The sequence below is a fragment of the Macaca fascicularis genome, chromosome 5 (assembly GCF_037993035.2).
Source record: "Macaca fascicularis isolate 582-1 chromosome 5, T2T-MFA8v1.1".
NCBI classification, from domain to species: Eukaryota; Metazoa; Chordata; class Mammalia; order Primates; family Cercopithecidae; genus Macaca; species Macaca fascicularis.
In genome coordinates, this window is record NC_088379.1 from 192825556 (window position 1) to 192896888 (window position 71333).

At 45.3% G+C, this 71333-nt stretch overlaps 2 protein-coding genes and 1 pseudogene across 4 annotated transcripts in view; 1 reads left to right on the forward strand and 2 right to left on the reverse strand.

The window, feature by feature from the left end:
• Positions 1 to 18743: 18743 nt before the first annotated feature.
• Positions 18744 to 37382, reverse strand: TRIML2 (tripartite motif family like 2). 3 transcript variants are annotated; one of them, XM_074041033.1, is made up of 9 exons: positions 37068 to 37382; positions 33444 to 33599; positions 32822 to 33218; positions 32477 to 32572; positions 28990 to 29184; positions 27277 to 27417; positions 25579 to 25601; positions 25316 to 25416; positions 18744 to 19433 (listed from the first exon to the last, which is right to left on the reverse strand). In XM_074041033.1, exons 3-9 carry the CDS (start codon positions 33005 to 33007, stop codon positions 18862 to 18864), a joined length of 1314 nt encoding a protein of 437 aa, XP_073897134.1. In that variant the 5' UTR covers positions 33008 to 33218; positions 33444 to 33599; positions 37068 to 37382; the 3' UTR covers positions 18744 to 18861. The 3 variants fall into 3 exon arrangements, with proteins under 3 accessions (XP_073897134.1, XP_005556553.3, XP_073897136.1); XM_005556496.5 differs by lacking the exon at positions 33444 to 33599; XM_074041035.1 differs by lacking the exon at positions 33444 to 33599 and having other exon boundaries at positions 26439 to 27417.
• Positions 37383 to 48526: 11144 nt separating this feature from the next.
• LOC123573724 (U6 spliceosomal RNA) lies at positions 48527 to 48626 on the reverse strand (annotated as a pseudogene).
• Positions 48627 to 66461: 17835 nt separating this feature from the next.
• TRIML1 (tripartite motif family like 1) overlaps positions 66462 to 71333 on the forward strand; it is an 8519-nt gene continuing 3647 nt past the window's right edge. Inside the window, exons 1-5 of the mRNA XM_005556499.4 lie at positions 66462 to 66987; positions 67555 to 67650; positions 69200 to 69430; positions 70767 to 70789; positions 70965 to 71062. Coding sequence (XP_005556556.2) covers positions 66562 to 66987; positions 67555 to 67650; positions 69200 to 69430; positions 70767 to 70789; positions 70965 to 71062 — 874 coding nt within the window. The 5' untranslated portion in view covers positions 66462 to 66561. The remainder of the gene's footprint in view (positions 66988 to 67554; positions 67651 to 69199; positions 69431 to 70766; positions 70790 to 70964; positions 71063 to 71333) is intronic.

A 71333-nucleotide genomic window follows, 5' to 3' on the forward strand; every position in this document is an offset into this window, starting at 1 on the left:
AGTGCAAGCGATTCTCCTGCCTCAGCCTCCTGAGCAGCTGGGATTACAGGCATGTGGCACCACGCCTGGCTAATTTTGTGTTTTTAGTAGAGTCAGGGTTTCGCTATGTTAGCCAGGCTGGTCTCGAACTCAACCTCAGGTGATCCGCCCACCTCCACCTCCCAAAGTGCTGGGATTATAGGCGTGAGCCACCGTGCCCCGCCATGACCTTTTCTTTTTTTAACCTTAGCTTTTTATTTTGAAAAAAGCCATATCTCAGTAAAGCTGAAAAAGAATTCCAGCGATCATCTCTACACATGTCCAGGTTTTGCAAAATTTGGCTTATCACTTTCTCGCTGTTCTCAGACACACATACACATTCAGGCTCTGGTGTTGATTTGACAAAATGAGGTAACTGTGTAGTCCTCAGTCCTTACAGTATTCTCAGACGGCGGCGTTACAGACCAGCCAGGGTTCTGTTGTGAACTAAAACAACTGTTCTAACTCCTCCCCCACCCGCAGGAGGAAAGCAGTTCACTGGAGACCTGTATATCCATTCTGGTCTACCAGAGAGGGCCTGGGACAGAATTGTTCAGTTCCAGTAAACTGAGGAGGTATCTTTTTGTTGATTCACCAATATGCTCTGAATTGGGATTCTAGTATCTAGGAACACATATTCCAATGGCAGAAAATCATTCTTATATATAATGTGACCAGGTACAGGAAGATGTAACTTATGGCTAGGAATTTTCTGTGTAAACCTATGCCTCAGAGAAAAAGATGAAATCAGATATATACCTTTCACTAAGGGATTATCAATCAGTCTCTAGGCCTCGAATTCCTTACTAAGATTATGTAGAATATCGTCAACCTCCTGTTGAAAATGCAATAAGCATCTTCTACAAAGTTTTTTAATTAATTAATTAATTAATTTTTTTTTTGAGACAGAGTCTCGTTCTGTCGCCAGGCTGGAGTGCAACGGCGCAATCTCGGCTCACCGCAACCTCTGCCTCCCGGGTTCAAGCGACTGTCCTGCCTCAGCCTCCGGAGTAGCTGGGATGACCTGCTCAACGCTGTTGTAGCAGAGGGGAAACGTCCCCAGGGAGCTGCAGACTGCTGGGAAGAGCGGGCATGCACACTCGACACAGACGCAGACAAACCCTTGGTATCATGAGTGGCACAAGGTCACATGCTGTCTTTCCACGTCAGACTTGTATCGACGCTATTTAAATCATAAAAGCCACCAGCTCTGTGGAGTTCCCAAGGAGGCAGTTCTCCTTAGTACTTCCTGGTCAAGCGGTAGTCAGAGCTGCGGGCACAGAGGCTCAAGTCACTCCACATGTCAGTCAATATTGCAAACCGTACATCATAATATACCTAATTAATATATAAATGTTGGCCGGGTGCGGTGGCTCAGGCCTGTAATCCCAGCACTTTGGGAGGCCGAGGTGGGCAGATCAGGAGGTCAGGAGATCGAGACCATCCTGGCTAACACGGTGAAACCCCGTCTCTACTAAAAATACAAAACTTAGCCGGGCGTGGTGGTGGCGCCTGTGGTCCCAGCTCCTCGGGAGGCTGAGGCAGGAGAATGGCAGGAACCCGGGAGGCGGAGCTTGCAGTGAGTGGAGATCGCGCCACCGCACTCCAGCCTGGGCTCCGTCTCGAAAAAAAAAATCACAACAAACAAAGTAGCATTTAACACCAAGAGAAAGGGGATAGCAAAGAGGGTTAATGAACCAGTCCCAGAGAATCTCTGGGCCAGACCCAGGTAGCCCATCAGTCTTGCAAGCAAGAGTCTTTGACGTGGGCAGAGCCTTTGGTGGTGGATTCCGGGTGCCAACTACCAGTGACAGCAAGATGGAGACTGTTAAGATGGTTGTTTCCAGCTGGTGAAGTCCTGCTCTCTGACGGCCACAGGCTCCTCTGGTGAGGCCGGATTGTGGACGAGTGTGCCTGCTGATGCCCCTGTCTGGCTGGATGCAGGCTTTGTTGATCAGGTGAAACATTTGGTCCCTGTTGGCAAAGTGCTTTGTGAAATGTAAGATGGAGTCTTTTGTTAAGATGGAATTACTTATGTCAAGGGTGTTGTGTACACTTGACAAGGCCAGATGACACTCCCAATTTGTTTTTATAAACAGTAGAGAAACTCTCCTGGAGGAGGAGTGTCACACAGAACAAGAGCAGAGGGCTTGGTGCCTCTTCCATTCCAGACGCTACTGAGAATGTGCCAATCAGTGTCACGATGGATCCCAAAGGTCTCATTTCAAACTGAGCCACAGACACTTTATAGTGCCTCTTACTATTCAGAAATACTCATATACACAGTTCATCTGTAATATTTCCACTCGTAGGAATTCCACAGGTTTTGGGAACTACCTGGTATGGGAAGTGTCGGCATAACACATCTTTACCCTGGGGGAAAGCAGAGTCTTCCGTCACAGTCAATGCTCTCAATCTTCTGATCCTGGGGGTCTGGTAGGTCCCATGTCCCCAAGGGATAAATCAATGTATTTTAAAAGTATTAATAATCAGTTTACAGCCATGCATTGTTTTATAATGGGGACATATGCTGAGAAATGCGTCATTGGGCAATTTTGCATTGTGTGAACATCATAGAGTGTACTTACACAAACAGATGGTGTAACCTCCTAACACACCTACATTATATGGTACAGCCTATTGCTCCTAGGTACAAACCAGTCCAGCATATGACTGTACTGCAAATGTAGGCAATTGTAACACAATGTAAATATTTGTGTTCCTAAACCTGGAAAAAGCACAGTGAAAATACAGTATTATAATCTTATGGGACCACGTTCCTATATGTCTGCTGTTGACCAGAGCCATCATTAGGCAGCATATGACTGTAGTCCATTAATTTTAAGTATTCAAAACAATTTCCATCCATTCACAGTCCAAACAATTGCTCACAATTTGTTTACAGCTATGAATCCGGCAAACCATTAGCCTAGGAAGCCAAACATTTAGTTAGACACAAGTTTAGGGAAACATTTGAGTATTGCTGGAGGACGAAATCACTCACTAAATAACCAGTAGCTGATGACTGGCCTCAGGACCATGCCCAGCTGGAATAGCTCCAGGCCTGCCTTCCTTTCTTTTCTTTTCTCTCTTTCCTTCCTTCCTTCCTTTCTTCCTTCCTTCCTTCCTTCCTTCCTTCCTTCCTTCCTTCCTTCCTCCCTCCCTCCCTCCCTCCCTTCCTTTTTCTTTCTTTCTTTTCTTTCTTTCTTTCTCTCTCTCTTTTTCTTTCTTTCTTTCTTTCTTTCTCTCTTTTTTAAGTTTTGTTGTTACAAGAATAATTTTCTATATTAGACTGTTTTCACTTTATTAAGTTTATCGTAAGTATGCCAACTTCTGCAAACTTGGAGCAATTGGAATAATCTATTGATTTATTTTCACCAAATTTTCACTTTATTTGCCCAGAATTCAAGCTTGTCTGTTAATTTCCCAGGTCTTCAATGACTTGCCTCTTATTGGCTAGCGTCTCCTCGTTTTCCTTGTTCAATTAGTAAGGTTTCCCCTATTATATTACTTTTTCTTTTCTGGCCTTTCTGTGGAAGTATATAGATTTTCTCCTGAGAGCCAACAATCTTCATAACACCTTAGTCAATATACCTTTTAAAAAATCCCTTATATTGGCTGGTTGCAGTGGCTCACGCCTGTAATCTCAGCACTTTGGGAGGCCAAGGTGGGCGGTTTACCTGAGGTCAGGAGTTCGAGACCAGCCTGGTCAACAAGTTAAAACCTTGTCTTTACTAAAAATACAAAAATTAGCTGGGTGTGGTCATGGGCACCTGTAATCCCAGAGCTGAGGTCGCACCACTGCACTCCAGCCTGGGTGACAAGAGCGAGCAAAACTCTGTCTCAAAAAAAAAAAAAAAAAAAAAAAAAAAATCCCTTATATTATAATTTTCATTGAAATACTCTGACATTCCTAGTAACCTCTGACACTAAAATTTTCTTCATTTTTAATAGAAACACAATTCATCATTTATCCATTATCCATTGTTTTGAATTTAATTTAATTTCATCAAAATAATACATATATTTTAGCACCAAAGCACCTTAGAAATAGAAATAGAAATTGGAAATAGAAATAGAAATTGGAAAGATGGGCCAGTTGCAGTGACTTACACCTGTAATCCCAGCACTTTGGGAAGCCAAGGTGGAGGACTGTTTGAGTCCAGAAGTTTGAGACCAGCCTGGGCAACATAGCAAGACCTCATCTCTACAAAAAGGTAAACAATTAGCTGGGCGTGGTGGCACATGCCTGTAATCTCAACTACTTGGGAAGCTGTGGTAGAAGAACCCCTTGAGTTGAGGAATTCAAGGATGCAGAATGAGCTATGACTGTGCCACTGCACTCCAGCCTGGGCAACAGGGTGAGACCCTGTCAAGAGAAAAGAAAAAAAAAAAAAAAAGGAAGAAAGAAAAGAGAAAGAAAGAAGGATTATCTTTGATTACCTTTTACTTGCTGCAGATAACTTCCCTGCCACATCATTCCAATATAGTCAAAGCAACATTTTTTAAACCATCAACAACTTTGTTTTTTATGGAGTTAGCAGTTAGCTCTCTATATGTTTCGGTTTTCTTTTTCCTAGTGTACCAAACACAAGTTCATCCCTTATACTGTCCTATGGAGCTATAAAGCTTTTCTTGACATAGCCAAACGGCTAAGAAATAATCAGTTCTATTTATTTTTTCCTTCAAGTTACCTTTCTGTGAATCTTCCACCTTTGCTCTAATTGGGGCCAGCTGGTGCTGTCGTCCTGGGAATTTTTTCATACACCATCACTTTGTTAATTCCTTCACCTCTTTTCTTTCATGCACTCAGGAGGCATCCTCGGCAAGACTTAATGGTTGCTGGGTCATGATGAAATGTTGTAGGCATACTAGAGAAGCTCTTTCACTAAGTAGCTATCAGTTTGACAAAACAAATACAAAAACAAACAAAAGCTAATTTGTAGAGAGTTTTTTAGATAAAATTGTACTGTAAAACTTCAAAATCAGGCTGCCTCATCTGTTCATTAATGCCAGAGATCTTTGTTTTGTTCCTTCAGGTAAGGCAAATACCTGACATACAGGGATTGTTTAATAAACACTTTCTGGGTTTCTTGTTCATTCATTTAACGCCTTTGCCATTGTGGGGTTTCCATTCCAGACAGGAAGTGAAGTACGTAATGTTAAATCAGGTCATGATTAATGCTACAAAGAAAATAATGTAGGGTAAGAGGTAAGAGAATGAGTGGGGACTGGAACGTTCAGGGAGGGTGCTGTTTGTGGAGGACAGATCAAGAAAGGCCTGTGTGGTGGCAGCCAGCTGGAGTCTAGCACTGCGGTCCAGACTAAAGATCACAGTCTCAACTAGTGGGTCACAAGGAGGATGGTGAGCGTTTGCTGAGGAACATATATGGGTGGTAGAGCCGACAGTCGCTGCTGATGGATTGAACACAGAATGGCAGCAAAATAAAGGATGGCTCCAAAGTCAGTGCTGTCAGAATAAGCCTCCGAAGCTTTTCGAATGCATGGGGTCCCTGCGAGAGTGACACATTTGGGAATCTAGCTGGCTCTGACTGAAGCTACGGAGAAACATGGCGAAGGAGTGAGGAAGAAAGGATACTGAGGTGGGCTGAGGAGGCCCTTTATTAAAGCCTGGCTGGGTTTATAATCGCAGGCAAGAAGGGAAGCTAATGTAGTAATTCAGAAGGATGAAGAGAACTAAATTGAGGAAATAGGTTTTCATTTTTATCAAGCAATTCATCATTGACTACGACTCCACATTAATTCAGCTCTACCCATAAAGCAAATTAAATTACCCCAAGAAATCAATAAAAACACGGGCAGGGTAGGGAAGACGTTCTCAATGAATATTCACACGTCTTTTTTTATAAGTATTTGGGAATAGATTTTGGTCTAAAGGGGTGAAGCATGTTCCCTACATCACTGCAGACCTAGGAAACGAATTCTATATCTCCTCTTCCCTCCACACAAGCAATCTAGCTCCACAAGGAAGACATGGATAGCACATTCTCAGAGGAAATTTACATAGATAGTTCCCGGACTACAGTTTACTCCTATCTGAAGCTCTGAATGTTAACATCCAATGTTGCAATAGCTTTTAGCTTCAGAAATTCCACAGGCCAAAGAGCAATGATAATTGTTAACACTACTGCAACAGGAGCTTTTACCTCCACCCTCTTTTTCAAATACAAAGTTCTCTTGTATCTCTGAGTATCTGAAACCACCACATAGTTCTCCTATCTGAAACAAGACACACAAAACAGGGTAATTTAGCTGACTAGAGAGTGCTCAGAGGATAAACGCAAAGCTCATTAAACCAGTTAGGGAGGGAAAAAGCTTATTCACATGGTTTTAATCTTTTTTTTTTTTTTGAGACAGAGTCTCGCTCTGTCACCCAGGCTGGAGTGCAGTGGCACAATCTCAGCTCACTGCAACCTCTGCCTCTTGGGTTCAAGCAATTCTCCTGCCTCAGCCTCTCAAGTAGCGCCCGCCACTGCACCCGGCTGTTTGTATTTTTAGTAGAGATGGGGTTTCACCACATTGGTCAGGCTGGTCTTGAACTCCTGACCTTGTGATCTGCCTGCCTCAGCCTCTCAAAATGCCAGGATTACAGGCATAAGCCACCATACCCGGTCTGGTTTTAATCTATTTTTTTAAATTTAATTAATTAATTTATTTATTTTTTGAGATGGAGTCTCGCTCTGTTGCCCAGGCTGGAGTGCAGTGGCACGATCTTGGCTCACTGCAAGCTCCGCCTCCCAGGCTCACGCCATTCTCCTGCCTCAGCCTCCCGAGTAGCTGGGACTACAGGAGCCTGCCACCATGCGATAAATGGTGAGCCCATTTTTTTTTTTTTTTTTTTGTATTTTTAGTACAGACGGGGTTTCACCGTGTTAGCCAGGATGGTCTCAATCTTCTGACCTTGTGATCTGCCCACCTCAGTCTCCCAAAGTGCTGGGATTACAGGCGTGAGCCACAGCGCTTGGCCCTAATCTATTTTTTAATTAAAAATTTTATTTTACATAAATACACTTTTTGAAAATAATTTTAAGTTTCCATCAACGGCTTCCTTTGAGTAATGTGAACCTCACCTCCATATTTTTGCCAGGCCTTAACTTCCCCAACTCTCCCCTCCAGTGAGCCTGTTATCTGTCTGCAAATCCTTTTAAAGAGATTCAATTTGTGTGGTTGGAAAGAATAAACAGCCCGGGTTTCAAGAATCTGAGTATCACTCTCTGGAGATTCTGAACATATTGGTTGTATTTCTGACTCAGTTAAGAAAAAAAAAGTATCTACCATTTAGGGTAGATGAGGTAATAGAAAGCATTCTGAACCTTACCTGGCAGGTAGTAAATGTATGACAAACTTAAATTGCTATTTTGAACGGAGAAGTAATATTTAAATTCACATCTTTTTTATTTATCATTCTACCACATCCATCTATCGTTACAGAGAATTCTTTTTCTCATGTGAGGTTAAATTTCCAATCTCATACTTGATTCTTTCCAGGTCAAAATGCCCATTCTCTTATACACATTCCAATTTGTCGAGGCATAACTAAAATGCAAACTTATCCATCTTTTGCTGTTACCCACCTATGCGTTTTTTAACCTCCATGTACCATTGATAGCATTTATCACATTCCAATCAGAAAATCCGAAAAATCAAAGCTTCAAATTCCTTATTCCCTGTGAATTCTTTATCTCCTCTCTCTCCTGTAATTCCTTTCCTTGCTTTGTACAAGATCAAAAAATTAACGGCAGTGAGTTCACTCACCTCTCCTTCTTTCAGCCCTACACAGACTATTTCGAGCTGACTGCGCTGCCTTTCCATTGAAGACAGAAGGAGCTGGTCCAGATTCCTATGAGCTGTGAGACTTCCTGAGCCTCTCCTGCTAATCCTTAACCCAGAAATGTGTTAGTCGTTTGGCTATTAAAAAACTCACAGCTTGACATCCCTGCACATGTATAGAGCACTTTTTCCAAGTTATAACTACAGAGCAAAACTAGATATTTTACTTTATTGATACATGTGTTATCCAAAGTACATTTACCACATACAAATATAGACATCTTTTCAGTGTAGAGATGATCCCAGGCATTCCATAGCACTGGAGGCTCCTCTGGCCAAAGGTTTCCTAGGTCTACTTAGCTCAAATATCCAAGACTTCCAACCCCCCTTTTTTTTTTTTTTTTTGAGACAGGGTTTTGCTCTGTCGCCCAGGCTGGAGTGCAGTGGCATGATCTTGCCTCTCTGCAGCCTCGACCTCCCAGTCTCAAGTGATCCTCCCACCTTAGCCTCCTGAGTACTTGGGACTACAGGTGTGTGCCACCATGCCAGGCTAATTTTTATATTTTTGTAGAGAAAAGATTTCGCCATGTTGCCCAGGCTGGTCTGGAACTCCTGGACTCAGGCAATCCTCCTGCCCTGGCCTCCCAAAATGCTGAGATTACAGGCATGAGTCACCATGCCTGGCCACTTATTGCTTCTTTTTTTTCTTTTTTTTTTTTGAGATGAGTCTCGCACTATACCCCAGGCTGGAGTGCAGTAGCGTGATCTTAGCTCACTACAACCTCCGCCTCCCAGGTTCAAGCGATTCTCCTGCCTCAGCCTCCCGAGTAGCTGGGACTAAAGGCTTGCACCACCATGCCCAGTTAATTTTTGTATTTTTTTAGTGGAGACGGGGTTTCACCATATTGGTCAGGCTGGTCTTGAACTCCTGACCTTGTGATCCACCTGCTTTGACCTCCCAAAGTGCTGGGATTACAGGTGTGAGCCACTGCGCCCAGCCCACTTATCACTTATTAAAGCTACTTCCAATTATACCTTGCCCAATTAACAATCTTCCTAAAACAGCCATTTCATTATTACTAATCCCTAGCACCTTCAACACATTTTTACATTTAAACAGTAAATCGTACACTACACGAAAGGCTAGAGCCACTGAACAAACCAGCTGTCGTTTTCGATTTCTTGCTTCTGCCAACTTTGTTGCTTGTCTTGGTTGGATACTGTAATCACCTAAGGAGCTTTGAAAAAAAAAATGATGCCTAGTTTCCAACCCCAAAGATTCTGATGTAATCCTTGGGGAGATATGGTTTAGATATTAGGATTTATAAAATCTTCTCAGGTTGGCCGGGTGCAGTGGCTTATGCCTGTAATCCCAGCACTTTGGGAGACCAAGGCGGGTGGATCACGAGGTCAGGAGTTGGAGACCAACCTGGCCAAGATGGTGAAACCCCATCTCTACTAAAAATAAAGGAAATTAGCCGGGCGTGGTGGCAGGCGCCTGTAATCCCAGCTACTCAGGAGGCTGAGGCAGGAGAATTGCTTGAACCCAGGAGGTGGAGGTTGCAGTGAGCCGAGATTGCGCCACTGCCCTCCAGCCTGGGTGACAGAGCGAGACTCCGTCTCAAAAAACAAAAACAAAAACAAAAAGTTCTCAGGTGACAGGATTTGCAAGCTTGAAGGTATACATGCAATACCGTTTTTACACCAACTTTCTTTTTTTTTGAGACAGGGTCTCGCGCTATCACTGAGGCTGGAGCGCAGTGGCACAATCATGGCTCACTGTAACCTTACATCCTTGGGCTCAAACAATCCTCCTACCTTAGCCTCCCAAAGCACTGGAATTAGGCATGAGCCACCATGCACAGCTCATTTTCGTAACAACTTTCTTATAGGCTCATTTGTGTTAATTCCTTCCACTTAGCCCCCAAAATTGATGTGTTAAAGTCCTGGTATCGGCCAGGAGTGGTGGCTCATGCCTGTAATCCCAGCAAGTTGGGATCACTTGAGCCCAGAAGTTTGAGACTAGCCAGGGAAACATGGTGAAAACTTGTCTCTACACAAACACACACACAGACACACACACACACAGACACACACACACACAGACACACACACGCACACAAATACACACACAAAAAAGAAGCAAACAAAAAAGAAAAGAAACAGACACGGTGGCACACACCTATAGTCCCAGCTACCCAGAGGCTAAGGTGGGAAGGTCGCTTGAGGCTGGGAGGTCGAGGCCGCAGTGAGCCGAGATCCCACCACCGCGCTCCAGCCTGGGGGACAAAACAAGACCCTGTCTCAAAAAAAAAAAAAAAGTCCTAATTCCTCAGAATGTGACCTTATTTGAAAACAGCATTATCATTGGGTTAAAATGAAGCCATATTGGCCGGGCGCAGTGGCTCACGCCTGTAATCCCAGCACTTTGGGAGGCTGAGGTAGGGGGATCACCTGAAGTCAGGAGTTCGAGACCAGCCTGACCAACATGGAGAAATCCTGTCTCTACTAAAAATACAAAATTAGCCGGGCGTGGCGGTACATGTCTCTAATCCCAGCTACTCGGGAGGCTGAGGCAGGAGAATTGCTTGAACCTGGGAGGCGGAGGTTGTGGTGAGCCGAGATCACACCATTGCACTCCAGCCTGGGAAATAAGAGCGAAACTCCGTCTCTTAAAAAAAAAAAAAAAAAATTGAAGCCATATTGTGGGGCAAGCTCTATCACAATATGACTGGTGCCCTTATTTTTTAAAATGCCCTATGGAGAGACAGAGCCATACAGGGAGAACACCAGGTGAAGAAGAAGGTGAAGCAGGGAGTGCTGTATCAGCAGCAGGTCAAGGAAAAACCAGGGGCCGGGCGCGGTGGCTCACACCTGTAATCCCAGCACTTTGGGAGGCCGAGGCGGGCGGATCACAAGGTCAGGAGATCGAGACCACGGTGAAACCCCGTCTCTACTAAAAATTACAAAAAATTAGCCGGGCGCGGTTGTGGGCGCCTGTAGTCCCAGCTACTCGGGAGGCTGAGGCAGGAGAATGGCGTGAACCCGGGAGGCGGAGCTTGCAGTGAGCCGAGATCGCGCCACTGCACTCCAGCCTGGGCTGGGCGACAGAGCGAGACTCCGTCTCAAAAAAAAAAAAAAAAAAAAGAAAAACCAGGGACTGCCAGCAAGCCACCAGAGGCCAGGAGAGGCCTGGAAAGTCCTCAGAAGAAACCAATTTGACACTTTTAGCCTCCAGAACTAGGAGACCATAAGTGTCTGTAGTTTAAGCCACCAAGCTTGTGGGGGGTCTGTTATGGCAACCCTAGTAAACGAATGCACCATTTTGCCTGAATATCCTTTACTCACTTTTTAGTTCTTATGCAGGCATATTTCCCCTGGAACCCCAACATCACTCACCCAGCTCCACTATTTCATTAATATTACTTTATTGCATTTTCCTTTTTCTTTTCTTTTTCTTTTTTTTTTTTTTTTGACATGGGAGTCTTGCTGTCGCCCAGGCTGGAGTGCAATGGTGCAATCTCGGCTCACGGCAACCTCCACCTCCCAGTTTCAAGCAATTCTCCTACCTCAGCCTCCTGAGTGGCTGGGACTACAGGCACCCGCCACCATGCCCGGCCAATTTTTGTATTTTTAGTGGAGACAGGGTTTCACCATGTTGGCCAAGCTGGTCTCAAACTCCTGGCCTCAGGTGATCCACCTGCCTTGGCCTCCCAAAGTGCTGGGATTACAGGTGTGAGCCACTGCGCCCAGCCATAATTCAAAAAGTTCACACTTGTGGCAGTGTGAAACTCACATGTGTCAGGAATGAGAAATGGAGAAACCAGGCAAGTGAGGACGGAGACTTGGCCTGGATGGTGGCCGTGAGGATAGCGGAAAGCAGACAACTTTGTGAGTATGCTGGAAAGGAACATTTCTGGGAGCACAGGATGACCACTGGGTCTAGCAGAAAAGATACAATTTTGAGGTATGTCAAAAAGTTTGCCACACTATAAAGCTTAAAGAAACACTTGGGCAGGGCGCGGCGGCTCACACCTATAATCCCAGCACTATGGGAGGCTGAAGTGGGCGGATCATATGAGGTCAGGAGTTTGAGACCAGCCTGGCCACTATGGTTAAACCCCGTCTCTACTAAAAAATACAAAAAACTAGCCAGGCATGGTGGCATGCGCCAGTAGTCCCAGCAACTCGGGAGGCTGAGGCAGGAGAATCACTTAAACCCAGGAGGCGGAGGTTGTAGTGAGCCGAGATTGTGCCACTGCACTCCAGCCTGGCGACAGAACGAGACTCTGTTTCAAAAAAAAGCCCAAAAAAACAAAAACACTTGGGGTAGAGCAATGTCTCTCAACATTTTTGTTATGTTAGATACAAAACTGGTTAAAACCCCACAGCGCTGTAAAATGAAAACCTTTGGCCGGGCGCAGTGGCTCAAGCCTGTAATCCCAGCACTTTGGGAGGCCGAGACGGGCGGATCACGAGGTCAGGAGATCGAGACCATCCTGGCAAACACGGTGAAACCCCGTCTGTACTAAAAAAAAATACAAAAAACTAGCCAGGCGAGGTGGTGGGCGCCTGTAGTTCCAGCTACTCGAGAGGCTGAGGCAGGAGAATGGCGTAAACCTGGGAGGCAGAGCTTGTAGTGAGCTGAGATCCGGCCACTGCACTCCAGCCTGGGCGATAGAGCGAGACTCCATTTCCAAAAAAAAAAAAACGAAAACCTTTGAGATGATCCTAGATCCTTCTACAGATTTTTTGCACTTTTTTCCTTAATCACTTCCTCCCTCATGAAATTTTACTACCGTATATATACTGCATATGTTTATGGACTGGGATCTTTTGGAGGGCCCTGGCCACTGTAATATATGACTTTTCTCACCTCTCATGAACCGATTTTTACCAATGGAACTCATGGGTTAGAAGTACCGTCGTGTGTGTCCCCCTGGCTCCTGAGAAATGCATCCTTAGGCGATGCTGTCCTTGTGCATATGTCAGTGTACTTACATACCCCTGAGTGGCACTTCCTGCTGTACCCCCAGGCTATATGGTGTAGCCGGTTGCTCCCCCAGGCTGTGTGGTGTAGCCTGTTTCTCCTAGGCTACAAACCTGTACAGCAGGTTACTGGACTGCACACTGTAACACAACGTGTTTGTGTATCTAAACATAGAAAAGGTACAGTAAAAATACAGTATTGTAATCTTGTGGGACCACAGTCATATATATAATCTATCATTGACCAAAACACTATTATGCAACACTTAACTGTATACATTTAGGGGTCACTTCTGAGGAGTTGATAGTTTCTGCTGTGGACATGAGGTTCACTTAGAGAAGTGAATGAGAAATGAGATCCTAGGAAGGAACAGGAAGTATTTACTACAAGTTTAAAGGGAAAAAGATGCATTTGGCAAAAGGGTAGGAAAATGAGGACAGCACGCATCCTGTAAGTCAACGGAGAATTTATTGAGGATAAAGAGATTAATAGCATTGACTACTTCTGAGAGCTTGAGTAATATGAAATGGAAGTGGCCGGGCATGGTGGCTCACGCCTATAAACCCACCACTTCGGGAGGTCAAGGCAGGCGGATCACCTGAGGTCAGCAGTTCGAGACCAGTCTGACCAACATGGAGAAACCCTGTCTCTACTGAAAATACAAAATTAGCTGGGCGTGGTGGTGCATGCCTGTAATCCTAGCTACCTGGGAGGCTGAGGCAGGGGAATCACTTGAACCTGGGAGGCAGAGGTTGTGGTGAGCTGAGATCGCACCATTGCACTCCAACCTAGGCAACAAGAACGAAACTCCATCTTAAAAAAAAAAAAAAAGGCCGGGCGCGGTGGCTCAAGCCTGTAATCCCAGCACTTTGGGAGGCCGAGACGGGCGGATCACGAGGTCAGGAGATCGAGACCATCCTGGCTAACACGGTGAAACCCCATCTCTACTAAAAAATACAAAAAACTAGCCGGGCGAAGGGGCAGGCGCCTGTGGTCCCAGCTACTCGGGAGGCTGAGGCAGGAGAATGGCGGGAACCCGGGAGGCGGAGCTTGCAGTGAGCTGAGATCCGGCCACTGCACTCCAGCCTGGGCGACAGAGCGAGACTCCGTCTCAAAAAAAAAAAAAAAAAAAAGGAATAAAATCAGTTGGATTTAGCAATATGGAAGCGATTAAGGCCTGTAGGCAGAAAGAGACAGAAAGCAGATTGGACTAAACACAGAAGTGGATAGCATAAACCAACACACACACCAGAGTGCATTTGGGAGGCCAAGGTGGGCGGATCACAAGTTCAGGAGTTCGAGACCAGCCTGGCCAATATGATGAAACTAAAAATACAAAAACTAGCCAGGCCTTGTGGCACATGGCTGTAATCCCAACTGCTCGGGAGGCCGAGGCAGGAGAATTGCTTGAACCCAGGAGGCTGCAGTGAGCCGAGATCACGCCACTGTACTCCAGCCTGGGTGACAGAGCGAGACTCTGTCTCAAAACAAAAAAACAAAACAAACAAACAAACAAAAACCCAGGAGATACAGTCACACATACGGTTTTTTGGAGACATCTCTCTGTTGTCCAAGCTGGAGTGCAATGGTGCAATCATAGCTCACTGTAGCCTCAAACTCTGGGCTCAAGTGTTCCTCCCACCTCACTCTTCCCTGTAGCTGGGACCACAGGTGCAAGCCACCATGCCCAGCTGATTTATCCTTTGTAGAGACAGGGTCTCCCTGTGTTGCCCAGGCTGGTCGCAAAGTCCCGGCTTCAAGGTATCATCCTGCCTGGGCCTCCTGAAGTGCGCATCTTACAGGAGGAACCACCACATCCGGCCTACGTTAGCTTTTTAAAAGTTAATTTTAGAAGGTCCTGACTGAGGAATAGTTTCAATATTGAAAAGAGAAAAGGAATCATCTATAGCCGGGGCAGGCAAACTGTGGCCCCTGTTTTTATAAATAAAGTTTTATTGGAAGAGTAGAGCCACATGCATTTATTTAAGCACTGTCCTGGCTGTATATGCACTACAGCAGCAGAGTTAGTTTCAAGAGGGACAGTACGACCAATAAAGTCCAAGATATTAATTACCTAGTTTTACAGAAAAAGTTTGCCAAGCCCTGATCTCCGGGTGAGGATTTCCTAAAAGCCCACAGGAATTTGGAGGCAATACGAGGTAGGAAAAAAATTGGTTGATTGCAAGAGAGAAGGAGAAAGAATAGGTGAAGGTGAATTTGTAATTATTTCTTGCTCAAAAGATGAGAAATGTTGACTGCTGGACTCCTTGGAAGATCATCCGAAAACCCGGTTGGTCGAACAAAGCTCTAAGTCAGGCTCTCTGTCATAAGAACACAACTCCGACAGTCTTATCCGTGTGTCAGAACAGAGAAACAGGGGGAAGACATAGGGTCTGGGTTGGAAGGTTCAAAGGGGGTCTTGCAGGAGGTGGAACTAGTTGGAACTAGAGTTTTTGGACATTATGAATGTATTTTTAAAAATATAAATGAAAGGCCAGGCGTGGTGGCTCACGCCTGTAATCCCAGCACTTTGGGAGACTGAGGCAGGTGGATCATGAGGTCAGGAGATCGAGACCATCCTGGCTAACCCGGTGAAATCCCATCTCTACTAAAAATACAGAAAATTAGCTGGGCATGGTGGCGTGCCTGTAATCTCAGCTACTTGGGAGGCTGAGGCAAGAGAACTGCTTGAACCCAGGAGGCAGACGTTGCAGTGAGCCGAGATCGTGCCACTGCACTCCAGCCTGGGCAACACAGAGTCAATCTCAAAAACAAACAAACAAACAAAACGGATGAAAATGTATAGAATTATGACCAAAGTATTTAACTAATAACCTACTTATTAATTATGATATTCACAAGGTCAGGTCAATATATTAATTTATTCTTTCTCTTAAATTCAATATTCTAAGATAATTAGCTGTTAATAAATAATTTGCAGCCTGACCAATATGGTGAAATCCTGTCTCTACTAAAAATACAAAAATTAGCTGGGTGTGGTGGTGCACGCCTGTAATCCCAGCTACTTGGGAGGCTGAGGCAGGAGAATCCCTTGAACCCGGGAGGTGGAGTTTGCAGTGAGCCAAGATCGTGCCAAGTTATAAATATAACTTGCAAAGCCCTCACTAAATGGGTACATTAGGAATTCCTGTACTCTGGAGAAAGAATGCAGATAATGGTTTAACAACATTCTGATTTGAGTTTTCAAAGTTTGCTACTCTTGTTTTTTACTATTATTGTTGGTTTAGATCACGGTTCCTCAGCCTCAGCACTACTGTGTTTTGAGCCGAATAAATCTTTGTGCATCGGGTGCACTGTCCACCGTAGGATACACTGCAGCATCACTGGTCTCTACTCACTAGATTCCGGTGGCACTGATCTTCTGGTGACAACTAAAAAACTGCTGCAGACATTGTCAAATGTTCCCTCTGGAGTTGGGGCAATTTTGAGAACCACTAGTTTGGCTTATCATATGTTCTAGCTTATTATAAACAATTTTATTTTTATGTTGGGGGTCGTATAGCAATGTTTGATCCAAAGTATTTATTTCAGCTTTTAATTTGCAGTAGCTAGACATGGAGATGTGTATTACTGGGTTTTGAACATTAATCATACATTTATTGCTAAATCATCTCACATTTTCCTTCATGAGTCATCATTATCTTTTCTTTAAAAATTACGTAAGGGTTTGGGCTGGGCGCGGTGGCTCAAGCCTGTAATCCCAGCACTTTGGGAGGCCGAGACGGGCGGATCACGAGGTCAGCAGATCGAGACCATCCTGGCTAACCCGGTGAAACCCCGTCTCTACTAAAAAATACAAAAAACTAGCCGGGCGAGGTGGCGGGCGCCTGTAGTCCCAGCTACTCGGGAGGCTGAGGCGGGAGAATGGCGTAAACCCGGGAGGCTGAGCTTGCAGTGAACTGAGATCCGGCCACTGCACTCCAGCCTGGGCGACATAGCGAGACTCTGTCTCAAAAAAAAAAAAAAAAAAAAAAAAAAAAAATTACATAAGGGTTTGAGAGCCGTTGCTCTGAATTCTTTTGAGACAGAGTCTTGCTCTGTTGCCAGGCTGGAGTACAGAGCAGTGGTGCAATCTCGGCTCACTGCAACCTCCACCTCCCGGGTTCAAGTGATTCCCCTGCTTCAGCTTCCTGAGTAGCTGGGACTACAGGTGCACACCACTACGCCTGGCTAATTTTTTGTATTTTAGTAGAGATGGGGTTTCACTATGTTGGCCGGGATGGTCTCGATCTCCTGACCTTGTGATCCACCTGCCTCAGCCTCCCGGAGTGCTGGGATTATAGGTGTGAGCCACCGTGCCTGGCCTGCTCTGAATTCTTCGTCTCAATGTTTCAAATAATTATCTCACTTTTGGCTCACTTATCTAACCTGACCCTGACTTTTCCAATCAGAGCCACTTCCCCCAATTCTTCCTGTGATTCAGCATAAAGACACACTGTGACTTTTCCAAGGGTGTATCTTTACCAGAATATACTTATTCACATCTTTTAAAAGCACATTTTGAGAATTCAAAATCGTCAAAAATGTTGCCCCAAAAGACAGATAAGTAAGATCCTACATCTTCCTTGACTTCCATGAGTCAACAGAGGCAATTTTCTGACATTTGCCTTTCGTTCCTTCCTCCTCTGCCGGTCCTAAAGAAAGAACTTGGCCTCCACAAGCCAGAGCCCACCTACAGAGGGCAGTGTAACTGATAGGCTGCTTCTATCTTCTGTGGGAACTGACCTGCATTTTCAGAACATCTGAGTAAAACCGGACCCTGTTCCACCTGGTCATGCTCATTACAACAGATCCCTGTGTGAGAGGAGTCAAGGCAGAGCTTGCTTTTTGATCTGATGACGGTCTGGATTTAATTCCTTCTCCTTGTTACTAGATACGTAACAGCTAAATAGCATTAGAAAAAACAAATCAGCTCTCTGAGCATCAGTTTCCACATATGAATAGTAACATTAATGCACACTCATAGGTTGTTAAAAATATTAAAGGAGATAAAGTATAATAAAACTTAAACATGAAAGTCCCTGTATAGATACTTATTTTCTCAGCATTATACAACCATCCCTGAGCAAGGATGTAAGGGAAAGCATTTGCCAGTAGATCACCAAATAGAGAAACAGGGTGAACACCAGTCATCATTGATATTACTTACCTGATTCAAAGCATTACCTATTGGGCTTCTTCTAATAAATCAAATTGTTCTTATCAGAAAGAGGTAGGCCAGGCGCCGTGGCTCACACCTGTAATTCAAGCACTTTGGGAGGCCGAGGCGGGTGGATCACTTGAGGTCAGGAGGTCGAGACCATCTTGGTCAACACGGTGAATCCCCGCTTCTACTAAAAATACAAAAATTAGCTGGGCGTGGTGGTGGGCACCTGTAACCCCAGCTACTTGGGAGGCTAAGGCAGGAGAACCGCTTGAACCCGGGGAGGTTGTGGTGAGCTGAGATCAAGCCACTGCACTCCAGCCTGGGCGACAAGAGCGAAATTCCGTCTCAAAAAAAAAGAAAAATAAAAATTTAAAATATTCACATTTTCCACAACTCCTCCTTCTTATCCACATAAAATATCTACATATATTATTATTCTCTATTTGGAATAAAAATTTTGGGAGGTCCCGATACTCACTGTCAGTAATGGGATGTCTCTCTTCCTCATGGTGGCATGCTTACATCTAAAGTCCTGCTTTCATTCCGGATTAGACCTGATTCTGCAAATGTTTTCAGAAATAGATCGAGTTCCTAACCTAGTTCTCACGACCCCAGACTATATTTCTTCTCTAATTCCCCAACCCTATGATGCATATGCGTTTGTTCTCATTAGTGTAGGATTTCCCTGTTATTATCATTCATGATTCAAGTTAAGTGCAACCTCTTCCACTACACACATTTGTGTTGACAGTTACATAAATGCAACGGCTCCGGATATTAAATCAGGCTCCGACTCCCGGAATGCTTTTTATTGGGTTAGTTTACAAAAATTATTTCAATGTCCTGTTCTCCAACTTTCTGGTCTCTTGTGGTGCTGGAGTTTGCACACAGAAGATTAAGGGCTAACAGCAGCATCACAAGAAGGACCGTGTTGCGGGGAGATGGTGAGGGAGTCTGGACTTGTGTCTCCGTTTGGGATACAGAGAGAAAACACAGGCCTGAGAGCTCCTTGGAAGGCGCAATGGGAGAAACTGTAAATGAGGGACGTCTCGGTCACATTGTAGAATGATATCTGCCCGTGTTCGTAGTCAAGGAAAACCCCAACTGTGTCCAACTTCTTTTTCAGGAAGAGCCTTTTCAGAGGGGGGAAGACCCAGAGGGTCCACTCCGTCCCCATCACCGACCCTGTGAGCAAGACTTTCTCTCCGGAAGCTCTGGCCGTGCTGCCCTTCGTGTCTGCAGAGCCGTGGAATATGCCCACTTGCCACCTGGTTGCCTTTTCCACGTCCACCTCCCAGTAGTGCCGCCCTGAGGTGAAGCTCTCCGCAGCCAGCACCATGGCACTGAAGTCCAATCTTCCTGGGTCGCCAGCCCCATCCTGCTGCCCATGCCTCAATTTCACAGTTCTCAGGTCCTCAGATAAGGCCAGGCAGGGATGAGCTGTTTCAGGATCCAACGTTAAATGTCCTGCCAGGAGAGAAAACCCTCGTTAATGTAGGAGTTCACCAATGCCAATGCCAGAGACGTGATTCTAACACACCTGGGCTTCCCACTGAGTGGGCACAAGCCCCAGGCGCAGACACGGGAGAGGCAATTTGGGAGGGTCCAGAAAAAGGAACCTCTAAACTTTACTTCAATATGGACCTCGTGGAGGAAAAAGTCCATAAGATATGGAAAGGGACACAGTCTGCCTGAGCAGGAAGAATAAAACAAAGACGAATGGGCTAAGGAAGGTTTAGAAACACCTTCACCCGGCCAGGCACGGTGGCTTACAAGGTCAGGGGTTCAAGACCAGCCTGGCCAAGACGGTAAAACCCCATCTCTATTTAAAAAAATACAAAAATTAGCCAGGTGTGGTGGCGGACGCCTATAATCGCAGCTTCTCGGGAGGCTGAGGTAGAAAATTGCTTGAACCCGGGAAGCAGAGGTTGCAGTGAGCCGAGATCATGCCACTGCAGTCCAGCCTGGGCGACAGAGCAAAACAAACAACATCTCAAAACAAACAACAAAACAAACAACATCTCAAAACAAACCATCTCAAAACAAACAACAAAAAACACCTTCACCCCAGAGGCTGTCAAACTGTCCTGGTGCCAAGTTCCACCCAGATATCACTTGGGACCCAACCCTGGTCTTCTACAGGTCTCCAAGCCTGGAGCAGACGGAGGAGTAAGCTAGCAGCAACTCATTCATGGCCCTCCCAATGATGTACTCTACACATCTTAAGTATCTCCACAGGGTAACATAGAGGCCTGGAAACTGCGGACAACAGGCCCTGGACATCAGGCAGTAAGTACATCAGAGAATTCTCCAGTGGAGGACAGAACACCTGTGAGGACCCTCCAGCAACTGACGCTGAGAACAAGCAGGCTCAATGAATTCCTCATACCTGCACAAATATACCTTCTTCCTATCTCTGTTCCTCTCACCTCTTTCTGCCCAACCTCTATCTATCATGATCTTTCACAGGGCTTGGTCCTGGGACCCCTTTCAAGTAGTATATTCTCCTTCGCTGCGTCCAGGTAACTGTGCTTCAGTTTTAAAGACCTTCCCTGTGTTTATGACTCACTCTATAAACAGCCAAATACCAGCTGGAAAAAACACAGGAATTTCAAACATAAGACACCCAAAATGGAACTTCAAGGCCAGCCCTCTGCAGTCTCCACTAAGGGAGGTCACAGCTCCCTTACTGCTTCAGCTGTCTAAGCCATAAACCTGGAAAGCCTTTATTTCCTACTTTCTTTTTTTTTTTTTTTTGAGACGGAGTCTCGCTCTGTCTCCCCGGCTGGAGTGCAGTGGCCGGATCTCAGCTCACTGCAAGTTCTGCCTCCCGGGTTCACGCCACTCTCCTGCCTCAGCCTCCCGAGTAGCTGGGACTACAGGCGCCGCCACCTCGCCCGGCTAGTTTTTTGTATTTTTTAGTAGAGACGGGGTTTCACCATGTTTGCCAGGATGGTCTCGATCTCCTGACCTCGTGATTCACCCGTCTCGGCCTCCCAAAGTGCTGGGATTACAGGCTTGAGCCACCACGCCCGGCCTATTTCCTACTTTCTATAATGTGGAATCCAACTTAATTTCTAGTATTTGACTGCAGTAAATTTAATTAACTTAAATCTCTGAATTTGAAGGCCAATTCACATTATTAGGGTGGTCTCAAAAGCTACATGTCTTGAATTTTAAATAAATTGTCTGAGACTCTCAATATTTCCAGGAGACTGGCAGAAACAAATGCAAATTATCTTTGGAAAAATGCACAGCTGTGGCCGGGCACAGTGGTTCACGCTTGTAATCCCAGCACTTCAGGAGGCCGAGGCGGACGGATCACTTGAGGCCAGGACTTCGAGACCAGTCTGGTGAAACCCCATCTCTATTAAAATTACAAAAAGTAGCCGGACCTGGTGGCAGCCTGTAATCCCAGCTACTCAGGAGGGTGAGGCAGGAGCATCGTTTGAATCTGGGAGGCAGAAGTTGCAGTGAGCCGAGATCGTGCCACTGCACTCCAGCCTGGGCAACAGAGCGAGACTCATCTCAAAAACAACAACAATAAGAAAAGGTTGAAGAAGAAAAACCAGGAACATCTCAAGAAAAAAAGAACTTGATAAATTCAACATTGATTCATGATAAAAATTCTTAGTAAACCAGAAATAAAGGGGGACATCCTCAATTTGATGAAAGGCAGTCATAAAAAAAATCCTATAGCTAGGGCCAGGCGCGGTGGCTCACGCCTGTAATCCCAGTACTTTGGGAGCCCGAGGCAGGCGGATCACGAGGTTGGGAGTTTGAGACCAGCCTGACCAATGGAGTGAAACCCCGTCTCTACTAAAAATACAAAAATTAGCTGAGTGTCGTAGCACGCGCCTGTAGTCCCAGCTACTCGGGAGGCTGAGGCAGGAGAATCGTTTGAATCTGGGAGGAGGTTGCAGTGAACGAGACTTCATCATTGCTCTCCAACCTGGGTGGCAGAGCCAGACATCATCTCAAAAAACAAAAAAACAAAAAAACAAAATACAAAACAACAAAAAGTCCTATAGCTGTATCAGAATTTACAGTAAAGACTTAATGTCTTCTTTCTTCCTAAGGTCAAGAATAAGCAAGTGTCCACTCTCATCACTTCTATTCAACACACTGCAGGTCTGAGCCAGTACGATACGGCAAGAAAAATACAGAAAAGGCTTACAGACTGGAAAGGCAGAAATAAAGCTACCTGTACTCATATACTGCATGACTCTGTAGAAAACCCCGAAGGATCTATTTACAGAAATCCACTGTCTAATGAGTGAGTTCTGCATAGTAATAGGGTACAAATGTCAATATATATAAAACAATTCCATTTCTATATACTTGTAATGAACTAGAAATGAATGAAATGTCCATTAGAAATTGGTATTTTAAAATACCGTTTACAGCGGTACTAAAAAACATAAAATACTTAGGGATACATCTCCAAATACATATAACATTTGTATGCTGAAAGTGACAAAACACTAATGAGAGAAATCTAAGACCTAAATAAATGGAGATATTTTGTATTCCTGGACTGAAAGCACTAAATATTGTCAAGATGTCAATTCTTCCCAAATTGATCTACGGATTCAATGTAATATCAATAAAAATCCCAGCGGTCCATTCTGAAGAAGCCAACAAGCTGATTTCAAAATTTATGTGGAAAAGCAAACAACCTACAGTAGCCAAAACTATTCCGAAAAAGAATACATTTGGAGAATGCACAGGACCTGCTTCCAAGACTTCCTACAGAGTTATCATTCAAGCCAATGTGCTATTGGCAAAGGAATAGTCAACCATCAATAGACCTCTTAGAGTCACAAATAGTCCTGGGTCACATGGATAGAGTCAACCACCAATAGACCTCTTAGAGTCACAAATAGACCTGGTCACATGGATAGAGTCAAAACCAACAGACCTCTTAGAGTCACAAATAGACCTGGTCATATGGATAGAGTCAACCATCAATAGACCTCCTAGAGTCACAAATAGACCTGGTCACATGGATGGAGTCAACCATCAATAGACCTCTTAGAGTCACAAATAGACCTGGTCACATGGATAGAGTCAACCATCAATAGATCTCTTAGAGTCACAAATAGACCTGGTCACATGGATAGAGTCAACCATCAATAGACCTCTTAGAGTCACAAATAGGCCTGATCACATGGATAGAGTCAACCACCAATAGACCTCTTACAGTCACAAATAGACCTGGTCACATGGATAGAGTCAAAACCAATAGACCTCTTACAGTCACAAATAGACCAGGGTCACATGGATACAGTCAACCACCAATAGACCTCTTAGAGTCACAAATAGACCTGGTCACATGGATAGAGTCAACCACCAATAGACCTCTTAGAGTCACAAATACATCTGGTCACACATACCAGTTGATTTTCAACAAAGGGGCCAAGTAAATTGAATGGACAACGGTAGTGTTTTTAACAAATGAAACTGGAACAAATGGATACACATGTGACAAAAAATAAAAATAAAAGGTAGGGGGAGGAGAGGGTTTGCACCATTCTGTGAACTGTATACAGATATTAACTCTCAATGGTTCATAGGCCACAATGTAAAACCTAAAACCGTAAAACCTAAAGCCATAAAACTTTTAGAAGGAAATCTTTGTTGGCTTTGGCAAAATTTCTCAAATAAGACACAAAAAGCACAAATCATAAGAGAAAAACATTGATAAATTGAACTTCATCAAAATGCAAAACCTCTACACTTCAAAAGACAGTATTAGGAAAATGAGAATATAAACCATACTGGGAGGAAATATTTGCAAAAAATATCTGATAAATGACTGCTAAACAGAATATATAAAGAAATTATAAAACTCAAGAAACATACAACCCAATTTTAAAAAGGGGTTTGTACATGTATTTCACCAAAGTAGAGATAGAGGGAAAATAAACACATGAAAATATGCTCAACATCATTAGTCATTCTGGAAATGCAAATTAAAATGAGATACCACTACACATCTATTGGGTTGGATGTAGTAAAACAAACTGACAATACCAAATGCTGGTGAGAATATAGAGTAACTGAATCTTGCACATTATTGGTGGGAGGGCAAAATGGCACAGGTAGTTTGGAAAACAAGTTTGACAATCTCACCCTTAGATAGTCAATCAAGAACTGTGAAGCTATGCCCACAGAAAAACCTGCATGCTAATATTTACAGCACAGAGCTGGAAACAACCCATGTCCATAGAATTGCAAAAGATAAATAAATTATAGTATATTTCTACAACGGGATATTATCAACAATAAAAAGGAGCAAACTACTGATACATGAAGCAGTCTGGACATTCTGTATCTCAACTGCAGTATGCTGTCAGCCTCGAAAGGCCACACACTGTAGGATTCCATCAATAGGACGCTCTGGAAAAGGCAAAGCTATAAGGACAGGAGATACAAACCCTTTGTTATACATGCTGAATTTCTCCCCCTAGAAGTTTACATTTTTAAGCAGTGGAATCTGCCTGCAATCATGTTTCATGGCTGGGAAACTGGTAAAGAATCTGCAGCCAGGCATGGTGGCTCATGCCTGTAATCCCAGCACTTTGGGAGCCCAAGGCACGAAGACCACCTGAGATCAGGAGTTCGAGACCAGCCTGACCAGCATGGTAAAATCTCGTCTCTACTATAAATACAAAAAATTAGCCGGGTGTGGTGGTGCATGCCTGTAATTCCATCTACTCGGGAGGCCAAGGCAGGAGAATCACTTGAACCCAGGAAGGGGCGGTTGCAGTGAGCCAAGATCGTACCACCGCACTCTAGCCTGGGCAAAGTGAAACTCCGTCTCCAAAAAAATAAATAAATAAAAAAGAATTTGCATGGGAAAAGCTTTCATATAAGATCATACAGTTATTTTCTTGATCGTTATCTAATATGTATAACATATTCAGCTCTCCAGTCTCCTAAAATTTTTATTTATTTATTTAAGATAAAGTCTCGTTCTGTTGCCCAGGCTGGAGTGCAGTGGTGTGATCTCAGCTCACTGCAACCTCCGCCTCCCGGGTTCAAGCAATTCTTCTGCCTCAGCCACTCACGGAGTTGGAACTGCAGGCGTGCACCACCACAACTGGCTAATTTTCGTGTTTTTTGTAGAGATGGGACTTCACCATGTTGGTTAGGCTGGTCTCAAACTCCTGGCCTCAAGCAAACTGCCCGCCTTGGCCTCCCAAAGTACTGGGATTACAGGAGTGACCCCCTATGCTGGCCTAAAATTTTTAAACTACTGGAATTTGTTTCCATTTATGGCAGGAAGGTGACCTGATTCTCAGATACAGAACAGAGCCGTGTGAGCGTCACACGTGTCAACTTACTCTGGAGTACTCTGAACATGCTGCTGAATCCTCTTATGTGGCATAAACTCAAGTCTATGATATGAGCGGGCTCTAGACGCTCAAGCAGCAGTGACTTGCTCCTGAAGGGAAAGGACAGCCTCAGTCATCCGCACAGACCACAGACCCCTTGGTCTAGTAGATGGATCCCATTACCTCCTGCCAGCAAATGCACTCTCCTTATCCCAATCAACATCTTATTGGACTCTGGTTCTGACCCAATTGTATCCAAAATGAAAACTCACCTTTCTAAAGAGTATTTTGCATTCTAAGGGAAAGAAAAGAGACCGGGTTACTACTGGGTTTTTGAGCCGTCTTTTGCAATCTGTGCCCAGGAAAATATCCTCTACAATAAACTCAATTTCCATGTCATGTCTTCAGCCTCATAATGCTAGTTATCAGATGAACAAATTCTAACATGGAAACAGAAAAAGTCAGAAAAATGCATGAAATCATGTTGTTGTATCCCCAAGGAAAATGTTTTCTATCCTTCACCCCAGCAATCTTATTCAGAGCCACCATTTCTCAGTCTTCAGAACGCGAGCATCTATCTGCTTTCCATGCAGGGGGTGGCCAGAGTTGAGCAGGCTGGGAGGGCAGTGGGAGGCAGGCAGAGCCACACCTGCCTGCATGATCAAGAACTGAGCTGCTTCCTAAGGATTTACCTGCAGACGCTTTCCAGATGAGCGCATTCACTTGCAATTACAAGCCTAGCAGAGGGATATGGACAGTCTTAAAAAGACAGTAAGGCCGGGCGCAGTGGCTCATGCCTGTAATCCCAGCACTTTGGGAGGCCCAGGCGGGTGGATCACCTGAAGTCAGGAGTTTGAGACAAGCCTGACCAGAATGGTGAAACTCCATCTCTACTAAAAATACAAAAATTAGCCGGGTGTGGTGGTGGGCGCCTGTAATCCCAACCACTCGGGAGGCTGCGGCAGGAGAATCGCTTGAACCCAGGAGGCAGAGATTGCAGTGGGCCAAGATCACTCCACTGCACTCCAGCCTGGGCAATAGAGTGAGACTCCATCTAAAAAAAAAAGATAACCCACTTTTTGAAAAGGAAACGTATGTTACTGTACAAAATTCAAAATATGCAAATACTTACCACAGACTGAGTAGCTTCTTCACAACAGAAATTCATTTCTCGCGGTTCTGGAGGCCGGGAATCTCCAGATCAAGGCACCGGCAGATTCCGTGTCCGCTGAGGGCTCCAGCCCTCCTAGGTAGCCTCCATCTCCAGCCTCACAAGCCGAAGGCGCAAGGTCTTCCTCCGCCTCTTTTATAAGGGCCCTAATCCTACTCACAGGGGCTCTGCCCCCAGGACCCACTCACTACCCAAAGGCCCCACCTCCCAATACCATCGCCTTGGGGAAGAGGATGTCAACATAAATATTTTGGAGGGACACAAACATTCAGACCATAGCAGATAATCTCACCCTTGTTTCAAGATCATCGCAGATGACTATATATTTATTTATTTTTGCCAGAAAGTCTGTGACTGTTAGCAGGCACACATGTATATGTGTGTATATATACTTCTTATCGAAAGATCAAACGAAAAGCAATCTGCATCTTTCTTTTTCACTTGAGTGCTTGAAGATACTCTTGTAGTGCCTATAGAGCTGTTTTATTCTTTATGATTACAGAATATTTCATTGTATGGATGTATCATAATTTGACTAATCAATTAACCACACTGTCACATCTCAATCCGAACTTACTGCTTTAAGGTGAGAATTAATCTCATAAGCAGCTCCACACTATCCCACAAAGCTACGACCATTCCTAATGCTTTTGGCAGCTAAAAAATAGTCGTGCAGTCTTCTTTTGTAGTTGAAGATCATTGGATATTGTGTTCTGGCGGCAACCCCTAATGAGTACTGTCCACTTCTCATTTCTCAAATACTGGAATGAATTTTATTTTCTTTTCCCCAGCATCTTACCTTGAGCAATGCTAAGGCGTCTTCCCCACACTTCTTCTCAAGCTCCGTGGTGAGTTTTTGGAGGCTGCAGATCTGTTCAGAAACCCTGGCTTCACTCTCCTTCAGTTTCTTCATGTTCTCTCTCCCCACATGGCTCAGTCTCTGCAGAAGCATCTCTTTGTTACTATTTAACAACCTCAAGTTCAGGAACAAGAGTTCGGTAACTTCTCCTATTGATTCATTCAACCATGTCTTTAAAAACCTGCTTTTTGGCTGGGCACGGTGGCTCACGCCTGTAATCCCAGCACTTTGGGTGGCCAAGGCCAGCAGATCATGAGGTCAGGTGTTCGAGACCAGCCTGGCCAACATGGTGAAACTTGGTCTCCACTAAAAGTACAAAAATCAGCCAGGGGTGGTGGCGGGCGCCTATAATCCCAACTACTCAGGAGGCTGAAGCAGGAGAATTGCTTGAACCCGGGAGGCAGAGGTTGCAGTGAGCCAAGATCGTGCCACTGCACTCCAGCCTGAGCAACAGAGCAAGACTCTGTCTCAAAGAGAAAAAAAAAAAAAAAAACCAAACCAAACCAAACAAACCTGCTTTTCTGCCTGCTACCCCAGGAATAGACATAATTAGGCAAGACCATGATATTGTTGAAGCAGGATTCCTCTCAAGAGACAGTGGATTCTTTGACCCCATTATGTATGTTTAAGCTGACACAGATGTGGGTACATGCAGCCCTTACTCAAATTAACATGTACCTAAAACATTTCATGTTTTTTCTGTGGCTGCTCAGAAGGTTCCCTATTTTTTCATTAACTTGAAATCAATTAAAATTAAGTTATATAGATTAACTAATAAGAAATACATAATTATGTACTGATATTGGTTTTCTTTTTATCCTTCCAAGTATACTTTACATAGGTAGTCACATAAGCAACGTGAGTATGTTATTTAGGGGGAAAGAACATAAACATAAGTGATAGTTTATTATATTTGATTACTAATCCGACAACTTACTTTTTTCTTGGAGAACATTCCTTATTCATATACACAGAGCCGTGACACCATCGTAACATGCTGAAGAGTATTCTTCCATGTATGTGCAGACCACATTTTGTGAGTCTTCTATTGATAAATACAGGGTGTTTCTAACCTCTTGCTATGAATAAATGTTGTAATTGTAGTATTTCCTACTCATCAACTGCTTAACATGAAGCAAGACACTGTTTAATAAGCCTAGCAGATTACCTCACTCAAATCTCACAATAATTTTATAAATTAGGGGCCATTGTTATGTGCAGTTTACAGCTAAAGGAACCAAGTCAAAGGTTAAGCAGCAGGTCGTAGGCCACCCAGGAGCCAGTAAACAGCTGACTCAGATAGGAACTCCATTCATCTGGCTTCAAAGGAGAATTCTAAACCATGGCTCTAAACTGAAACTCAGTTTCAGTGTTGCCTTATCCAGGTATCTTTTTCTATGTGTGTAAGTATATTTGAAGTATAATAGAGTAATATGTGTACAAATATATTTATAGGTATATTGTGCTTTATTTATGTCTTTTTATATGCATGTGAAGATAAATTCATAGAAATAGAGTTGCCAGGTAGGTATATAATTCATTTAATACATGTGTGGTTGTCACTGGATATGTTATTCCGGAATTGACATAATGTTCAGCTCTTCTTTTTCTCATTTTTCAAATATTAAGAGGATGTTGTTTTCAACATCTCACCTGCAGCATTTCCTGGAACATCTCCTCTAGGTCTGTGGCAAGTTGGATCACTTGATTCAGAAGGCCTTCTCTCAAGTTCAAGTCAGACGTGCATTCTTGCTGTCTCTGGAGATTCAGCTCACACTCTTCATCCAACAACCGGAGTCTCATACTATACTCAGACTCAATCATCTTTTTAAAATTTTGTTCCTCTTCCTTCCTCATATAGACATGATAGACTTCAGGTTAAACATGATAGATTAACACCACACACACACATTATAATAGTTATATATATATCTCTCTCTCTCTCTTACATTGACCACAATGTGTTCTTTCCATCTCTAACCCCAATATAAAGACAAGGAAGGCCGGGCGCGGTGGCTCACGCCTGTAATCCCAGCATTTTGGGAGGCCAAGGTGGGCAGATCACAAGGTCAGGAGATCGAGACCATCCTGGCCAACGTGGTGAAAACCCGTCTCTACTAAAAATACAAAAATTAGCTAGGCGTGGTGGCACATGCCTGTAATCCCAGCTACTTGGGAGGCTGAGGCAGGAGAATCGGTTGAACCTGGGAGGCGGAGGTTGCAGTAAGCCGAGTTCACACCACTGCACTCCAGCCTGGCAACAGAGCTAGACTCCGTCTCAAAAAAAAAAAAAGACAAGGAAATATAAAGTACAGAAGCAATAAACCCAAAGGACAAATGGAATTTGAGTCAACATCAGCCAAGACATCAACACAATTTTACAACATAAAATGCAGACGAAGAAATGTTCATCAATAAGGAAAAACTAAGGAAGCTACAGCCTCTGTCAACACAGAGGAGGAGACCAGGACATTGGGAAAGGGCCAATGGGATTTGCTGATGCTTGGGTAAGAGGTGTGGGGAAAAAAAGAAGTCATGGACGAAAGACACCAAAAATTTCAGGCTAAGCAACTGGAAGAATGGAATTATCAAAATATAGAGAGAGAATCTATGGCAGGGCTGGATTCCAGAAGTGAGGCGTGCGCATTAGTTAGGGATGTGATGAATTTGGTTAGTTAGGGATGTGATGAATTTGGTTAGTCAATTAGACATCCAAGTAAAGATAGTAAGTAGGAAACTGGACGTGAAGTCTACTACCTTTTGGAAGTCTGGGCTAGGGATATATATTTGGGAGTAGTCATCTTAGAGATGCTTAAGTAACATCTCTATTAAGCTATTTAAGATTCAATGAAATCGTCCGGGCGCTGTGGCTCACATCTGTAATTCCAGCACTTTGGGAGGCTGAGGCAGATGGATCATGAGTCAGCAGTTCGAGACCAGCCTGACCAATATGGTGAAACCCTTGTCTACTAAAAATACAAAAATTAGCCGGGCATGATGATGGGCACCTGTAATGTCAGCTACTTGGGAGACTAAGGCAGGAGAATCGCTTGAACCCAGGAGGCGGAGGTTGCAGTGAGCCGAGATCGAGCCACTGCTCTTTAGCCTGGGCAACAAGAGCGAAACTCCGTCTCAAAAAAAAAAAAAAAAAAAAAAAAAAAGATTCAATGAAATCAAGATTTATCAAGAACCTGACCACTTCTCACCACCTCTTTACCTGTCCCCCAGCTCACCATCATCTCTCCCTAATTATTGCCAGTCCCTTTACACGTCTCTCCACCTCTGCTTTTACTACCTTAATGTCTACTTTCGTTTGGCAGCTAGCATGTTTCTATGAAATGGAAGTTAAGCCATGTCAGTCTTCTGTGCAAAACCTTCCAGTGGTTTTGAACCTTGTATTTCATTGAAGGCTAGCCACCCTGAATGACTGACCATCTTCTGATCTCATCACCTACAGCTCCCATTTCCTTACACAGCTCCAGCCAGATACATGGCAGCCTCCAGGCCTTCCCTCTGCCTAGAATATTCCTCCCCAAGATAACCGCATGGCTCAATCCCTCACCTCCTTCGGTGCCACCTTCTGAATAACAAGGTTCTGATCACTTTATTTAAAAGCTCACTCCATTGCTTTCTTTCTCACTTAAAAAAATTTTTTTAAACATTTCCCATGTAACATACTATACATTAGGCTGCGCACGGTGGCTCAAGCCTGTAATCCCAGCACTTTGGGAGGCCGAGGCGGGCGGATCACGAGGTCAGGAGATCAAGACCATCCTGGGTAACTCGGTGAAACCCTGTCTCTACTAAAAAATACAAAAAACTAGCCGGGCGAGGTGGCGGGCGCCTGTAGTCCCAGCTACTTGGGAGGCTAAGGCAGGAGAATTGCTTGAACCCGGGAGGTGGAGCTTGCAGTGAGCTGAGATCGCGCCACTGCACTCTAGCCTGGGCGACACAGCGAGACTCCGTCTCAAAAAAAAAAAAACAAAAAACGCTACACATTAAACTTATTTTGTTTACTTCCACTAGAATTTAAGTTCCACAAAATCAGAACTGGTTTTTTTTTTGTTTTCCATTGACGCGCCCCTAGCAGCTTGCATAGTTCCTGGCAAACAGTGAGATCTCAGTATTTGCTGAACATGTGGTGCTTGAAACTTAAAAAAAAGGGGGGATTAGCTGAAAAATTCTTGCTTAGCCAGGCAATTCTCCTCCACTATCTTCCCCAACTAGGCATTTACTTCCTTTAAAAACTGAGGGAAAGAAAAGACCCAGAATCGGGGATACCTTGCACAGAATAAGATTAAGTATGAAGACACGGTCTGAAATTAGAAGTGAAATGTGCCTAACAGGTGGTGAACCCTCAAATCTGGATAGCAATTCTCAAATCGCTCTTTAAAGGGTTTCAGAATTTATGTGGCAACCAGAAATACAAGAGATGCTCCTTCTCCTATGTCATTGTTCCGAATGGTGTCACTAATCTTTTTGATCATTGCAAATAGCATTGCAAATGCCATTTTACTCACAATATAATTTGTATTTCTCTTACCATGAACAAAAGTTCAGATTCTTTCAATGTATTTAAAATATATTTACACTTTCTTTTCTGCAAACTCTTATTTGATCATTATTTAAAATTAAGTTTCTAGTCTTTTTCTTACTGATTTATTTTTATTTATTTTTTTTTTGAGACAGATTCTTGCTCTGGGGCCCAGGCTGGAGTCCAGTAGTGTGATCTCAGCTCACTGCAGTCTCTGCCTCCTCTCCTGGTTCAAGCGATTCTCCTGCCTCAGCCTCCCGAGTAGCTGGGGTTACAGGCTCGTGGAACCACGCCCAGCTACTTTTTGTATTTTTAATAGAGACGGAGTTCCACCATGTTGGCCAGGCTGGTCTCAAACTCCTGACCTCAAGTGATTCGCCCTCCTCAGCCTCCCAAAGTGCTGGGATTACAGGCGTGAGCCACCGCGCCTAGCCTCTTACTGACTTTAAAAAGCTTTTTATACATTAAGATATTAGCACTTTTCCTTCCTATAGATTTCACATGTTTTTCCTGCTTTGTGATTTGTCTTTTGACTTTGTTTATGATACACTATTTTCTGACAACATTACTGGTAATTTTCCCCCAAGAATCACGATAAGCACTGACCTGAATCATCGCCATTCTTTCTTGCTCATCAGTCAATATGCTTTTAGCTGCTTCAAGTTTCTCCCTCGATGTATTCAATATTTCCTGGAATAACTTCTAGAGAGAAAGCACAGAATTCCAGGTGAGATCATTGATTTACAACAGTTGGATTCCTAACCTTAGAGTTCAACAGCCAACAACTCTGAGTATATATTTTCTTAGCCTTTAGGTTGAAGGTTCAATGAACTTATCTAATATTCTTTAATAAACATCGACTAAGATCATGGTTTTGGAAGACTGGAATATCTGTCCATTTCATCCGTATAGGAGTTGGCCAGAGGGTTTTGGGATTTGCGAGACTCTTACCCTGTAATTCTCAGCAGCCTCTTGTATCCCACACACCGTGTGATGTTTGTGCTCCTGGGACTGGAAGCATTTGCTGCAGAGTGTGATTTGGTCAACATCACAGAACAGCTGTATCGGTTCCAGGTGTGTTTCACAACAGGCATCTTCCGTGATGTGCTGTAACTGAGGGCTGAGCCTTTTGGACATCCTGGTAGGTGTTGAAGACTGGACTGTTTGCTTCTGCTGAGATATTTCCCTGCACTCGGAATGAGAAACAATGGTGGCTTCCTTTGTTTTCTGGAGCAGGCACACACACTTGGCAACTTCAGGGTCCACAAAGATCCAAGGAAATAGTCCACGCAGGCAGAGCGGGTCGGCGCTCTGGACTCCTCAAATCCAACAAACTTCTGGCGGCTGCCTGCTTGGGGAAAAGACAGAGTTAGGCCAGTGTTCTAAGATCAGCGGGGCTCCCTCAGGTCTTCTGACGATCTTGAGCAATAGGCTGAAAATTAATTACAAAGAACAGCACGCACCTATGAGTCATCTGGGGGGAAAACAGTGCTCAAAAGGCATCGTACGAAAGAAGTTCATTGATAGAATTACAGAAAAAACCCACAACTAGTTGAAAAAGTTATTAAAATACTTTCCCTTTGAGAGACAGGGTCTTGCTCTGTCGCCCAGTCTGGAGTACAGTGGGGTGACCACAGCTCACTGCAGCCTCTGGTGAACTCCTGGGCTCCGGCGATCCTCCCGCCTCAGCTTCTGGAGTAGCTGGGACTACAAGGCGGCTCAAAACACACTGCAACAGAAGGAATGGGGAAGCGAAGAAGTGAAAACAGCTCCTCTTTTTTTTTTGAGACCGAGTCTCGCTCTGTCGCCCAGGCTGGAGGGCAGTGGCGTGATCTCCGCTCACTGCAAGCTCCGCCTCCCGGGTTCCCGCCGTTCTCCTGCCTCAGTCTCCCGAGTGGAGTAGCTGGGACTACGGGCGCCCGCAGCCACGCCCGGCTAATATTTTTGTATTTTCAGTAGAGACAGGGTTTCACCCCTGTTAGCCAGGATGGTCTCGACCTCCTGACCTCATGATCCGCCCGCCTCGGCCTCCCAAAGTGCTGGGATTCCAGGCGTGAGCCACCGCGCCGGGCCAAAAACAGCTCTTCTAAGAAGCCATCCATTAAACAGATTTGCAAAACAGTGAAACCAAGCCACTCTTCTCAAAAATTTTGTTTCCGAAATAAAATCTCAGGAGTGACGTGAGGCGCAGCCCGCGGTCCGGACAGGAGCGCCCTGGCTCCTTCTCAGTAATTTTGTTTCCGAAATAAAACTTTAGGAGTGACGTGAGGCGCAGCCCGCGGTCCGGACGGGAGCGCCCTGGTTCCTTCTCAATAATTTTGTTTCCGAAATAAAACTTTAGGAGTGACGTGAGGCGCAGCCCGCGGTCCGGACGGGAGCGCCCTGGTTCCTTCTCAATAATTTTGTTTCCGAAATAAAACTTTAGGAGTGACGTGAGGCGCAGCCCGCGGTCCGGACGCGAGCGCCCCGGCTCCTTCCTCTTCGACTCCATCTTGGCGGTGGCGGCAGCCGGAAGCGCGGTTCAGTTGCCAACCTGCAGTTCTGGGTCCGCGCCCCGGAGCTTCCTGCCCTGCAGGGGACCGGCCCGGAGACGGTCTCCGGGTGGCGGCGGCTGCGCCACTGGGGGGCCTCGCCCCGGAAGATCGATCGTGCTCCTGGCAGGCGCGCCCCTGGACCAGGGCCGGGTGGAGGCCCCGACTGCCCGGGAAGCCGCAGGCCCCATGCCGGGAGGCCACGTCCGTGGTTCCCGGGCCGCGCTGGGAAAGCGACAGGTCAGACTCTCACTCAGGTGGCCGCACGGGAAGAAGACAGGCCGGGCTGAGCCGCGGATGCGGTACAAGCGGCGTTTGTCAACGTTGTGCCCGTCTTTGGCAAGAAGAAGGCCCCCAATGCCCTTCTTCCTAAGTCCTTTGTAATTCTGACTTTCTCTATTAATAAAAAAGCCACTTAGCTCGAAATTTTCTTTCAGAAAAAGGTTTTTGTTTTTATTATTTATTTATTTATGAGACAGAATCTCACTCTCACCCAGGCTGGAGTGCGGTGGTGGGATCTCAGCTCACTGCAACCTCCGTCTCCCGGGTTCAAGCGATTCACCTGCCTCAGCCTCCCGAGTAGCTGGGACTACAGGCGCGGCCACCACACCCGGCTGATTTTTTGTATTTTTAGTAAGAGACGGGGTTTCACTGTGTTAGCCACACTGGTCTCGAACTCCCGACCTCAGGTGATCGACCGGCCTCGGCCTCCCAAAATGCTGGAATTACAAGCGTGAGCCACCGTGGTTGGCTTGTTTTATATTATTTTAAATGAATAATTATAAAATGCAGTTTTAAATTTCTAATACAGTAAACATAGATACTGACAATCATAAACAAAAGCTTATTAGGACCTTCATCAATAATGAGTGCAAAGGAGTACTGATTCCAAAAAGTTGAGAATCTTGGCCTGAAAAGGCATATTCCCCGCAAATGGGACTGTGAATGAATGCATCCATAATTTTGACATGTTTTGTCAGTTTCCCAAGCACAAAAGTTGTACAATTTTGCACTCCAAGCAACAAATTAAAAAGATGTTAAACTTTTGGATCACTGCCCTCTGGCTGGGTGAGAAATAGTATATTCATATATTTTCAACTTCCATCCGTTCTATTATTAATATGTCTAAGCCTTTTATATTTTCTTATGCTAAAAAATCATCTTCATTTCTTTTGCTGCCAACTCTTACGTTCAAGCCTATTTCTCAGTTTATTCCATCAGGTTTGGCCTTTTTTGGGGGAGGGATCAATTTTAAGAGATAGTTATAGATCCAACTTCCTGTCGATTATATGCGTTGCAAATACTTTCTCTCTCCTTGTCTTTGAATATGCTTTCATCCTTTGTTCTGCTTAGGTCTTTGAAATCCTGCTGATTTCCCGCATCTTAGGTCCCTGAACATGTCCCAGATGACTCCACTGAGTCACCAAACAAAGAAATTCACCAATTCAAATTTTTCCTTGAGCTCCCAGCAGCAGTTAACATAGCTGACCACGCCCTTCTTCCTACAATGTTTTCTTCTCTCATCAGTCTGCAGCTGACATTCCTCTAACTTGACTGGTCTTGTTCTCTGTGGCCTTTTCTGGTCCCACATTCTCTGAACCTCTCAATCTTGGGGTGCTTCAAGGTTGAGTTCTGGTCTCCCAGTCCTGGTCTCTCCCTAGGTAATCTTACTCGTTTTTGAAGATTTAAGTTCCACTCTCTGATTTCAATCTCCTGCCCAATTCTTAACATATTTGCAATAGAATGTATAAGGAGCACCCAAAATTAACATATCTAAAGCCGCTCTGGATCTCAACCCAATGGCTCTCTTCCCCCAAACCCATTCCTTTGGAGCCACAGGTTAAGCCTTCCTTTCACCAACTCAACTATTGTTTTCCAAATTTATATTCTGTCCTGCCCTCCTCGCCCATCTCCAACTCCTCTCTGCTCAACCACCAGAATACTGTTTTGAAACCAAAACCAAGGGAGCAGGTTTTTGGTCACTTTCTATGGCGTTTAGAGTAAGATCCAAGTGGCTATCCCAGTCCTATAAAATCTGGCCTCCGGCCTTCAGCTGATTTCACTATAGCTTTCCCCCATCACTGTCAATTCCAGTTGCCTCAGATTCATCACAGCCCTTCCCACTTCCATGGCCAAGGAAGCTGTTCTTTGATATTTTTGCAATTCTGGCTGCCTCTTCTTACTTCTCTTCAGTTCTCGGCTCAAATGTCTTCCCAAGAGAGACCTTTCCATCACTATTCAATCTGAAATACCTTCCTACTACTCATCTCCTTATTTTACTTTCTTTGTAGCTAAGTGATTTTCTTTCTAGGAACACATTCACTTGTGGGTCACTCTCCATCCATAAGAAACTAAGTCCTTTAGATGTCCTGTGTCTACATCTGACATACTCCATGCACTCCATAAAAGATATTTTATGTCAAACTAGTAAAAATTGAAGGTGTAATGAGAGGGCCAGAGACTAAATATTTTTACAGGAACAACAAAGGAAAATTGACGAATTAAGTCCCCAGCATGTTGTCTACCCTTATTTTGTTTTTCCTAATTGTTTTTCTTCAGGCTTTTTCCTGATAACACACAGATACACACACAGATTCTAAGATCAAGTTTAGAAATCTAATGAAACAATTATTAAGAAAATGATCTACAGAGGAAATCTCACTTACTTTCTTTGTAGCAATCCTGGGTATTTCCTTTTTGTTTGTTTTTTTGTTTTGAGACAGGGTCTTGCTCTGTCGCCCAGGCTGGAATGCAGTGGCGCGATCTCAGCTCACTATAGCCTCGAGCTCCCAGGCTCAAGTGATTTTCCCACCTTGGCCTCCTGAGTAGCTGGGATTACAGGAGCTGCACGACCACACCCAGCAAATTTTTGTACTTTTTGTAGAGACGGAGTTTCAGTATGTTTCCCAGGCTGGTCTTGAACTCCTGGGCTCAAGCAATCTGCCTGCCTCAGCCTCCCAAACTGCTGGTATTACAGGAATGAGTCACCACGCCCGACCAAGGTATTTCCTTTAGGGAAAAAGCTGGAACAGTGGAGACTGACGAGATTTTATCAGTTCAGTTCCTCCCTCAGCCCCGCCCTCACACCATCAGGAAGGCATCTGTGAAGTTTCTTATCATATTCACACAATTAATCTAGTACAACGCTTAACAAATGCTCATTACGCATTAGAACCACCTGAGTTTATTAAAACTCAAGGCTCTCCACAGGGTCTCTGATTCCAGAAATCTAGAGTGGGGCCTGTAATTTCCATTTTTAATGAACTACCAGAAAATGCTTAATCACCCTGCCCTTGGTTGGATAAATATCTTGTTTTATCTCCAGTCCCCCGTGCAGTGCCTAACACCTCTAGCTCCTTCAGGTTTGGGATTTTTTTTCTTAATGAGTCTGGGGTATATTGACAATGTCACAAGAAAGAAGCCTTCAAGCTAATACTCAAGAATGTGTTTGTTCCTTAGCAGAAAATAATGCCTGACTTGTTAGTTTCTAGAACGTTTGCTGGAGGAAGTGTTCATTCCATTATCTGTGGAAAGAAAAACCAAGAGTAGGGATAACTGCCTAAGGAATCTGTCACAGATGGGAGGTCAGGGAACAATTCCAGATAATTCATATTTGATATTTGGCCTCAGTGAGGAGGAACTCTTCACAGCTTTCTAAGTTTTATAGTTTTGTCCCTGAGGGTTTTTATTGCATCAGTCAATCAATCCCCTGCTAATCAAACCAGTGAGTTTTTTTGTTTTGTTTTGTTTTTTTAATACTGCTGACAGGATAATGAGAATTCTTCTCCTTGGCTTATCTGATCTTTCAGAACCTGGTTCTGCCTTATGGAATCTCAAGTACACCGTTTCTCTTTTTCTTTTTTCTTTCTTTCTTTTTTAGATGGGGGTCTCACTCTGTTGCCTAGGCTGGAGTGCAGTGACACAATCTCGGCTCACTGCAGCCTCCGCCTCCAAGGTTCAAGCAATTTTCTCAGCCTCCCGAATAGCTGGATTATAGGCGCACCACCACACCTGGCTAATTTGTGTATTTTTAGTGGAGATGGGGTTTCACCATGTTGGCCAGGCTGGTCCCAAACTCCTGACCTCAGTTGATCTACCCTCCTTGGTCTCCCAGAGTTCTGGCCACCGCGCCGGGCCATACACCCTTTCTCTTATCTCAAATGATTACCTACACCCAATCTCTTTTCCAAAACCTAATTCCCCAGTTTGCTTCAAGTAGACCATATTTATTCTTGTGCACCCCTCCCCTCCTCAGCCAGTCCATCCTCCTCTTATTTTTCTAAGCCAATCTTCCTTTCTCTTCTAAACCTGGGTATAGCCAACATCTGTGAAGATACTCACACATACTTGTCAGATACTCTGTCATTTATTCTCACCATCCCCTGAGCTTTCATAACTCTTGAGCTTACTCATTTTGTCAAGAAGACTTTGTAATCTTTGAATCCAATGGAAAATAAACATCAAGCATATTGTCAGGTTTTGAAGTCTCTTAAAGCCTGTTTTAGAGTATTAAATACTTAAATACTTATTATTAAAGCCTGTTTTACTATTAAACAAATATTTATTAAATTATTAATTCTAAAAGAGTCAATATTTTAAGATAATTCTAAAAGCGTTTCAAAAAAGTGTGCTAAACTCTTTTTTTTTTTTTTTTTTTTGAGACGGAGTCTCACTCTGTCGCCCAGGCTGGAGTGCAGTGGCCGGATCTCAGCTCACTGCAAGTTCCACCCCCCGGGTTCCCGCCATTCTCCTGCCTCAGCCTCCCGAGTAGCGGGGACTACAGGCGCCCGCCACCTCGCCCGGCTAGTTTTTTGTATTTTTTAGTAGAGACGGGGTTTCACCGTGTTAGCCAGGATGGTCTCGATCTCCTGACCTCGTGATCCGCCCATCTCGGCCTCCCAAAGTGCTGGGATTACAGGCTTGAGCCATCGCGCCCGGCTGTAAACTCTTATATACTGTTACATGCCCCACAACCCTATGAGGTATATCTACAGCTGATAAAGTAGATGACGTAGTGATTAAGTCACTGAATTAAGGGATTGACCAAGAGCACTGGGTGCAGATGTGGAATTTGAATCTGGTGCCAAATTTCATGATATTTCCTTATTATACTTATTTGTCCTTATTAAATGTTAACTAAATGTCTTGACAATTTATTAAAAAGATGCCTCAAATTTGTATGACAGTTTATCACGAGATGCTTTCATAGGGCTAGAGTAATCACATTACAAGGAACACAGATCATTTTAAGGTAGTTAGATTTTTCATAGGAAAGCTTTTCATTAAAATAAAAATCCTGAAGAAATGTAATTTTTTTTTCACTGTCAAAGAACAAACACAATTATGAATGAGTAAATCATGGTTCTCATGAGTCATTTCATGAACTTTTAACAGTCGTATCCCAGCCGGGCACGCTGTCTCACACCTGTATCCCTAGCACTTAGGGAGACCGAGGTGGGTGGATCACTTGAAGTCAGGAGTTCGAGACCAGCCTGGACAACATGGTGAAACCTCGTCTCTACTAAAAAGACAAAAATTAGCCGGAAATTGCTTGAACCCAGGAGGCGGAAGTTGTAATGAGCCAAGATTGTGCCACTGCACTGCAGCCTGGGCAACAGAGCGAGACTTGGTCTCAAAAAACCAAGACAAGACAAAAACAGAACTATCCCATTTGTTAGCCACATTCCCTTCACCACTGGCCCCAGGCTGGCATACTCTTGGCTTCCAGGTGGGATGAGTATGGCTGGTGCCAAACAAGGCTGTATTCGTTACTTTGGACCGATTCTGCGGCAGGAGAGTACCACGTCCTCCCATTCCAGAAAGGAACAGCGGGGGGCAGGGGTGCACTGGTTGTGGTCCCCGTGTTATCACTCATCTGGAAGGTGTGGCTTCTCTTTGGCTGCTTTTCTCCAAGGCTGCTCCATTAGAAGCAGGGGCTTCGCTCTCACTGGCTTACTTCCTGCAGCTCTAAGAGGTCCAGGAGTCATGTTCAACTGCTTCTTCCTTGCTTAAGAAAGTATTAAAACTTAAGAATCAGGCCAGGCGCAGTGGCTCACGCCTGTAATCCCAGCACTTTGGGAGGATGAAGTGGGTGGATCACCTGAGGTCCGGAGTTCGAGACCAGCCTGACCAACATGGAGAAACCCCATCTCTACTAAAAATACAAAATTAGTTCGGCGTGGTGGCGGGTGCCTGTAATCCCAACTACTCAGGAGGCTGAGGCAGAAGAATCACTTGAACCTAGGAGGTGGAGGTTGCAGTGAGCTGAGATCGCACCATTGCACTCCAGCCCGGGCAACAAGAGCACAGTTCTGTCAAAAAAAAAAAAAAAAAAAAAAAAAAAAAACGCTTAAGATTCAAACATTATGGGGGCCAGGCGCGGTGGCTCACTCCTGTAATCCCAGCACTTTGGGACGCCAAGGCAGGTGGATCGCAAGGTCAAGAGACTGAGACCATCCTGGCCAACATGGTGAAACACCATCTCTACTAAAAATACAAAAATTAGCTGGGAGTGGTGGCGGGCGCCTGTAGTCCCAGCTACTCAGGAGGCTTAGGTAGGAGAATGGCGTGAACCCGGGAGGCGGAGGTTGCAGTGAGCTGAGATCCGGCCACTGCACTCCAGCCTGGACAGAGCAAGACTCTGTCTCAAAAAAAAAAAAAAAGAATCAAACATTATGGTCGACCTCATGATAGCACAGCTGCCCATTTGTTGTTGTAAGTCAGTGCATGCTTGTCTAACCCAACATGTTCAGTTTACTTGTACTCATTTGTAAGGAAGATAATCCTCCTAACAATTCCAACAGAATTAAGAGGTCACCTTCACCTCACCTATTACAACACCGGGGCAAGCCCTTTCTGTTTTCACTAGAGAGAATAGCCTGAGCAAAAGGAACGGGCTGACTTTAGCTGAAATCAGTGAATCCTGAGCAAATAAAGTTCGGATTTTCACCAAAGCTCACAAGCTGAGGAAAGCATCATGCCTCATTGATGGAGTTAGACTGATGTGGACTCTGATTCCAGCTCGGCCACACACTTGCCACGACCTGCAGCAATCCACTGAGCCCTGAGCATCACTTGCACCGTGGGTCACCATCACCGTCTTTCACAAGTCTCTGAGCATCAGGAGAGGCTGGACGAAACACACGTAGGAGCGAGGAGGGTGGTGATGAGAATGGAAATTGCTCTCTGAATGAGCGCGCTTCCTCTCCTCCCCAGAGTCGTTCTTTTCAGCCAAGTCAAGCGCACGGCCCTCTCCGTAAGGCAGAGTGCAGCCGGTGGTGACGGAGGTGGCACAGGTGAATTATTGGCATGTGGGAAATAAAGAGCTCTTTGATGCCCTTTTCAGTTTCTTTTGTTTAGTTTTATATATATATATAAATAATGTGGTAAACTGTATAATTGATATCAAGGCATATATTCAGCTTTTGTTAACGTACTGTTTATCTGAAAACTTTTAGACCACTGGTATAGATTTTTTTTTTATTTTTTGAGACGGAGTCTCGCTCTGTCCCCCCAGCCTGGAGTGCAGTGGCGCGATCTCGGCTCACTGCAGCCTCCGCCTCCTGGGTTCAAGTGGTTCTCCTGCCTCAGCCTCCCAAGTAGCTGAGACTACAGGTGCACGTCACGATGCCCAGCTAATTTTTGTATTTTTAATAGACACGGAGTTTCACCATATTGGCCAGGATGGTCTCGATCTCCTGACCTCATGATCTGCCTGCCTCAGCCTCCCAAAGTTCTGGGATTACAGGCATGAGCCACTGCGCCCGGCCACTGGTATAAATTTTTAAGAAGATTTTTTTTTTCTATTCCATTGTAGTCAATTTCAATAATAAAGCTGCATCATCAAGATATTAAAATTGCTGGGCATGGTGGTGCCCACTTGTAGTTCCAGCTACTTGGGAGGCTGAGGCAGGAGGATCTCAAGCCAGAGAGGTCGAGGCTGCAGTGAGCTATGCTTGTGCCACTGCACTCCAGCCTGGGTGACAGAGCGATACCCTGTCTCTAAAATAAATAAGTAATAAAAATTTAAAAAGATACTAAAATCTACATGCTGCTCACTATCATTAGAGGATATGCATCTTTACCCTCTCATGAAACAAGGAGTCAAAAAGCTTGCTCCACACTTTAAAGTTATATGGTAATTTGGATACCCTTCAGGACCTGGACCTGTTTAAAACAACTGGCATCAAATGTTGTAAGGGATTGGATCTCAGAGAAAAAAGCTGCTTTATAAATAAATTTGACCAGAGGTTATTGTGCCAGCAATATTAGTTCAAACAGAAAATCTGGCCAAGCATGGTGGCTCATACCTGTAATTCCAGCACTTTGGGAGGCCAAGGTGGGCAGATCTCCTGAGGTCAGGAGTTCAAGACAAACCCGGTCAACATGGTGGAAATCTGTCTCTACTAAAAACACAAAAACTTAGTCGGATGTGGTGGCGGCGCCTGTAGTCCCAGCTACTCAGGAGGCTGAGGCAGGAGAATAGCTTGAACCCGGAAGACAGAGGTTGCAGTGAGCCAAGATTGAGCCACTGCACTCCAGCCTAGGGGACAGAGCAAGATTCTGCCTCCAAAGAAAAGAAAAGATAATTTTTGGCCGGGCGCGGTGGCTCAAGCCTGTAATCCCAGCACTTTGGGAGGCCGAGACGGGTGGATCACGAGGTCAGGAGATCGAGACCATCCTGGCTAACACGGTGAAACCCCGTCTCTACTAAAAAATACAAAAAACTAGCCGGGCGAGGTGGCGGGCGCCTGTAGTCCCAGCTACTCAGGAGGCTGAGGCAGGAGAATGGCGTGAACCCGGGAGGTGGAGCTTGCAGTGAGCTGAGATCCGGCCACTGCACCCCAGCCTGGGCGACAGAGCAAGACTCCGTCTCCAAAAAAAAAAAAAAAGAAAAGATAATTTTATGTCATCAAAATATTTTTACAAAACCTGGTGTTGTCTTGCAGAACTTAATGCAGTTGATTTAATTTATTCAACCTACTCAATTTGGTACACAGCAGTGTTGTACAACTGTGAACAGAGTTTCATAGTCTGATTGGAATGAATGAGGAAAGATGGCTGAGAGACAAAATAAATCAATAAATCAGTACTATCCATCTTCTTTCAAAGTATGATGCAGGAAATCCTTCCCCAAATCCACCTTCAAAAGTGCCGAGACCAGCTCGGTCTGGAGACCCTAACCCAGCGGGCTAGAGGAATTAAAGACACACACACAGAAATACAGAGGTGTGAAGTGGGGAATCAGGGGTCTCACAGCCTTCAGAGCTGAGAGCCCCGAACAGAGATTTACCCACGTATTTATTAACAGCAAGCCAGTCTTGGCATTGTTTCTATACATATTAGATTAACTAAAAGTATCCCTTATGGGAAACAAAGGGAGGGGCCGAAATAAAGGGATGGGTTGGGCTAGTTAACTGCAGCAGGAGCATGTCCTTAAGGCCCAGATTGTTCATGCTATTGTTTGTGATTTAAGAATGCCTTTGAGCGTGTTTTCCGCCCTGGGCGGGCCAGGTGTTCCTTGCCCTCATTCCAGTAAACCCACAACCTTCCAGCGTGGGCGTTATGGCCATTATGAACATGTCACAGTGGTGTGGAGATTTTGTTTATGGCCAGTTTTGGGGCCAGTTTATGGCCAGATTTTGGGGGGGCCTGTTCCCAACAAATAGTAGCCTTAGTAGTGATGTAAACAAGAGTATTTCCTTAGCATGCTCAGTCCTTTTACTAAACTTTGCACTCCATTTCCTGGCTGCAACAGCTTAGCATGGATCCGTTGATCAGTATTGTCGGTGCAATCCTGGAGAGACACTGCTTTTTGGCCTCTCCTGTTAAAGTGGTTAAAGAGAATGCTAAGTAGAAAAAGGGAGTGGTTTGCTAGGGTGGAAGCAGCACAGAGACAGAAAACGTCAGGGCCACCCTGAGTAATGAACATTTACATTTAACCAGGTAGGATATAAACTATGGAATGCTTCTTAGTCATAAAGTATCTTTTATAAAGAAAATGGAAGCTGGGCACGGTGGCTCACGCCTGTAATCCCAGCACTTTGGGAGGCCGAGGCAGGCGGATTGCCTGAGCTCAGGAGTTCGAGACCAGCCTGGCCAACATAGTGAAACCCTGTCTCTACTAAAAATACAAAAAATCAGCTGGACATGGTGGTAGTGTTGGAACCGAACTGTCGATTCCCTCCTGGGCAGGGGCCGCCGCGAAGGACCACCGACACGAGATTCACAGCAGAGAGTTATTTATTACTAGCGCGCTAGGGTCCCAAGCTCTAAGTTGGCCCTGGGACCCCGACTGCTTGTTACAGGCTGTTTATATAGGCAAACACAAGTTCAAACACAGCTTATGGCGCGAAATTCAAACAAAGCTTAAGGCGCAAAATGATTGGGTCTAGCTATGGCCTGAGCAAGGTGTCTTATGCTAATTGGTTAGAGCAGGACCTTATGAGGTTTTTTCCTGGAGTTGTTGATTCCGAGAACTTCGAGGCAGGGTGGGACCCCCAGAATTGGCAGGGTGGGACCTCATGAGGTTGTTTCCCAGAATTGGCAGGGTGGGACCCTATCAGGGTGGGTCCTTATCGAGGCAGGGTGGGACCCTATCCAGAGCCACCTGGTGTTAATTTTTTCTATATGAGGCCTAGTTTCTAAGTTTTATGAGGCCCAGTTTCAGTAGGCGCCTGTAATCCCAGCTACTCAGGAGGCTGAGGAAGGAGAATCGCTTGAACCCGAGAGGCAGAAGTTGCAGTGAGCTGAGATCGCTCCACTCACTCCAGCCTGGACGACAGAGCAAGACTCTGTCTCAAAAATAAATAAATAAATAAAATTTAAAAAAAAAGAAATAAAAAAATGGAAACAGCCAGGCACGGTGGCTCATGCCTGAAATCCCAGCATTTTGGGAGGCTGAGGCGGGCGGATCACCTGAGATGATATGGAGAAACCTATATGGAGAAACCCCAGCTCTCCTAAAAGTACAAAATATGCTGGGCATGGTGGTGCGCTTCTCCTGCCTCAGCCTTCCAAGTAGCTGGGATTACAGGCATCCACCACCACGTCAGGCTAATTTTTACATTTTTAGTAGAGACAGGGTTTCACCATGTTGGCCAGGCTGTTCTCGAACTCGTAACCTCAGGAATCCGCCTGCCTCAGCCTCCCAGAGTGCTGGAATTACAGGCGTGAGCCACCATGCCTGGTCACTTTGTAGAGTCTTAAAGAGAGAGAGTGTACCCTTCTCCCCTTGAACTTCAATGTAAACATAATGATAGAAACTGGGTCATCAGATATCCTGTAGGATGGAGGCTGTATGTGTCAAAGAAACAAGAGTGGGGGTCCCTGAATTCATTCTGCCTACCGGATATTACACGAGGAAAATAAACTTCCATCCTCTTTAAGCCACCATTACTTTGCTTTTTAATGTCACTCATAGCTCAAGCTAGTACACGGGATACACTGACTGTCTAAAGCTAAGGTCTGGAAGACCTGACACGGACGGCTGAGCATGGGATTTATCTGAGTTTGGGATAACTGATGGGATCATTCTGAGCTTTTCTGGCAGTGGTGGCGAGGGGAGGTAGCTGAGGGACAGGAGATAAAGCTATGGAAGGAGCAGTGTTAATCCTGGAGAAGGACTCAGACTGTCTCTGCCTTCTAGACTCTGTGGCTTTAATAATGAAGAGCGGCAATTTATAACCTGCGGACCAAAAGCGTTTTCTCGAAACTGATAGTTCCTGCAAAGAGAGAGGATAGAAGGAAACCGATATTTCTACCTAAGTCCCGTGTGCCAGGGACAGGTTCATTGGATTTTAACCCTGTATGAGTAAGCCTTGGTCTTTTCTCTTGACTGCTCTAAGCTTGGAGGAGCAGTACAGTGATAGAACAGCCGTGAATCAGGCCAGCTCACCTGCGCCACGGCCGGCTTCGCCTGAAAACTCCCTCTTCCGTTCTTACCATCTTGCTGCACGCTCAGGCCTTCTCAAGACCACCTTGGGGATGTTCATCATCTCGGAATATGGTGCCTGTCAACAACGATGGAGTTACTCTGTTTAGGTAATGCCAAGAAAAGAATTTGTTTTCCTTACTGCTTTCTCTCATCGGATGCCTTCAGTAAGTAAGCCATCCCTTAGATACAGGCAGATAGAGAAGAGGCACTGTGGTGGGCAGAATTATGAGAATGTCCCCCAAGATTCTCACCCCCCAGTACACATACACCTTCCCCCAGTTTTTCAAACACACATTCATCTGGGTGCTGGCCAGGAGCGGTGGCTCATGCCTGTAATCCCAGCACTCTGGGAGGCTGAGGCGGGTGATCACAAGGTCAAGAGATCAAGACCATCCTGGCCAACATGGTGAAACCCCGTCTCTACTAAACATCCAAAAATTAGCTGGGCGTGGTAGGTGCCTATAATCCCAGCTACTCAGGAGGCTGAGGCAGGAGAATCGCTTGAACCTGGAAGGAGGCGGAGGTTGCAGTGAGCTGAGATTGCACCACTGCACTCCAGCCCGGGCAACAAAGTGACAGAGTGAGACTACATCTGAAAAAAAAATTTTTTTCTGCTTGCTGCTGTGAGGGATTTTGCAGATGTAATTAAGGTCAAATCAATTGACCGTAAGGTAGGGAGGTTGCCCTGGGTAGGCCTGACCTACTCATGTGAGCCCCGAACAAAGCCTGGGCTTTTGTGGTGTGGGAGACGCCATGTGAGGGATTGGTGGCTTGGGAGAAGGATTCTGGAGAGACGCACGGCATGGATCTGACAGTGGCAGACGGTGGCCTCTGACAGCAACTCTCATTGACAGTCAGCAAGAAAATGGGGTCTTCATCCACTCCCATAACTTTAAGGAACTGAGTTCTGTCAACAATGTAAATGAACTTGGAAGCAGACCCCAAACTTGAGAATATATGCTGTCCGACCTACGAGACCCTGAGCAGAGAGCCCAGTCATGGGATGCTGGATTTCTGGCTTGCACAACTGCAAGCTCATCCACGGGTGTTGTTTTCAGATGCTAAGTTTGTGGTCACCTGTTACAATGCAATAGACAACTGACACAGACCCTCCACTGAACTGCTGCTCGGTGACTAAGGAGAGAAAGAAAGAGGATTAGAAGTGGATTCTTCAAGAACGCCTACCTCTTATGTTGGATTCAGAAAACAAATCAAGCCAGGCGCGGTGGCTCACGCCTGTAATCCAGCATTTTGGGAGGCCGAGGCGGGTAGATCACCTGAGGTGAGGAGTTCGAGACCAACCTGGTCCATATGGCGAAACCCCGTCTCTACTAAAAATACAAAAATTAGCTGGGCATGGTGGTGGGTGCCTGTAATCCCAGCTATTCGGAAGACTGAGGCAGGAGAATTGCTTGAACCTGGGAGGTGGAGGTTGCAGTGAGCCGAGACAGTGCCACTGCACTCCAGCCTGGGCAACAGAGTGAGATTGCATCTAAAAAAAAAAAAAAAAGGCCGGGCGCGGTGGCTCAAGCCTGTAATCCCAGCACTTTGGGAGGCCGAGACGGGCGGATCACGAGGTCAGGAGATCGAGGCCATCCTGGCTGACACAGTGAAACCCCGTCTCTACTAAAAAATACAAAAAAACTAGCCGGGCGAGGTGGCGGGGCCTGTGGTCCCAGCTACTCGGGAGGCTGAGGCAGGAGAATGGCGTTAACCCGGGAGGCGGAGCTTGCAGTGAGCCAAGATGGCGCCGCTCACTCCAGCCTGGGCCACAGAGCGAGACTCTGTCTCAAAAAAAAAACAAAAAACAAAAAAAAAAAAAAGAAAACAAATCAAGAATTCTGTTCTAACACAAAATTATTTTATTAGACCAAAATGATAGCTTCAACACAAACCTAGAATAGCTTTGACACAGAATTTAACCTAGAAAGAAAATATACTCGGTGAGGATTTTTTCATGAGAAAGTAATAAATGTTACCTCTCCCCTACAAGGGTGCAACCCTCTCCCTGAACCAAAGTTCTTTAGAAGATACAAAGTATTCATTTTCCAAAAATTCACCTTGCTTATGTCTATACCTGTTCACATAAGACAATGAACTAAATGTCTTCACATCTTCGATGAAATGAGCACAAATTGCTACTAGTTTCAGTATTTTTACATTTTTATTTTAAGAATTTTCGTATTTTAAGAAAATGTGGAATGCTTCACGACTTTGGGTGTCATCCTCATGCAGGGGCCGTGCTAATCTCTGTCTTGTTCCAATTTTAGTATATGTGCTGCTGAAGCGAGCGTGGTTTCTGTTTTTTTTTTGGCCAGATTCTGCATGAGCATCTTCTATAGAGAAGCCTCCTGCAGGTATCGACAGATTCTTGCATTTTGTTTTTCTCCACTTCTTACTCATTCTTGAGAGTTTTCATGTTTGACTACTGGTAGTTAATTGTGTCATCGTGTGGTTGAAGGTCTTTCCATGAAGTTAGTGGTGTACCCCCTCTCAGTATTACCGAGGCTAATACCAGGTACTTACAGATCGTTACCTGTGGCTTTCCACTGTAAGGAGATAAATCCTTCTTCAAAGGAAATCCAACACATAGCACACACATGGATAGTTGAAATTCTCATCCAGCCTTTTGTTTATCCAGCATCTATTTGATGCCAGTCTCCATATGTATGCACAGAAATGTTAGAATGCAACGTGTGGAGAAAAAAAAAAATACCCCAAAACACACACACACACGGTCCCCTCCCCTTGGGTCACTTTTTGTAGACTACAGGTTGCTATGTCAGTTGAATTAATCATGACCAGTACTAAAAAAAATATAAGAGATTTGGGCCAGGCGTGATGGTTCACACCTGTAATCTCAGCTCTTTGGGATGCTGAGGCGGGCAGGTCATTTGAGGTCAGGAGTTTGAGACCAGCCTGGCCAACATAGTGAAATCCTGCCTCTACTAAAAATATTAAAAAATTAGCTGGGCATGGTGGCTCGTGCCTGTAATCCCCCGCTACTCATGAGGAGGAAGCAGGAGAATCCTTTGAGCAGCAGGTGGAGGTTGCGGTGAGCTGAGTTTGCCCCACTGCACTCAGCTTTGGCAACAGAGTGAGACTCCACCTCAAAACAAACAAAAAAAGATTCAGGGCACTTTTTCTGCAGCAAAGCTAAGAGTGTTTCATCAGCTGCATGTCCCATGTCATGTCAAACTGTTTCTTCCAGTGGGTCGTGGTCAGTGGTATGAAAAGTACTGACATAAGGGAGTTACGGTTTAATCCAAGAGGCAAATTCCAACACTAAGGCATTGAAGGAGAGATACGAAGAACTGTGAGCTCATTTATCAGAGGAGGAATTTAATTATCCAAGGAGATCTGGACATACTTCCTGGAGGAAGCGGAAGCTGAAAAGGCAGTAAGTGGAGTGGACGCCCTTCACCCTGAGGTATCTTCCATTAATCCCTGCAGTTCCCTTCTAGAGGTAATCATTGTTGGGCAAATAGACAAACGCAAGCTTGCTTTCTTCTTCAGAATGATGGGTGGTTTAAAAGGAAAACTATTACCAAGTACGAAACAAATAAATTATTTGTTTCTTCTTTTTTTTTCTTTTTCCTTTCTTTTAATTTTTTTCTTTGTTTCTTCTTATCATCTAGATGTGCCTTTGGTCTTGTCCTTTCAAAACCTTGAGGGTTTTGCAGAGGTTAGCGTTTGACATGATGGTTCCCATGGCTCTGCAGTAGACCTTCCTATATCGTATGTGAATTTATACACAGGGTAGGGGGACCACAAGGGTAGTAGTTTTATATGTAGACTATCTGGAAGGTTCGTATTTATAAAGCCAAACCCCAAAATAGGTTTTCTTAAACTTTTAAGTTTGTTTAGAGTTGTTATATAATTCTAGCAAATTTTACCACTCAAAAGACCCTTATGCTGGGTCTCGTTTACAAAGCTAGGCCATTTTATATAGTCAGGTTATAGTTATCAATTAATGTAGTCAATATTTTTAAATACTTTAATTGTCTGACTTGAAAAATATCCTTCCTCAGCACAAAATTCTTTTTTTTTTTTTTTTTTTTTTTTTATTTGAGATGGAGTTTTGCTCTTGTCGCCCAGGCTGGCATGCAGTGACGCGATCTCCGCTCACCACAACCTCCACCTCCCGGGTTCAAGCAATTCTCCTGCCTCAGCCTCCCGAGGAGCTGGGATTATAGGCGCCCACCACTACGCCCAGCTAATTTATGTATTTTTAGTAGACACGGGGTTTCACCATGTTGGTCAGGCTGGTCTCAAACTCATTACCTCAGGAGACCCACTCGCCTTGGCCTCCCAAAGGGCTGGGATTACAGACATGAGCCACTGCACCCGGCCCAAAATTCTCATATGATAAATCAAACTTATAAAAATAGTGAACCTGATATTCTGAAACACCACAATGCTTTGTATATATTTAAACCTCAACTTAGAATCACAACTCTAAATCAATGGCTCAATTGTATGTTTTACAATGGAGTTACTTGGCTATTTCCATAGCCGAGTTCTCCTAAATCTCACAAACAAAACGAAATAGATTTTTACATATCTAAAAGTATGGAGAGTCTGGTTATGGTCCTTCTTTCAGTTAAAAGGCACTAGCCTTCTAGGGAATCACTGTCACTGGGCTGGACATTTCACTGGGCATGAACTCTAAGGCTGCAGATACCCAGGGTGCTTCTGTTCAGCACCCACCAAGGAAACTAACCTCCCACCAGATGATGTTGATGAGTCCCTTCCTGTGTGGTTTTCTGGTGTTTCTTTTGCAGCTTGAAGTGACATAATGACCAGACATGTTTGTAGGATGCTGACTGGGATTTGGTCAGAAGCCCCGGTAGGTAAACTAAATTCTTACCACAGCTTCCTGTTCATGAAGCTCAAAACACTGCTCTCGGTAACATACACATGTCACTTGATAGATTTTGATTTTCTTGGCTCTTTTTTTTTGAGATGGAGTCTCGCTCTGTGGCCCAGGCTTGAGTGCGGTGGCGCGATCTCGGCTCCCTACAAGCTCCACCTCCCAGGTTCACGCCATTCTCCTGCCTCAGCCTCCCGAGTAGCTGGGACTACAGGCACCCGCCACCACGCCCGGCTAATTTTTTGTATTTTTAGTAGTGACGGGGTTTCACCATGTTAGCTAGGATGGTCTCAATCTCCTGACCTTGTGATCTGCCTGCCTCGGCCTCCCAAGGTGCTGGGATTACAGGTGTGAGCCACCATGCTCAGCCTTCTTGACTCTTAATATACTCAAATGCCTTTTTCATTTAAATCTAGAGTTTGATCTTGATGAAATACTGCATTTTTCCATATATAGGCATTTCTGCTACGTGCAGTTTGTTTCCTAAAAAGCAAACAAACAGACACCCCACTCTGCCAAATAATGTATTAAAATAATAGTGCTTCCATAAGAGTTAGAGTGGAACACTCAATCCCTAGACAACTCAAACCAGATGCTTACAAAATGTTAACAGCCCTTAAAAAAAAAGCCACATGTAGAGTCGAAGACACATAAACTTCTAACAACAACAAAAACAAAAATACTGGGTAACTATTGAAACTGCTTTTTTAGGAAGTGAGAGTTATTTGATAAGAAATTTGGGAAAGGGTTGAGGCTGCCGAGTTAGGGTGCCAAGGACAAGATGCACATAGGAACAGCAAAATCTGCGTCTCTATGACAGAGTATCTGGTCAAACTGAGCCAAGAAGAGTGCGGTGTGGATGGCCATCATGATCTCATCATAGCAGAGAGATCACCCCACTGAGGGCTTGCTGCACTTGGCTGCATTAGTGTTCTCTGCCTTCGACTGCTCTCACTTACAACCAAACTTCAGTGTGCCAGGGAAAGGTCATGTTGAATCAACATGACTTTCTTGTCATACTAAAACAAGTCCTTTATTTTGCATTATAGAAACATGCTATTTTTAGCCCTACAGTTGATTTCCAATCCTCGTAGGACAATTTCCAAGGATGTTTAAGATCTATTTGAACTTTGAGTTTCACCTGCCTTCTATAATCATGACAATGGAGACCCTCCATTCGACATTTTCTTCCTGGACAGCTACCTGTGATCTAGTCTTCAGCTACCTTCTGTATGCCAGGACTTTATCTCTAGTTTAGGTCCCTCTGTTCATCTTCAGGCTCATATGTATGTATGTACCGATCACTGGAACTCTCTATTCAGATATTGTGCAGGGCATCTCAAAGTCAAGGTGTCCAAAATGAAACATATACATATATATACACATCACTCTCTCCCCATGTCAAAGGCAACCACGTCCACTCGGTTGTTCAGGAATACCAGTATTGTCTAGGAAAGACTATCTGCTTCGTATTTCTATAGTTAATTACCAAGTGTTATTATCTAAGACTTTTTTTTCTTTTTTTTTGAGATGGAGTCTCGCTCTGTCACCCAGGCTGGAGCACAGCGGTGCAATTTTGGCTCACTGCAACCTCTGCCTCCTGGGTTCAAGCAATTCTCCTGTCTCAGCCTCCTGAGTAGCTGGGACTACAGGTGCCCGCCACCATGCCCGGCTAACTTTTGTATTTTTAGTAGAGACAGGGTTTCACCATATTGGCCAGGATGGTCTTGATCTCCTGACATTTTGATTTGCCTGCCTCAGCCTCCCAAAGTGCTGGGATTACAGATGTCAGCCACCGCGCCTGGCATATCTAAGACTTTACACAACATTAAATTCCACTTCTGTCTATCCCACTGCCACTACCCCAGCCCAGCTTTTAGCTGAGAACTGCAACCAACAATCAAGTTCTCTGACAGTGTAAACTATTTTGATCCCAACCTGAAGCCAGTCAAAAAAATAAAAAATAAAAAAATAATCTCTCTCCCTGCCGGTCTTCTGTTTAACACTTCGGTGGATATATATTTACTGTGGAATTAAGTAAACGTTTTTTAGATGTGTAAGGCCCTGCCTATTTTCTCCCAAATAACTTTTGTTGATGAGGAGCTTGACTTACTCCTCCTTCCAGTCCTTCCTACATAATAATGGTGCCCTCTGAGCCTTCTTGTTCCTTCAAACCCTATTAGGGTGGAAGAAGTGACACTTGAGTAGAATCCTTAACTATTTCTTTGAAACTGTTTCTGGCTTTGGTGCTTTGTATCCACTACAGCCATTTTACCACAGTTTCTAGATCGTGACTGTCCAGTGACTTTTCTGACTCTTCCATGAGGATAGTTTCCTTGAGGCAAGAACTCATTATATTTTCTGGCCTTTATATAGTTCGGGTGCCCGCATTTGGGCAAATCGGTGTTTACACCGTGGTGAGGAGAAGCTGCAGCCTGTGGCCCTGAGCTCACTGAAGACCGCTCCGTAATCACGCGGCCGTCCTTACTCGGAAGAGCCCCAGGCACACTCACCTGTTCATTTTTCTCTGCCGAGGCAGTTGTCCGCTCGTGAGACCGTTGCCTTGTGTAGAGAACTCAGGACTTTTTGGGCCTCATTCTGAAAAGGATAACTATTATCCTCTCCTGGAGGTTGCTATGCTAGAGCTATGAAGTCAAAAGTAAGCATAAATTTAGGCATGAATTAGAATGTGAAAATTAGCCGGGCATGGTGGCTCAAGCCTGTAATCCCAGCACTTTGGGAGGCTGAGACGGGCGGATCACAAGGTCAGGAGATCGAAACCATCCTGGCTAACACGGTGAAACCCCGTCTCTACTAAAAAATACAAAAATCTAGCCGGGCGAGGTGGCGGGCGCCTGTGGTCCCAGCTACTCCGGAGGCTGAGGCAGGAGAATGGCATAAACCCGGGAGGCGGAGCTTGCAGTGAGCTGAGATCTGGCCACTGCACTCCAGCCTGGGCGACAGAGCCAGACTCAGTCTCAAAAAAAAAAAAAAAAAAAAAGAATGTGAAAATTAGCATTACTGTCAGTCAAAAGGGGGCTTTTGGGACTCCTGAGTCTCCATTGTTGACAGGTCAGGGATAGAAAATGAATGAGCTAATGGGAATTATTTTGAAGACACCATGTCTTAAAGAAGGAAAGAATGATTAAGAATGAACCCCTGAAATTTTCTTTTATTCTTTTTCTTTCTTTCTTTTTTTTTTTTTTTTTTTTTTTTTTTTGAGGTGGAGTCTCGCTCTGTCCCCCAGGCTGGAGTGCAGTGGCGCTATCTTGGCTCACTGCAATCTCTGCCTACCAGGTTCAAGCAATTCTCCTGCCTCAGCCTCCCGAGTAGCTGGGATTACAGGAATGTGCCACCACGCCCAGCTAATTTTGTATTTTTAGTAAAGACAGGGTTTCTCTATGTTGGTCAGGCTGGTCTTGAACTCCCGACCTCAGGTGATCTGCCTGTCTTGGCCTCCCAAAGTGCTGGGATTACAGGTGTGAGCCACCATGCCCGGCCTGAACTCTTCAGAGAAGACAGTCTTACCTTGAAGATGACTTTTGCCTTCCCAGTGATGAATTTTGAGAGAGACTTGTGTTGCTGAGACAGAACACCAGTCTCACACAGGAGCATCTGATCTGTCAACACAAGCCTTCAGGCTTTTTGGGTGCATCTCACATGTGCTATTCTTGAAATCCATTATATGACATCTCAGATGCTTTGCCATCTCAGCCATCATCCCCTACGGCACAGTACACCTCAGAGCACAGGTGCCATCGCCAGGCGTTCCTTTCCATCTCCTCAGAGGCACTCGCAGCAAGGTCTGCGTGCACCTGCAATTACAAGTGGTTTGATCCAATGATGTGAACAGATGGAAGAAGTCAGCTCTTTCTTGAAATCTGGTAGATCCAAGCTATAGCCTTCATACTTTTCAGGGAGGAAGAGAAGGATTAAGGAGAGAAAAATCAATAAAAACCACTCATCTTGACCTGATTTTTTGCAGCAACAGGAATTTGTCTTTAATGTCAGCTCACGATCACATTCCTTCCTCTTCTGAGTCACACTTGCCATTCTTAGCCTGTGTAGAAGTTGTCTGGGACTTTCCTCCCTCCACCGGAGACCTCCCTCAGAATGTCACTGTCTACCGGCATTCACGCTGGGAACTCTCATCTGGAATGAGGGGACGGAGACACAGTTTTGCTAAGAGGCAGAGTAAAAGCCTGTCCCGGGAGCCAGCCTGCAGCTGCCTGGGAACCCAGTCTTTGTGAGGTGGTTTTATTTGTGACAGCTGTGATTCTTAACTTCGTAACTTCATTGCATGTTAGAATCACCTGAAAAGTGATAACAATTCTGATTCTTTCTTTTTTTTTTTTTTGACGGAGTCTCACTTCACTGCCCAGGCTGGAGTGCAGTGGTGCCATCTCGGCTCACTGAAACCTCCGCCTCCCGGGTTCAAGCGATTCTCCTGCCTCAGCCTCCTGAGTAGCTGGGATCACAGGCGCCCGCCACCATGACTGGCTAATTTTTTGTATTTTTAGTAGAAACAAGGTTTCACCCATGTTAGCCAGGCTGGTCTCAAACTCCGGACCTCAGGTAATCCACCCACCTCAGCCTCCCTAAGTGCTGGGATCACAGGCATGAGCCACCGCGCCCAGCCAATTCTGATTCTTAAACCTGTGGCTCCCAGACTTCTGTGTGCTGGACTCAGAATCACCCGGAGGGCTCGATAGAGCAGAGTGCGGGGCCCACCCCAGAGCCTCTGACTCCACAGGTCTGGCGGGGCGGCGGTCTCAAGAGTTAAAGTTCCAGGTGAGGCTGACAGCCACCCCCGGAGGGCTGCAGACTCATTAGGATGCTCCACTTGTTTACTCAGAACCCCTGGAGGTGGGACTCGGGCTCCAGGTGGCTGTAACTCCTCAGGTGATTCAGAGGCCCAGGTTAGTTAGGGAGCCACTATTATAAGGGACTGGGGAGTTGAAAGGGGACATGGCGGGGCGTCTATCGTAGAAGACAGAGCCGTGAAGTCGTACTGAGGATGTGGCGTCAGCGTCCTGGCCCAGATGTGGCCCCAAAGTATTCCTTGTCCCCCCAGATGCAGATGCTCTGTCAGTGAGACTTTCAGTCTTCTGGGGTGCTTTTCCTCAAATGTTCTCGAAGTCTTCCTTTAGATTCCCTCAGTTTCAACCTTGCCCGCCCCGCGCCTCACAACCCCTTGAAGGCATTCAGCGCTCGGGCTCCCAGCCATTCTCCCCAGAGAACCTGACGTGGTGCTTGGTGATTGCCATGAATTCCCACAGGCCTGACTTCCCGGCTCGATGTAAAACCCTCCTTCTTTTCTAGGGTTCTCTACAACCCTATGGCACCCTAGCTTAACACATTTCCTTACATCTTTGCACCTCCACAGCCAAGGAAGAGAGACGGTGGAAAAGGCTCCAGTTAGCTTTTTCTCGAGAGGCTTCACTCACTCCGTTTTTTTTTTTTTTTTTTTTTTTGTTTTTTGTTTTTCCGAGACGAGTTTCACTCTTGTTGCCCAGGCTGGAGTGCAATGGCATGATCTTGGCTCACCGCAGCCTCCGCCTCCCAGGTTCAAGCGATCCTCCTGCCTCAGCCTCCCGAGTAGCTGGGATTACAGGCACGTGCCACCATACCCGGCTAATTTTTGTATTTTTTTAGTAGAGACTGGGTTTCTCCATGTTGATCAGGCTGGTCTCGAACACCGGACCTCAGGTGGTCTGCCTGCCTCGGCCTCCCAAAATGCCCGGATTACGGGCATGAGCCACCGTGCCCGGCCTTGCTGGCTCCTTTTGAAAGCCCTGTCATAAACTCACCTAGAAGTAAGCGCTCTCTTCTCTGGCCTCACCAACTGTGGCTGCAAGTAATCAACCAGCATGGGAGGAGTGTCCCCAGGCAGCATCCAGCACCAATTATTATTGGATAGTTCAGGGATCCGGGGACCTCAGCGCATCCACTGTCAGGGACCGACTTGACAGGATCCTTGCCCAGCAAGCCTCCTTCTGGTCACAAAACTCAAGGAGTCTGGCTGCCAACCAAACTCTGTGAGCTTTGCATTTGCGGCTCATTCAGTTCTGTGGAAACGGCAGCCTGGCTCTGCGGTTGATAGTCGGGACTCTGAAATCAGGCTGCCTCTGGGCCGGGCGCAGGGGCTCACGCCTGTCATCCCAGCACTTTGGGAGGCCAAGGCAGGCAGATCACAAGGTCAGCAGTTCGAGACTAGCCTGACCAACATGGAGAAACCCCGTCTCTACTAAAAACAAAAAAAATTAGCCGGGCATGTCGTGGGCGCCTGTAATCCCAGCTGCTCTGGAGGCTGAGGCAGGAGAATCACTGGAACCTGGGAGGCAGAGGTTGCGGTGAGCAGAGGTTGAGCCACTACACTCCAACCTGGGCAACAAAGGGAGACCCCGTCTCAAAAAAAAAAAAAAAGCCCCCTCTGTGAATCTAAGACAAGTCACATAACTAGATATTGTTTTCTCATCTGTCAGTGGGGCAGGAACTGACGTCCACCTCACGGGGTCATGTGTTGAAAGTGTTGAGAATGGTGTCTGGCATGAAGCAGGTGCCATTAGAACAACTAGTCTCATGTTTCTTTCCGTTAAAGATCCTATTTTTTGCAGTGGGGGTGACTGGTAGAGTCTTATGAATAAACGTTAAGATTTCCAGGCCAGGTGCGGTGGCTCATGCTTGTAATCCCAGCACTTTGGGAAGCCGAGGCAGGTGAATCACAGGGTCAGGAGTTCAAGGCAAGCCTGGCCAAGATGGTGAAACCCCATTTCTATTAAAAATACAAAAATTAGCCAGGCGTGGTGGCAGCCACCTGTAATCCCAGCTGCTTGGGAGGCTGAGGCAGAAAATTGCTTGAATCTGCGGGGAGGAAGTTGCAGTGAGCCAAGATCGTGCCACTGCACTCCAGCCTGGACGACAGAGAGACTGTCTCAAAAAAAAGATTTTCCTAAGAAAAGCAAAAAGTGGACTTTCTCATTAAGGAAGTTGTGTGCACTTATAGTCCCAGCTACTTGGGAAGCTGAGACAGGAGGACCCCTTGAGCCCAGGAGTTCAAGGCCAGCCTGGACAACATAGCAAGACTCTGTCTCTACAAAAACAACAACAACAACAACAACAAAACAACAAAACAAAAAACAAACAGATGAGGAAACAATGTGTATATACTTAAACACCTGTTTCCCTATAAAATACAAGTTTAATGTGGGATGATGATTTATTTCCTAATATACTGGGTGTATTACACCACCTAGAACTTAAAAGGTTTTTAATAATTCCTGCAGACTTAAGTGACAGGCGTCTCAAAGGGGATCATATGATAGAAGCAAGACACAGAACAAGTGACCTTGGCTTTCAAGGGTTTTTCTAAATTAATCTGCCATTATTCTTCACCAATATTAAATTCTATACACATGGCAATAATTCAAATTATTTATCTCTAATAATCTCAAGCCCCAGAATCTGCATTAGAATGAGGGAAGAAGTTAGACTCTAACTCCTTTTTTTTTTTTTTGAGATGGAGTCTCACTCTTGTCACCCAGGCTGGAGTGCAGTGGCGTGATCTTGGCTCATTGCAACCTCTGCCTCCCAAGCTCGAGTGATTCTCCTGCCTCAGTCTCCCAAGTAGCTGAGAATACAGGCGCCCACCACCATGCCCGGCTAAATTTTGTATTTTTAGTAGAGATGGGGGTTTCACCATGTTCGCCAGCTGGTCTCGAACTCCTGACCTCAGGTGATCCACCCACCTCAGCCTCCCAAAGTGCTGAGATTACAGGCATGAGCCACCATGCCTGGCCTTAGACTATAACTCCTAAATGTCAACCAAGTGTTTAAATTCTTATTTGTCTTGTTTGTTTGAACTGCTTTTCAAAGTTTCCTGCCCAGGCTCCCCAACTTACACAATTTCTTTTTGACTTCCCCCTCCTCCACCTTTTTTTTTTTTTTTTTAATCTCTTCAAGAGACAAGTATATAAAGCACCCAGCAGAAAGCCTGAAACAAGGAAATGTTCATCGTTTAACATTTATTAAAGCAAGGGGATGAACAATATAGCCTTTATTCTCCAGAAACAAACAAAACACCTCCCCGTAAATCCTCAGGGAAGCTACCGAGATTGAAGCTCTTGGAGAGCGCCTCCCAGTGGCCAACCTGGGCAACTGGCTGAGAGTGGCTGGGTTCAGCACACCCGGAAACCTGTGCGCTTCCAGTTCCCCGACCCTTCCCCACACATCTGGCCCCATGTCTTGCTGTGTCATGTTAGAGGCGAATATTGTCAAGCTGAATTGGGTCTTTTTTTTTTTTTTTTTTTTTTGAGACGGAGTCTCGCTCTGTCGCCCAGGCTGGAGTGCAGTGGCCGGATCTCAGCTCACTGCAAGCTCCGCCTCCCGGGTTCACGCCATTCTCCTGCCTCAGCCTCCCGAGTAGCTGGGACTACAGGCGCCGCCACCACGCCCGGCTAATATTTTGTATTTTTTTTTTTAGTAGAGACGGGGTTTCACTGTGTTAGCCAGGATGGTCTCGATCTCCTGACCTCGTGATCCGCCCGTCTCGGCCTCCCAAAGTGCTGGGATTACAGGCTTGAGCCACCGCGCCCGGCCTCTCCAAGAAGTTTTTTATAATTGTTCCAGCAAGAATGTTATGTTCCCGCCACTAAAATGCCAAAGCAGTTAATTAATTTAAATTCTACCACTCTCAAGGCACACGTCCTTTCATTTTGTAGATTTTTCTTCTTCTTTTGCACACATATCTTCTGCTCCCAAAGAAGAGAAATAATTTTTAGTCACTTTCAGCACTGAGCTCATTGCTGTCTGTATAATAGAGGCTCAATATCTATTCGATAAATAAATAAAAGCTGCCATTGAAATTGCAGACTACTAAAAAATTTTTTTATATCACAGCTGAAACCAATCTTCAGAGACAATTTTGTCCTTAAAGCTGAGGAAAATTGCTTCATTAATTGGCTTACTCCAAGTCACACCTCACATTTCTCAGCTCCTACTCCATTCTCCAGTATTTCTTTACTGAAAAAACTGCTGACAAATTATTTAGAGTGTGTGTGTGTGTGTGTGTGTATTTGGAGACAGGGTCTTGCTCTGTCACCCAGGGTGGAATGAAGTAACAATTAGCTCACTGCAGCCTTGAATTCCTGAGCTCAAGAGATCCTCGTGCCTCAGCCTCCCAACTAGCTGGGACTATAGGCACACATCTCCACACCTAGCTAATTAAAAACAACAACAACAACAAAATATATATATATATATATATGTATACACACACACACACATATATATATAGTAGAGACAGGATTTCTTTATGTTGCCCAGGCTGGTCTCAAACCCCCCGTCTCAAGCTGTTCACCCACTCTTTGTTTTATTTTTTTATTTTTATTTTTTTATTTTTTTTTTGAGATGGAGTCTTGCTCTGTCACCCAGGCTGGAGTGTAATGGCACAATTTCACCTCCTGGGTTCAAGAGATTCTCCTGCCTCAGCCTCCCAAGGAGCTGGGATTACAGGTGCCCACCACCATGCCTGGAGAATTTAAAACATATTTTTAGTAGAGGCGGGGTTTCTCCATGTTGGCCAGGCTGGTTTCTAACTCCTGACCTCAAGTGATCCGCCAAGTGATCCACCCGCCTCAGCCTCCCAAAGTGCTAGGATTATAGGTGTGAGCCACTGAGCCTGGTCTCCCCGACTCTGTTTAGTACCTTCTCATTTTTCCCTCCCCCTTGTCCCTGGCAACCACCCTTCTACTTTCTGCTTCTGAATTTGACTATGTCAGGTAACTTGTAGATGGGGAAGCATGCGGTATTTGTTCTCCGTGCTTGGCTTATAGTATAATGTCCGTAAGGTCCATCCATGCTGTAGCGTATGACAGGCCTTCCTTTTCAAGGCTGACTACTATTCCATGGTACGTATAGATCTCATTTTCTTTATCCATTCATTCCTCAATGGACATTTGATTGTTTCCTGATCTCCACTATTTGTTTTTTAATTGTTTTGAGATAGAGTCTTACTCTGTTGCCCAGGCTGGATTGCAGTGGCACCATCACAGCTCACTGCAGCCTTGACATCTTGGGCTCCAATGATCCTAACACCTCGGCTGGACTCAGGACCACAAGCATGGACCACTACACCTGGATAATTTAAAAAGAAATTTTTTTGTAGAGACAGGGTCTGGCTGTGCTGCCCAGGCTGGTCTTGAATTCCTGTCCTCAAGCAATCCTCCTACCTTGACCTTCCAAAGTGCTGAGATTACAGCATGAGTCACCATGCCTGGTCCCTCAGGACGGATCACCTGAGGTCAGGAGTTCGTGACCAGCCTGGCCAAGACGGTGAAACCCCGTCTCTACTAAAAATAAAAAATTAGCCGGGTGTGGTGGCACGCGCCTGTAGTCCCAGCTACTCGGGAGGCTGAGGCAGGAGAATCCCTTGAACCCGGAAGGTGAAGGTTGCAGTGAGCCGAGATCACACCACTGCACTCTAGCCCGGGTGACAGAGCGAGACTCCATCTCAAAAAAAAAAAAAAACACATTCTGTCTCAAAAAAAAAAAAAAAGCTATTATTTTAAGAATACATTCATGGCAGTCCTCTCCCTAATTTCAGAGTATGTGTTTGACACCTGTTGCGAATTCTCTTTCCTAGAAATATATAAATAAATAAGGTGAAAAAAGCAATAAGAAAGGAAATAATAATATGAGTAGAAATTCATATTTAGAGGGGAAAAAATAGACACGCCCCCTCCCCCCCAACACACACACACGTATCCTGTATGTATCTACCTGGAATATACTTTGGTGCAAGTTGCGAGATAGAGATCAACTGAAAGTATTTCTCCAGATGACTCCCCGACTTTCCTTGAGCTGTGCTGAGTAGCCTGTCTTTTCCAGACTGGTATGAAATGACAGATGTACAGATGACCTTTGAACAACGTGGGTCTGAACTCCTCAACATGGACACTTATACGTGGATTTTTCTCAATAAAAGTTACACCAGGAACGCCTGCCTCTCCTGCCCAGCCTTCCACCTCCTCTACCTGCCTGGCCTCTGCCACCCCTGAGACAGCAAGGCCAGCCCTCCCGCCCTCACCCCCTCACCCCCTCCTCCGCAGCCTCCTCAACATGGTCACGGCAAGGGTGAAGACTTTTATGATGATCCACTTCCACTTAGTGAATAGATTTTCTCGTAATAACATTTTCTTTTCTCTAGCTTATTTGATAAGAATAAAATAATACATGTAACACAAAAATATATTAATTGACTGTTTCTGTTATTGATAAGGCTTTTGGTCAACAGTAGACTATTAGTAGTTATGTTCTGGGAAAGGTAAAGATAATTTTTGATGTGCGAGGGGTCAGCACCTGTAACCCCTGCATTGCTCAAGGGTCAACTATAGTTTTTTTTTGTTTGAAATCTCGCTCAGTGCCCAGGCTGAAGTGCCCCGGTGATCATGTCTCGCTGCTGGCTTTGTCTCCTGGGTTCAAGTGATTCTCGTGCCTCAGCCCCGAGTAGCTGAGATTACAGGCACCCGCCATCACACCCGGCTATTTTTTGTAGAGACGAGGTTTCACTGTGTTGGCCAGGCTGGTCTTGAATTCCTGACCTCAGGTGATCCACCTGCCTCGGCCTTCCAAAGCGCTGGGATTACTGGCGTAAGCCACTGGGCCCGGTTAACTTTATTTTTATTTTTATTTATTATTATTATTTTTTTTTTGAGACGGAGTCTCACTCTGTCGCCCAGGCTGGAGTGCAGTGGCCAGATCTCAGCTCACTGCAAGCTCCGCCTCCCGGGTTCACACCATTCTCCTGCCTCAGCCTCCCAAGTAGCTGGGACTACAGGCGCCCGCCACCTCGCCCGGCTAGTTTTTTGTATTTTTTTTAGTAGAGACGGGGTTTCACCGTGTTAGCCAGGATGGTCTCGATCTCCTGACCTTGTGATCCGCCCGTCTTGGCCTCTCAAAGTGCTGGGATTACAGGCTTGAGCCACCGCGCCCGGCCAACTTTATTTTTAAAACCAGGCTTTCAAGCAATGTATTTTGCAAATAAGCTCCCATCTAGTCCACTGCCGCATCAACAAATAAGCCCTTACTAACTATATCTATAAAGTTCCTTGTTTTCTGCATGTACCGATCCTGATGGCATCTGGGTGATAGTTGATAGTTGTGACTGTGACCCTCTTGGGGTCCCCCTAGCGTCACCCTCTCAGGAGAGAAAAGCCAGAGAAGAAACTACTTGAGTTGTTGATCTCCGAAGCTGTGTCTGGTAGTGCGACTGGGTCATATATTTTGGGAAGGCTGGTCTGTTCTGTGAATGCATTTCATCCATGAATTAAGCCCAGGTAATATATTTAGAAAGACGGTAAGGAAGTCTGCCTTCCCAAGAGTGAATGTGGCCAGTGATTTCAGATACCTGTCGCACCATCACTCCATCGTGACAGCTGTCTGACTCCCTTCTGACAGCAATTGGGCAATGTTCATTTTATCGAGAAAACTGGAAATTTTCACCCACTCACCAGTCAATCAGTGAGACGCAGTATAGTGTGTTGACAAAATAGAAAGACTGGGAGGGAGGCGCTCCAGTTTCCTGTCCTAATCTGGCCTATGTAGTAAGTAAGTATCAGGGGACGAATTCAATTTATTCGAGCCTCGGTTTTCTTCAGCATCTGTGGAAGGTAGTTGGACTATAAGATCTCTTGACTTCCAGCTAAATATAAGACTATGATTCCATAATAACATAGTTCCTCTATTCATTTGTAACTCATTTAAAGAAAAATCGAGCTGTGTGCAAAGAGTTCTTGTAGTCACCAATGAATAGCACACGGTCATTGTGTTACGATGCTTATAAAATAAAACAATTTATCCAGAAGAGGGAAGCGGGAGGGATCAGATCGGTGTGACTTGAAGACAGACTATGCCAGCCTCCCTATTCCAAATTGGAATACTGGCTCTGTGATGTGCTGTAACTGCATTGTGAGGCTTATTCTAACGATTTCGGTAAATAGTAAAGACTCCTCCTGGGGTTGTGTTGGAATAACACACGGAATGGAGGTGCTGGCTAGTTCATAAACTCTTTTTCTAGTGGTGGTAGTTAGTGTTATTGTAGACTTTTTTTTTTTTTCTTCTTTGAGATGGAGTCTTTCTCTCTCTCTCCCAAGCTGGAGTGCAGTGGCGGGATCTTGGCTCACTGCAACCTCCACCTCTTGGGTTCAAGTGATTCTCTTGCCTCAGCCTCCCAAGTAGCTGGGATTACAGGTGTGCGACACCACGCCTGGTAATTTTAATTTTTAATTGTTTTTTTTGAGACAGAGTTTTGCTTTTGTCGCCCAGGCTGGAGTGCAATGGTGCAATCTTGCCTCACCCCAACCTCCACCTCCTGGGTTCAAGCAATTCTTCTGTCTCAGCCTCCTGACTAGCTGGGATTACAGGCATGCGCCACCACGCCTGGCCAGTTTTGTATTTTTAGTAGAGACAGGGTTTCTCCATGTTGGCCAGGCTGGTCTTGAACTCCTGACCTCAAGTGATCTGCCTGCCTCGGCCTCCCAAAGTGCTGGGATTACAGGCATGAGCCATAGCACCCGGCCTAATTTTCATATTTCTAGTAGATACGGAGTTTCACCATGTTGGCCAGGCTGGTCTTGAACTCCTGACCTCGAGTGATCCACCCACCTCGGCCTCCCAAAGTGCTGGGATTACAGACGTGAGCCACCACGCCCGGCCAACTTTTTTTTTTTTTTTTTTTTTGCAAGCCTTACTTAAGACTAACTCATAGCAATATTCTGAAGCTGTGACAAGTCAGTATCCTGGAAGCTATCTCAGTAGAGGTTTCGCGACACCACCCTGATGCCACCTCTCTTCCTCTTTACAGTAGTGTAACTTTCGCTCTGTTTTTGTTTTTAATAGTTTAAATTCTCATCCTAATAATTCACGTATGCTTTACGAAGGATGTATATAGGATTTAAACATTTTGAATTAATGATTTCAGAAAGGTGAGTTTTGACGCGGAGAAAGGAAGGTGAGGAAAAAACATTCTCAGCCAAAAACTCCTTTTTCCCAAAGTTCAAGGTAAGAAAACATCTAACATCCTCTTGGAGGTAAGTGGAAGAGAAGCGGCCGTCGGAGCCTTGACAGTCAGAAACCAATGAATGGAACAACCTGAGTGACGGACCCAACACACGGAAGGTTGCCAAGCTGGAGAGTGAGGGACGGAAACAGAAACACGGCGTGATGGGTGAGTGGGGGGGTCAAACGCTCTAGCGTTTGAGGAACAGCTTTTGAGGCGCCACTTCCCGGCGTGCAGTGAGCGGAAGGCGGGTCAGGACGGGAGCTGACTCCCGAGCAGGGGACACAGTGAATCTGTGGCATTTGGCCCCAATCTCGGTGTTCACTATGCACATTCTCTACACTAGGTATTTATTTTTTCATATGTTTAAAAAAAAGTCTGCACACTTCATTTCTGTCCAGTAAGAACTGATAGAGAATCAGGGATTTGAAAGGGCCTAGTCTGGAAATTTTCAATGGGTGAAAACAAGTGAGCAAAATTACATTCATACTAAAGTGTAATTCTTTCCATCTGCTCCATAGTGGGATAGCCTCTTGAGGCAACTTCCAATTACAATGTCATTTTAGATGCTTTCCATGGTGGCAGGTGGGTGAGGACTAGGGTCTGCAGCGAAGAATAATAAACACAGCTCTGGCCATCCGTGGTGCTTCTAACACCAAGGACTACTCCAGTGGAAGAGTTCTCATTTTGTTGGGATGAATAAAATTAAATAAAAGTACACAGTACCCAATAAAGGACCAGAAAGCTTAAGCTTTGGTCAAGCAGAACAAAGGGCTAATGAGAAAAGGACGATGTATTACAGTTTTCTTCTTTCAGTTCAAAACTAGGTTTTATTAGCGGAGTTTCCCAAAAGATTTGGACCAAATTTCCAATTCAGATATTATTAGAGATCATCAAAACTCAAGTCTCTTTACTGGTTTACACCAAATCACCCAGACTTCCAGCCCAAAACCCACATGTTCACATGGTTCCACAGTGCTGTTTATGGACGATAACCAATTCTCGAAATGGTAATCCTGTTAGAAGCCAGAGCCCTCAGCCTCTAGCATGTGTGCTTTGCACAGAGATGAGTCTCAAAGTTTGGGGCTGGTGAGGAGCCCAGTGCACAGGAGTTCCACATTAAGTCATAATCGGCTTTGTGTTGGACAGTGGATGTCAGTTGGTGAAATCAGGCACAGAAGAGGTAAGGGTTTCTGGTAATAACAACATAGCAACAGGTCACCCACGTGTTACTCAAAACTGTGGGACTGTAGGGAGGGCTTTGCTAATCCCAGAACAGAGGTGTGACCTTGCCCCATGTCCAGCCTCGAGAAAATGTCTACAGCAGATTTGATGGAGAATCTCAGGGAAGAACTCACCTGTTTCATCTGCTTGGACTATTTTAGCAGCCCAGTGACCACCGAGTGTGGGCACAGCTTTTGTCTGGTGTGTCTCCTCCGGAGCTGGGAGGAACATAACACACCTTTATCTTGTCCTGAGTGCTGGAGGACCTTGGAGGGCCCGCATTTCCAGCCGAACGAGCGTCTGGGGAGGCTGGCCAGCATCGCCAGGCAGCTCCGGTCCCAGGTGCTGCAGAGCGAGGATGAGCAGAGCAGCTACGGGAGGATGCCCGCTGCTGCCAAGGCGCTCTCCGATGACGAGCAGGGTGGAAGCGTCTTCGCAGTCCAGAGCCATGGTGTAAACAGAGTGCACCTCTCCAGCGAGGCTGAGGAGCATCACAGGGTAAGACAGCTGCTCAGCGTGAACCCCAGGACTCATCACAGGCTCCCCCCGTTAGCTTTCCTAACGTCCTCTATGGGGGACAGTCAGGAGTGCCCATCTGAGCACCACATCACAAACCAGTGTGAGTCCCGCTTACACCCCCCTTTTCTTTTATTTTCTTTCTGTCTTTTTTTTTTTTGAGATGGAGTCTTGCTCTGTCACCCAGGCTGGCGAGAAGTGGCGTGATCTCGGCTCACTGCAACCTCCGCCTCCTGGGTTCAAGCGATTCTCCTGTCTCGGCCTCCCAAGTAGCTGGGACTACAGGCGCCCGCCGCCATGCCTGGCTAATTTTTTGTATTTTTAATAGAGATGGGGTTTCACCATGTTGGCCAGGCTGGCCTTGAACTACTGACCTCAAGTGATCTGCCTGCCTCGGCCTCCCAAAGTGCTGTGGTTACGGGCGTGAGCCACCGCGCCCGGCCTGCCCTTTGTTTCAGAGGCCTAGTACTGTGCTGTTACCGGTCTTCAAAGCCGCTTCATGACCCGGTACTCTGCTCATTTGCCACAAAGGGTTTGTTTCTATTGCAGGAGAAACTTCAGGAAATCCTGAATCTTTTGTGTATAAGGAGAAAGGAAGCTCAGGCTGTACTAACCCACGAGAAGGAGAGAGTGAAACTGTGCCAGGTCGGTGTCTGTCTGACTTTTGTGTGCTTGTATGTGACCCCATGAAGGGGACTAAAGGGAAATTTAGTGAAATTTCAGGAAAAAAAAAGACACATGTTTCCAGTCTCACCCCTAAGATATGTGGTTTCCTTACACTGGACTGCCGCCTTCTGACTGTCTTCGTTGGAATCTCAAGGCTCAGCTCCAGCTCCCCCGCTCCGGGCAGACTCCTTTGTGCAGCTAGACAGTGCCGTGGGCTCCTCTATGATGGCTCTCCTAGAATTATTTAAAACATAAGTGATACTTACAGACACATAACAGAAGACGGAAAGCAATTTAAAAAACAAATATCTCAAAAGCATTGAGGGAAAAATGCAAATTAAAAAGAAATAAAGAGAAAGAGATATAAAAGCAAAATAGTGGTTTAGATGAGACCTGATAAGTCCTCAAGGTTGGTCACAGACGTGGATTTGAGCTCTGCGGCAGTCAAAGCATTTGAATTCATTTTTTTTTTTTTTTTTTTTTGGAGATGGAGTTTCACTGTCGCCCAGGCTGGAGTGCAGTGGTGCGATCCCGGCTCACTGCAACCGCCACCTCCCAGGTTCAAGCGATTCTCCTGCCTTAGCCTTCCAAGTAGCTGGGATGACAGGCGTGCGCCACCACGCCCAGCTAGCTTTGCATGTTCGTAGAGATAGGTTTTTACCATGTTAGCCAGGCTGATCTCGAACTCCTGACCTCAGGTGATCCACGTGTCTCGGTCTCCCAAAGTGCTGGGATTCCAGGCGCCAGCCACTGTGCTTGGCCATAGACTTCGAATTCTTCAGTGAGAATGTTTGCCGTATATATTTCTATTCCTTTATGGTTATCTGACACCTATTTTCACTGAATAAATATTTACTGAATAAATGAAAACGCATTTTTCATAATTTTTCTTAATTTTGTTTTATTTGTATCCTAGTCCTGATCACTACCTGTCATACTTCTTACTCGTTTTCGGTTTTCTCCACTAGAACGACAACCTCCTGGGAATGGAGATTTGGGTTTTGTTCACTATTGTGTCTACAGTGCACATACCTCTGAAAACATCAACCTCTAGACGGAGCGCATCAGTAGAATATATGTGTTATATGTTGGGTTTCAGGAACTGCTGCCATGAAACTCTGGGACTTGGCCAGGCGCGGTGGCTCACATCTGTAATCCCAGCACTTTGGGAGGCCAAGGACGGTGGGTCACCAGGTCAAGACACTGAGAAAATCCTGGCCAACATGGTGAAACCCTGTCTTTACTAAAAATACAAAAAATAGCTGGGCCTGGTGGTGGGCACCTGTAGTCCCAGGTGCTTGGGAGGCTGAGGCAGGAGAATGGCGGGAACTCAGGAGGCGGAGCTTGCAGTGAACCAAGATTGCGCCGCTGCACTGCAGCCTGGGGGACAGAGCGAGAATCTGTCTCAAAAAAAAGAAAGAAAAAGAATCTCTAGGACTTGTAAGGATTAAACATCTACAGACAGGTGCATTTCTCTTACTAACTTTATCTCGTGTGTGTGTGTGTGTGTGTGTGTGTGTTTTGGCAGGAAGAAACAAAGACTTGCAAACAGGTTGTTGTGTCAGAATACATGAAAATGCACCAGTTCCTGAAGGAAGAGGAGCAGCTGCAACTCCAGCTACTAGAACAGGAAGAGAGAGAGAACATGAGGAAACTGAGGAACAACGAGATCAAATTGACCCAGCAAATCAGAGGCCTGAGCAAAATGATCGGACAGATGGAGTCCTCCAGTCAAAGCTCGGCTTTAGAATCTCTTGAGGTGAGGGTAACATTCACAAGAGTCATGGGAAAAATTATAGTAACTCATAGCACTTCAAGCCATAGGAAATAATGTTTTCTTTATTCATCTTAAAAACTAAGTTCTGGTCCAAAAGTAGTTTTCCTGAAGAATTGACATTCTGTATGTCAATAAAGCCTTATAGAAGAGAGAGAGAAAAAAAAAAAATCCAGAGGAATGCTTATCCCAAACAAGCCTGACGGTGGCTTCAATTTCTTCTGTACTTGCCTCTGTGCAACCTCAGCTTTGTTAATTTTTTTTCTAGTTTATTAATGTGTATTTACTATGTGCTGGGCAGATTAAATTTAATCTTCACAAAGACCTGATGAAGATAAGTACCATTATGATATGAACTCTAGGTCTAGATGACTGTCATCTACAGGATGGGTTAACAGCAGCACTGATTTAATTATTCACACCTGTGGTACTCGGGCGATCTGCCCGCCTGATAGTTAATAGATGGGAGAGCCCCACTCTTCCGCGCAGGGGGCTCCTATTTCTTACCTCCTTTGGTCTACTGTCTTTCTAGGCTACTGCATTCTTCAGGACCTTCTTTTTTGTTTGTTTGTTTCTGAGACAGAGTCTCACACTGTCACCTAGGCTGGAGTGCAGTGGTGCAGTCTTGGCTCACTGAACCCTATGCCTCCTGGGTTCAAGCGAGTCTCCTGCCTCAGCCTCCTGAGTGACTGGGATTACAGGCGTGCGCCACCACGCCCGGCTAATTTTTGTATTTTTGGTAGAGACGGGGTTTCACAATGTTGGCCAGGATGGTCTCGATCTCTTGACCTTGTGATCCACCCACCTGGGCCTCCCAAAGTGCTGGGATGACAGGCATGAGCCACCGCGCCCGGCCATGGACTTTCTTAAACATAAGCCACGTGATCCAACCCCAGCTTCAGGTCTGTTTGTAGACTGGTTCCACAGAATGCTACTATTTAATTGAGGGCCTTCCAAACACACCAGCCCGACCCGACACAGGCTTGGTTAGCCTCAGTTGTCACCAGCCCATTTCCTTTGTTATCTCTGTCTCTCACTGGATGGTCAATGAGACCAGCAAGTTGGCTTGTTTGCGGAACGGGTTCCCTGGACAAAGTGATGACACGAGAAAAAGAAAAGGACCGAGTATTCTCTAGTCATTGTGAGGAACATCCTGCGTTCACCACGGCACACCCCTTTTCTCTGCTCTGTGTGCTCCCACTCGTCGCGTGCCTCATGGGAAGCAGATTCTGTGAGCTGTGCAAGGACTGCATGCAACATGAATTTCGTCTGTGTTATGATCGGAGCGCACAGTGCTAACTTCTTTCTTTTTTACCCTTAGGAAGTGAGAGGAGCCCTGGAAAGGTAGGCTTTCATTCTGTGTTCAGTTATGCAAGCTGTGGGGAAGGGGTGCTGATGGCCGGTTTGGAGTGGGGAGCGGAGGTCTGCGCTGTTGCTGGGGGAGAAATGAGGTGGCCTCTCCAGCTGGAGCAGGTCACGCGGTCTGTGCTGAGGAGTGAACTTGTCTGCTGTCTTGCAGGAGCGAGCCACTCTTGCTTCAGTGTCCAGAGGCCACCACCACAGAGCTGAGTCTGTGCCGCATCACGGGAATGAAGGAAATGCTAAGAAAATTCAGCAGTAAGTCAGCCTGATGTGTTACCCCTCCAGGACTCGTAGAATTAACTTCAGCAGACGTTCTGCCAGTGTCATTCACTGTCTGACACTAGGCTCCTGGTTAAGGAATCTGGGCCAGCAAGGAACATCAGGGAGGGCTGGGGCCACAGACCGTCTCTGAGCGTGGGCAGAGAGAAGCAGTGAGACTTGACTCAGGCTTTATCTGGCTTCTTTTTCTGTGTAAGAAGCCCGGTCCTTCCCTTTTTGTTTTTTTTTTTTTCCTGAGATGGAGTCT

Bases quoted from the DNA above. Each gene is read 5' to 3' on its own strand.
- TRIML2 (XM_005556496.5), bottom strand. From the start codon at position 33,007: ATGTCCAAAAGGCTCAGCCCTCAGTTACAGCACATCACGGAAGATGCC. The intron at 32,573-32,821 runs GTAAGAGTCTCG...CTTTCTCTCTAG, and splicing joins AGGCTGCTGAGAATTACAGG to AAGTTATTCCAGGAAATATT. The intron at 19,434-25,315 runs GTAAGTTGACAC...CTCTCCTGGCAG, and splicing joins CATGTTCAGAGTACTCCAGA to GACATTTAACGTTGGATCCT.